Source organism: Haematobia irritans, chromosome 2, assembly GCF_050003625.1.
Source record: "Haematobia irritans isolate KBUSLIRL chromosome 2, ASM5000362v1, whole genome shotgun sequence".
Lineage (NCBI taxonomy): Eukaryota > Metazoa > Arthropoda > Insecta > Diptera > Muscidae > Haematobia > Haematobia irritans.
Window position 1 is genome coordinate 74,185,535 of NC_134398.1, and position 72,089 is coordinate 74,257,623.

Sequence of the window (72,089 nt, forward strand, 5' to 3'; positions counted from 1 at the left end):
GGATTTCAACAAAATCCACTGCACTGTCATGCACAATTGGTGATCACATCAGATGTAAAGTACAATGCCTATGTATCAATTGCATTTTGTTCGTATTTTGCCAAAAATAAAAACTTCATGATGTGATCACCAATTGTGCATGACAGTGCAGTGGATTTTGTTGAAATCCAATTGCAAAACTACTGAAATCCGTAGATATTTCAACTGAAATCCATTGTAAGTAGACATATAATGTGAACATAGTATTAATATGAAAATGCTATTTGCAAATCTCGAAAAAGTAAAATTGCAATGAGGACGTACTACTGTACTATGTTCACACTAGATATGAATGTTTATATAATTTGATATCTCACTTTTGTATTGAAAGGCAAAATTCTCGAAAACGAAAGATTTCAATCACAATGTGAACGTAGAATCATACTACGTTCACATTGTTTATAATTTTTTTATTTGTAAATTTAAGCTGTCTTAAGGCCGGTATGCACCTCTAGCGAAATTTTCGGTAGCAAAAATTTATTTAAGTCTACAACAAAAAAACAGGGCTGTGTACACAAATTTTAATCCAGCTAATCGCTTTTAAAAATTGTTAATATATGTTCCAAATATTTCTCAAATAAATTGTTTATTATTTACAGACCTTTTAAAACTTTTACGCACACAATGATTGTAATAAATTAAATGTTTGCTGCCAAAATATGCTTTTGACAACCCTGTTATTTTCATTAGAGGTGCGTACCAGCTTACGAAATTGAACGCTACCGAAAATTTCGTTAGCATAAATAGCAATGCATTTCTTATGGGAATGAAATTTTTCGCTAGAGGTGCATACCGGCCTTTAGCAAAACAACTTATTTTTAACTTATTTGTAGTGCAAAGAAATTATTTGTTTGTAGTTAAATTTCATTATGTTTTGGAAATTTTAAACAGCCCAATGATTTTTTACTTGTTTTAAGTATGTATCAAACATTTTATGAACCAAACGTGGATATAAAGTTCAATGACCGTACATATAAGTTCAATATGAACTAAAGCAAAAGAATTTTTTAGTACGGTTCCCAAAAGTTGTCAAAAAGAACTACTGTATGGTAAAAATGGTAATGATTTGGCGCTAATAGTTTTTCCTTTACATTTGGTTCAGTTTTTCTTCTATGAGAGAGTACAATTTCTTGAGTTGTAGTTATAAAGTACACCAAGGCAATAAATTTTCCTAGTTTTAACAACGCTTTGTCCAAATCTCAAAATGTGAAGTACAATTTTGTTCAATTTTCGCAGGAAGTATTTTATTCTTCCTATAAATCAATTTATTTATTTTATGTGTGATTAATAATCTACATTTTTAATGAATGTAGTTTATTCTACCCATAAATCGATTTATTATTTTATGTGCAATTAATAATCTACATTTTTAATGAAAACAAAAATATGTGTAATGAGCTCTTTAAGTGCAACTACCTTACACACATATGCCATGGAATCTGTTATACACCAGTCCGCCATTTTGTTATGTGTTATAACACTTTTAGCAGAGTTACCAAAATAACTTACGAAACACGTGCTTTAAATATGCACCCTTTGCACGATCGACATGTCATAACAATAATTATTGAAAAGAAAAAACATGATATTAATTGTAAATATGTAATAAATGATCTTTGTACATATGAAAGAATTTAAGTTATTAAATCCCATTTTACGTTATGTTTTCCTTTTCGTGTTTAATGTTTATTTTTGGCTTCAACGTTTGAAATACTGTCCTGACCACCAGTGCGTCCAACAGTTTCTGGAAAATTTTGTTCTACACTCGGCGTTTCCCAGATACATGTGGTATACCAAATTGTAGGTATTGATGCCCTCTATCAATATCCGTTGTCACTTTTGTATACGAAGTCCATTCCTGGCCTCAGTGCTGGAAATAGTGTCCTGACCACCAGTGCGTCCAACAGTTTCTGGAAAATTTTGTTCTACACTCGGCGTTTCCCAGATACATGTGGTATACCAAATTGTAGGTATTGATGTCCTCTACCAAGTTCCGTTGTCAGTTTTGTGTACGAAGTCCATTCTTGGCCTCAGCGCTGGAAATACTGTCCTGACCACCAGTGCGTCCAACAGTTTCTGGAAATTTTTGTTCTACACTCGGCGTTTCCCAGATACATGTGGTATACCAAATTGTAGGTATTGATGCCCTCTATCAACATCCGTTGTCAGTTTTGTGTACGAAGTTCATTCCTGGCCTCAGCGCTGGAAATACTGTCCTGACCACCAGTGCGTCCAACAGTTTCTGGAAAATTTTGTTCTACACTCGGCGTTTCCCAGATACATGTTGTATACCAAATTGTAGGTATTGATGCCCTCTACCAAGTTCCGTTGTCATTTTTGTGTACGAAGTCAATTCCTGGCCTCAGCGCTGGAAATACTGTCCTGACCACCAGTGCGTCCAACAGTTTCTGGAAATTTTTGTTCTACACTCGGCGTTTCCCAGATACATGTGGTATACCATATTGTAGGTATTGATGCCCTCTATCAATATCCGTTGTCAGTTTTGTGTACGAAGTTCATTCCTGGCCTCAGCGCTGGAAATACTGTCCTGACCACCAGTGCGTCCAACAGTTTCTGGAAAATTTTGTTCTACACTCGGCGTTTCCCAGATACATGTTGTATACCAAATTGTAGGTATTGATGCCCTCTACCAAGTTCCGTTGTCATTTTTGTGTACGAAGTCAATTCCTGGCCTCAGCGCTGGAAATACTGTCCTGACCACCAGTGCGTCCAACAGTTTCTGGAAATTTTTGTTCTACACTCGGCGTTTCCCAGATACATGTGGTATACCAAATTGTAGGTATTGATGTCCTCTACCAAGTTCCGTTGTCAGTTATGTGTACGAAGTCCATTCCTGGCCTCAGCGCTGGAAATACTGTCCTGACCACCAGTGCGTCCAACAGTTTCTGGAAAATTTTATTCTACACTCGGCGTTTCCCAGATACATGTTGTACACCAAATTGTAGGTATTGATGCCCTCTATCAAGTTCCGTTGTCATTTTTGTGTACGAAGTCAATTCCTGGCCTCAGCGCTAGAAATACTGTCCTGACCACCAGTGCGTCCAACAGTTTTTGGAAAATTTTGTTCTACACTCGGCGTTTCCCAGATACACATTGTATACCAAATTGTAGGTATTGATGCCCTCTATCAATATCCGTTGTCACTTTTGTGTACGAAGTTCATTCCTGGCCTCAGCGCTGGAAATACTGTCCTGACCACCAGTGCGTCCAACAGTTTCTGGAAAATTTTGTTCTACACTCGGCGTTTCCCAGATACATGTTGTATACCAAATTGTAGGTATTGATGCCCTCTACCAAGTTCCGTTGTCATTTTTGTGTACGAAGTCAATTCCTGGCCTCAGCGCTGGAAATACTGTCCTGACCACCAGTGCGTCCAACAGTTTCTGGAAAATTTTGTTCTACACTCGGCGTTTCCCAGATACATGTGGTATACCAAATTGTACACACAAAAAATATTTTTTGATTTCAATCACGAAAATCGAGGATTCAATCATTTTTTTAATTGAAATGTCTTCAATCACGAAAATGATAGTATCAATCACCCATTTTGATTGAAAACCAACACGATTTTCAATTAAAAATTTAATTGACTTTTGTCACGGAATCAATTAATTGTGTGATTGAATCAATTAAAAACGTGATTGATTTTTAACATAAAATTCAATCACAGTTTTAATTGAATCAATTAAAATTTTAATTAATTTCGGGACAAAAATCAATCAACTATTTGATTCAACCAATTAAATAATTAATTGAAATTGGCTATAAATTTCGATCAAAAAATTGATATATTGCGACCCCAAAATCGTATTTAGTTTTTTTTTTATTCCTTTGAAATAAAAGAAAATATGTGTTTCTTATAAAACGTATTTAATATTTTATTATTTTTTGAATTATGCAATAGACAAATAAAGTTGGTTCTTGTCATTTGTGTTTTGTTCTAACAGAACTTACAAATACAATTAATATCCACAACAACTATAGGGTGAAAAAAAATAAATTATATAAATCATTATCTTCCTTATAATAATAACCATGTTAGCATGTTCCTTCTAATATGTAGATGCGCCTAGATTTCCAATAAATCAACAGTCTGTAAGCTAAATTAGTTTTTCTGAAAGTAAACAGAATAATTCGAATTTAATTTTGTTCAATTAAAAGTTAATTTTGTTAAACATTACCTGCTTAGAATATCAAGTTCAATTCTTAGTTTCAGGTTGCAGATTTATAATCTTCTTTTGCAGTTGTAGTCTTTTAGCATAAAAAGGTGTATTAAGGAGCTGGGTAATATAATTTTAGTAACAATTCCTTTCCAAAATTTTCACACATTAGAATCGTCTATTAAAATTTGAACCAATCAAAGACAAAAATAATGGGAAAGCAATGTAATATTTGGTATTATATTGATGATACTTTGCAAATTCTGGAAATAGAAAAAAATATAAATGGAAAATACATATTTTTATTATTTTCGGATATTTTTCATATTTTTAAATCCAAAAGAAAGAACTTTTTTACCATTACATAATTCAGCTCATTAGTTTATATATCAGATATACTGCTTTCTATTTGGGTTCAAACTGAAAAAGGAAGGTAAAACAAAAATGCAATTTAATGCCAACGCCACTTCGCAACTTCAAGGTGAATCTTCCAACAAACCCATACCGCTCTTGGTTTTAAGAAAACTAGGAGTGAACTTTTTTACCATTACATAATTCAGCTCATTAGTTTATATATCAGATATACTGCTTTCTATTTGGGTTCAAACTGAAAAAGGAAGGTAAAACAAAAATGCAATTTAATGCCAACGCCACTTCGCAACTTCAAGGTGAATCTTCCAACAAACCCATACCGCTCTTGGTTTTAAGAAAACTAGGAGTGAAAAAAAAATTATAATTTTAAAAGATCAATACGGTACCCACTTTTTATTGCAAACATATTCTTATATATTTGATAAAATGATGGAGTTGATGGGATTGATTGGTCAATTTCACGAAATAAAATTGGTCACTAAAAGAAATGAATAAAAAATATATTATTTTAGTCCATTTAATGTAAACAGGCTTCAATGGAAAACGGTATTCACGTAGATTGTTTTCCATTTTTACAATACCACAAAACACAAACACAGATAATTTCAAATGTGTTCTCTCATATATTTTTTTCAAACCTTTACCACGTGGCCGTTTGTTGTTGCACACTTTATTTATTTCAACCCTTTGCTATGATTTGTTGTTGCGTTCAAAATATTTATGCACACATTTTGAATGCAGCAGACAGAATGTCGCCAATCATGTTTTTCAATTTACGCGAAAAACAAAAACCCAACCGTTCGTTACGAGTTACTTCCACAGACTGATCTCTCCATCATACATTGTTGAATAAATACCCATTCTCTTGTTCTCTTTTCGCTCTTTCCATTGCTCAAAATTATTCAGTTTCAATCTCAAAGGTGATTGGACCAATCACATGTGTAATTGGAAACGGAAAAAATTTCAATCACGTTTGTAATTGAAAATTATTTCCGAATTGATTAACAAATTGATTGAATCAATTAATATTTTAATTGGAAACGTAACAAATATCAATAATTTTTTTAATTGGTTTTTATTCGGATTTGATTAAATAATTAATTGAATCAATTAACATATTAATTGAATCCTTTTCCAAATTCAATTAAGTGTTTAATTGAAAAAATGTTGGTGATAATTTTTTGTGTGTAGGTATTGATGTCCTCTACCAAGTTCCGTTGTCACTTTTGTGTACGAAGTCCATTCCTGGACTCCACATGGGAAATAGTGTCCTGACCACCAGTACCCAGTAATAACCAAGCTAAATAACATTGAACAGGCACATGTGGCACATTAAATTGTAGGTAAAGATGTTCTCTACCATATTCTGTGTAAAAATCGTTGTTTTTAAGCACGGAAATACATACATTTCATTAAATATTCTGTCTGTCCGTCTCATATTAATTCAGTTTTTGTCGTCTCTGTGTCACCCTGTTATTTTTTCGATAACCCTGTTATCGAAAGTTAGCGACGTCGCTATCTTCACGCAGGTTCGCGAATCCACAAAATAACACAGATGGAATATTTAATCAATCATCACAACAAACCGGTGAACGATCAATTCGAAAACTTCACGATTTGCCCGAGTTTTGTGGGCAACCTCAACAATGGCCCATGTTTGCAGTTTCATTTAAGGAAACAACCTGTATTTATAAATATACAAATCTAGAAAATTTAACACGGCTGCAAAGAGCCCTTAAAGGACAAGACAAAGCTAAAGTGGAAGCGTTTTTGATTTACCCAGAGAGTGTTGACCAGGTGATGTCAACATTGGAATTCCATTTCGGTCGTCCACAGATAATGATTCGATCCCAACTATCAAAGGTACGATCATTTCCTATAATTTCTGGTAAGAAGATATCCGAAATAATAGATTATAGTACGATGGTATCGAATCTTACCGGTTTTTGGAAAACGCAGGGGCAATGCCACATTTGTGTAATCCAACATTACTAGAAGAACTAGTGAATAAATTACCCCTTTCCAAACGTGAGGAATGGGCAAAAGTTTCATTAAATAATTTTTGACAATATCCGACAACCCTGCCAACATTTTTTGAATTTGGGAGCGCTTCTGAGAATTCCCACTACGTTGAAAACAACCATATACGACATCAAAAACTCGTCGGAAAAGCGCCGTCACTATTGAGAAGTTGTACCACGCCAAGTTTCTACGAAAAAATTTCTCATCAGAGCAATTATTAGGTGCCTATTTAGATCAATTTCGAAGGACGCCAATAAGAACCCCTGCAAACTATCAGAAAAAGTGCATTTTAAGGTAATTGTAGAAGAATCATTGTGGTCAAGTAAAACACGATTGTGTAGATTTTTATTGATTTGATTAAACATTTATAATTTCTTATAAATATAACATTTTTCGGTTTATCTCATCACATTTAACATAATTTTTTGCATTAATAAAAGAATGATGTTGAGTTTTAAGTAGCAAGTTACATATTGCAGCGTCTATCAGCCAGTTTGTTTATTTTCGATGGAGACAGCGTGCCTGGAAAAATATTTGAAAAACGATCACTTTATTCTATTTGGAAAGTCGAAAATTGTTCACCATATACCTTTCACAATTTTAAGCGTAATATCTATGTTTTCAGAACTTTATTTTCGTTGGTTGCGCTTGGCGTTTCACAAAAAATAAAATGGCTCTTCTAACAGTAGTGATGGCAAAATACTTTCATGTACATTTTGTACTTTTTGATATCCCTGCCAACATTTTTTTAATTTGGGGGCGCTTCTGAGAATCCCCACTACGTCGAAAACAGTCGTATACGATATACAAAACTCCTCGGAAAAGCGCCGTCACTATTGAGAAGTTGTACCACGCCAAGTTACTACACGGATGAAAAAGACTGTTTTTCATATGTTTGGCTATAAACATTATATGTTTGGAACACAAATTTTTAAACACAATATTTTTGAGTGCAAGCATATAATGTTCATAAACTAGCATAACATGTTTGGGACATATATGTTAATATGTTAGAACATATTATGTTTGGGACATAAAATGTTTGTAAATATAATATGCTTGGATGCAAACATATATTAATTTAGAAATAGCCTATAAACATATATGTGTTTAGTAGCTTGGAGCGCTATTTAACAGGGAGCGATATTGAATTAAGTTGGTGGTTGTTGCTTGTTTTTACAAAATTAACATTTTATTTTTCCTTGGGCAATTGATCAGCTACTTCTTTGATCCTTACAAACTGTGTGGTCCGCTGTTCGAATCCCCGTCCGGCAAAAGGTAAAATTAAAATAAAAAAAATATAGAATTGAATAATTTCTTCTACAATGTTTGTATTACAGAAAAAGGTGCTAAGAACTAAAAAATCTCGTGGAAGTGTGAAAGATGTGGGGGAATATACAATTGGGCAGAAACAAAATTTTGAGCATTCAGGGCGAAAACCTATGTTGTTAGCACCTATATTACCTGTTTATTTTCATAATTCATTATGATTGTAAATATATAAATAAATAAATACAATTTTGAGAACAATATTGTATGGGAGATTTTTTTTAAGCATATAATATTTTTGGGTGCAAAATGCTTCCAAACATATTATATGTTCACATAATAACATATTGTTTTTTGGAAGACAACATTATTGAATTTGGATGCAAAAATACAAAATGTTTGGAGCTTAGAATATCCAAACATATATTGTTTAGACCAATATGCTTTCAAACATATTATATATTGGAAGAGATCAAACATATAAATGTTTGGGCAATACCCAAAAATATATATGCTTGAAGCAAAATATGTTTGGGAGTATATGTTACAGAAGCGATTTTTTGTGAGCGTGTACAAAAAAGTATCTTATGAGTGCAATTATTAGGTGCCCTTCTGGATACATTTAGGAGGACGCCAATAAGAGCCCCTTCAAACAATCAGACAAAGTGCATTTTAAGATAGTTGTAAAAGAATCATCCCAATAAACACAAACGTTTGAAAAATGCTAAATTTCAAAAAATTTTCAAACATTTTTTCAAAGGATTAGGGTAATATTCAAGTTGAGAAATTGTTGAGAAAATCGCGTTCTCAACAAAAAACAGACATTACCCTCAACAGTGAAATTCAACACATTAGCAATAATATCTCAAGTGTTATCCTCAAATTGAAATGCATCTCTACTCAATAATTTGTCAAAAAATTTTCGATGCGAGTCAACTTCAAAATTAACATCTTTGCAAATACTTTTCAACCTAAATTTGTATGAATGATATCCCCACATCAAATTGAAAGTCAAAGCCAAAATTCTATGAATTTGGTATAATTTATTCATTTTCATCAAAATAAAATATATAATAATACATTACACTACATAATACACTACAATACCAATTGATAAATAATAATCTTATTAAACATATCAACAAATAAGAAAAAAAAACAACAAAACTTTAAATATCTTAAACATTATTAGTAAACACTTTTGCATTGATAATTCGATTTCCTTCCTTTTGATGTCATAAAACAGCATTAAAATTTATTACTTTATAGTACTGGACCGCGTGTTAGAATTGATTTCCAGCAGAAGGAATTCACAAAATATCCATTTTAAACTGATAATAGCATATGAATTAAACTGACGATGTGATGCACATTTTCATCCAGAAGTTGTTGATTTCAACAATTTGTTGTTTTTAACAATTTTAATTGGTTGCACTTGTAATTTTTCTGGAAACTTTTTCTTGTCGATAAGCCACTCATTTTTCATTGGTCAGCTTCTTAATGTTTGCAAGAATGTAGCATCCAAAGATTTTAGTTTTCTGCAGAGATTTAAATTTAGTGACTTCTCTAAAGTGTTGATTTAATTTTTCATATTGACGTACCAATTATTATAAACTATTTGAAGCAGTTCCAGTTAATTGTCCACCATTTTTTCATCGGTCAGCTTTTTAATTTTTAGTTTTCTGCAAAGAGATATACATTTAGTGACTTCCTTAAAGTTTTATTTCATTTTTTATTTTCACTTACCTATTTTTATAAACTATTTGGTTATTTGTCTAAAATTTTCCATTTCTTTAATTTCTTGCAATTGACCACGAACTTCGTTGCACAAATAAGTATTGAAAACCACATGGGGTTTTCGTTGCATTTTAGGGTAGTGTTTTGTCAAAGTTTTCTCATATTATCTTCAACACCTTTTCAAAGATTTCGTCAACATTTTGGCAAATTGGAAGTAATTCGCAAACAATTTGAAGATGTATTGAAGACGAGCTATTTCAAATCAAGTTGAATTTATGTTGAAAATTATATTTACCCTCAAACTGAAAAGTTGTTGCATTTGAAAAACGCTTATCCTGTGTTTATTGGGATTGTGGTCAAGTAAAACACGATTTTTTAGATGTTTATTAATTTTAGTAAACATTTATAAATTCTCATAAATATAATATTTATACGACTATCACATTTAACATATTTTTGTGCATTAATAAAAGATTGATGTTGAGTTACAAGTTGCAAGTTACATGTTGTAGCGTCTTTCAGCCAGTGCTTTTATTCCCAATGGAGGCAGCGTGCCTGGAAAAATATTTGAAAAACTATCACTTTATTCCATTTGGAAAGTCAAAAATTGTTCACCAATATACCCTTCACAATTTTAAGCGAAATAACTATGTTTTCAGCACTTCATTATCATTTTTATTTAAATAAATTATAAGAAGCTAGTTGTGCTTGGTGTTTCACAAAATATAAAGTGGCTATTGTAACAATAGTGATGGCAAAATACTTTCATGCGAATAGTGATAGCAAAATACTATCACAGTTGGCGATTGTTTCAGTGTCTTGGAACTTTGAAATGCTGTCAGGGATGGGGGAAGCGATGGTTGTGGTGACATTTACGAGTCTGTGGTAGCGATGAGGATGAAATGGAACTTTGAAATGCTGGCAGGGTATACGTCAATTCAGTGCTTGGCTTCAGGACGTCGCCACCTACGTTTCACTAGCCACTGAAACAGATTTTAATAAATCCGATGGTGTGACAAACAAATTCGGGAAGGTAAAGCAGTCTTTTGCCATTACAGCGGATGAGGGTCGAAGGAATGTGTGTGTCATTTGTGGACAAAATCACATAATATATTATTGTAACAAGTTTAAAAGTATGCTTACAGCTGATAGATGGAAGATAATGAAAGAGAAAAGATTATGCTTTCGTTGTTTGAAAGCAGATCACAAAAATGTAGCAACCGCCAACAGTGTACAGCAGCTGATTGTCAAAAATACCACAATCGTTTATTACACGAAGTTGGGAAAAATAGTAATAATATAAATGGTAATCTGAACAACAATCTTCAGAGTAAAGAAATACAAGCTGCAGCTGACGGAATAGAAAATGTCACATCATCGGTAACAACTATATTGGACGATTGTACAAAAAAGAAAACATTATTTAAATATCTGCCAGTACAATTACGGGGTCGTAAAGGCTCTGTAGTTATAATAGCCTTTATTGACGACGGATCGAGAATTTCTTTATTGGAAGACAAGTTGGTTTGAGTGGACCGTGCACTAATTTGTCACTAGGCTGGATTGTTGGCAAGAAATCAAACGAAATGTCAATGAGAATCGATTTAGAAATTGGAAATCGAAATGGGCAATATTTTCAAATGAGAAATGTTCGAACGACTAACAATTCAAAATTGCCATCGCAATCTCTTAATTTTGCAAATTTTAATAATCGTTTCCCTGTTTTAGAAAATACCAAAGTTGATGATTATTTTGACGTCAGTCCTAAGATGTTAATTGGACTACCCCATATTGGATTAGTACGACCACAAAAAGTATTGGACCTTGACGAAAACTTTTCAGTGCATCAAACTCTTCTTGGCAACGTTTTGTTTGGCTCAAATGAGGACTCAGCTGATAATACGGTATGTGTAATTGATGTCAGCGATTACAACGAGCAGCATGTGGCAGAATATTTTTCAATGGAAGGTTTTGACATGAAACCAGTTGTTCCCATTATATCAGAAGATGATAAACGTGCAGAAGAAATTCTTAAAAATACAACAAATAAAATTGGGCAACACTATGAAACAGGACTTTTGTGGCGTAAAGGTGAATATGAATTCAAGGAGGTTTATTCTGTGGCTCTCAATCATCTTCAAGGCATCGAGGCAAAGATGAATAAAGATGAAAAACTTGCGAAATGGTATAATGAAAAAATCGATGAATATATTTCAAAAGGATACGCAAAAAACGAAGTGCCCACGAAGCCTCTGTTGTATGTGATCGCACCTGGTACCTACCACATTTTGTAGTGACGAATTTGAACGAAAATGGCAAATTGAGACTAGTTTTCGACGCTGCGGCAAATATTAATGGAGAGTCTTTCAACTCAAGGCTTATGAAAGGTCCTAGTAAATACCAACCAAAACCGCTGCTTTCTATTTTGTTCAAATTTCCTCAAGGCAAAATTGGTGTATGTGGAGATATACGCGAAATGTTTCACAGGATTAATATTCGACATCCAGACCAAACAGCACAGAGGTTCTTATGGCGACGTGGCGATAATACAAAAGTTCCCGATATATATGCAATGAGTGCAATGATTTTTGGATCTGCCAGTTCACCGTGCAGTGCACAGTATATTAAAAATTTGAATGCGGAGTACTATTGTGATTCATACCCTAAAGCATATAGGGCCATAGTTGACTGTCATTATGTCGATGATTTCGTTGCAAGTTTTGACACAATAGGCGAGGCGTTATCTGTAACAAAAGATGTAATACGAATACATAGAGAGGCAAATTTTGAACTTCGAGGTTTCGTATCAAATTCATTCGAAATTTTGCGATCACTTTTATCTGAAGACGATAATTGTAACACCGAATTTAAAAATTTTTGTGGTACAGAATCTACATGCGAAAAGGTCTTGGGACTATTTTGGTCAACAAAAACTGACTCATTTTATTTCAATTTAAAAATTTCTCGTCTTCCCTTAGCAGTACAAGAAGGTAAAAGAATTCCAACTAAAAGCGAAGTGCTAAGCGTGGCAATGTCGATTTTTGATCCATTTGGTTTCATAGCCAATATTGTGATTCGATCAAAACTCATGATTCAAGAGTTGTGGAAATTTAATATTGATTGGAATGCGCCAATCCCAATTGAAACTTATCGCAAATGGTACGAGTGGTTCACAATGTGTTAGGTTAGGTTAGGTTAAAGTGGCAGCCCGATTAAGATTCAGGCTCACTTAGATTATTCAGTCCATTGTGATACCACATTATCTAAAAGTACCTATTACATATGGGCACTTCTAGTTTTAACCGTTGAACCTTCTCGATTATTTTCTTCTGTTGAACCAACCAGATTGTTCCAAAAACATTAGCAGACTGCTTAAGTTAACGTTTTCCAGGTCCGCTAGTAATCTGAAGCTATATGCCCCTAAAATTTGCTTACGCCTTACACAAAATGCAGGACACTCACACAAGAGGTGTTTTATTGATTCCTTTTCCTCCGCATCATGACAGCTCATACAATAGTCATTTTACTTTGCACCAATAGTTTTTGCAAAATCGCCTATCAGGCAGCGACCCGTTATAGCAGATATCAGGAGTGATATCTGGCGTCTCGAGAACACTAGCATATCTAGTGTGCGGTTTAAGTTTAAATGGGCCCATATTTGCTTGGTGTCGTTACAACCCTTACAATTCTCCCATCGAACATTTGCCATCATGACAGCCTTCTCACGCAGTAAGAGCTTGCAGGTAGCCAGAGGCATACCAACAGATTCTAGTTCCCCGGGAATATGTAAGGTAGTACCTGGCCTTGCTAGCTCATCTGCTTCGCAGTTCCCCGGTATGTTACTGTGGCCAGGCACCCATATTAGGTGAATATTGTGCTGCTCAGCCATCTCATTGAGAGATTTGCGGCAATCGATGGCCGTTTTCGAGTTGAGGAACACAGAGTCCAAGGATTTTATTGCAGGTTGACTGTCTGAGTATATATTAATGCCAATATTGCTTGGAGCATTACTTCTCAGCCAATTCACCACTTCTCTTATTGCTAATATTTCAGCCTGAAAAACACTACAGTGATCAGGTAATCTTTTCGCTATTCGAAGTTCCAGATCTTTAGAATATACTCCGAAACCCACTTGGCCATCCAATTTGGAGCAATCAGTGTAGAAATCTATATATCTTTTATTCCCCGGCAGCTGACTGTTTGGCCAAAATGTCTAAAGGCAATAGATGCAGTATGACATTAAGGGAGTTTGTTCCTGTCTTGCTGAATGCACCTGAGATACACAAGCACGCCATACGCTGAACTTTGTCTAAACTTGTCGGCTGGTGAAGTGCCGGCCACAAGACTACAACACCATATAGCATTATAGGTCTAACCACTGCCGTGTATAGCCAATGTACAATTTTTGGTTTTAGTCCCCACTTTTTCCCTATTGCCTTTTTGCACGAGTATAAAGCTACCGTTGCTTTCATCGCCCTTTCTTCAATATTAAGCTTAAAGTTCAGCTTCCTGTCCAAAATAACGCCAAGGTATTTTGCACACTCCCACATCATCTGCGTATGCCACCACTTGTATCCTTTCTTTTTCTATGGAAACCAGAAGGTCGTTTATAGCAACATTCCAAAGAAGAGGTGATAGAACTCCTCCTTGGGGAGTGCCTCTGTTCACATACCTTTGTATGTTTGCTTGTCCTAGTGTGGCTGAAATGCGTCTCTTCCTTAGAAGTTCGTCTAACAGCCTAAGTGTACCTGGATCAAAATTCAGAGTTGTCAGTCCATTTAATATCGAGCTCGGATGGACGTTATTGAACGCCCCTTCGATGTCTAGAAATGCCACGATTGTGTATTCTTTGACAGATAGTGAGCGTTCAATAAAGCTGACTAGTTCATGTAATGCGGTCTCAGTAGACCTACCTTTCGAGTATGCATGTTGTCGTTTCGAGAGCAAACTTGAATCGACGCTAGTTCTAAGATAAATATCTATCATCCTCTCCAGAGTCTTAAGTAGGAATGATGATAAGCTGATTGGTCGGAAATCCTTCGCATTCGATTGAGAGGCTTTTCCCGCTTTAGGTATGAAAACGACTTTTGATTCTCTCTACTTTCGAGGAATGCATGCTAAGTTGATACATCCTATATATATCGCCGACAACCAGGGGATAATTCTGTCAGCCACCGCTTTTAACTCCGCCGGAGTAATTCCATCAGGTCCGGGGGATTTGAATGATCCAAAGCTATTTAACGCCCATTTTATTCTAGATTCTGATACAATTTCCTCGATAGGAAACGACCGCTGAGCGACTGTGGCACCGCCAGTGCATTTCCGGGAAAATGTGTGTCCAATAGTACCTCCAGCGTCTCCTCACTGGAGGTTGTCCAATTGCCCTCCGATGTTTTAATGAAACCTGGAGCGGAGCTCGTGGATGCTAGCACCTTCCGTAGTCTGGAAGCCTCGGACGTATTCTCAATGCTGCTGCAGTAATCATTCCAAGAGTTATGCTGAGCCTTTCTCAGTTCTCGCTTGTATCCTCTCAGATTCTTCTTGTAAGCGTCCCAATCCACAGGAGCTCTGGTGGACTTTGCTTTGTTAAAGAGCTTCCTGCACGATTTCCTCATATTACCTAACTCCGTAGACCACCATGGTGGTCGATTTTTCCCCCTTGGCTTCCCTTTAGGGCATGCAGCTTTCAGTGAAATGTTGAAGACCTTAGTAATCTTCTCCACTGCGTGTTCGATAACTTGCACAGTGCTCATATTTGTCTCTGGTATTTCCGGTATCATCATATTGAACGATTCCCTATACCTATTCCAGTCAGCTTTCCTAACATTTGGCGGAAATATGGTCTTGGTGGTATGAACATCAAATTTGAAACTGATGTAGCGATGATCTGAGAAGCTGTGTTCACTTAAAACATGCCACTCAGATATCATTTCATTCAGTTCTTGCGAGGCCAAGGTGATGTCCAAAACCTCTTGCCTGTTTTTAGTGACAAAGGTTGGGGCATCTCCCTTGTTGCAAACTACCAGATTAATACGCAAAGTAAACTCTATTAGCGACTCTCCCCTTGCATTAGTATCCCTACTTCCCCATATACTATGATGCGCATTCGCATCGCATCCCATAATGAGTTTCGTCTTTGTTTTCAGTGACTCCTCAACTAAGGTCTTAACGGCACATGGAGGCATCTCCCTGTCATGTCCCATATAGACCGAAGATACCCAATATTTGCATTTGGCTATTTCTAAATTGGCAACGACAGTGTCTGCATTGCACATTGAAGGAAGCAGAAACAAGTTAAGCTCGTTTTTAGCAATTATACAGGCTCGAATTACATCATTACCAGTATACTGCAATAGTTTGAACCCCGGAGTACTTAATTCACATATTTTGTTTCTATAAACATATGGTTCTTGAATAAGAACTATGTCTATGTCCCCTTTCATCAGGAGAACTTTTAAGGCAGCACATGCAGCCTTACAATGATGAAGATTTATCTGGAGGATCCGTAGAACCATCGAGATTTTCAACAACCGTCACATCAGCCACTTCAATCGAGTCATCAAGAATGTCCTCTTCAGAGATATCGGTGACTCTTGCAATAACCATAGGTTCAACTTTGTTGTGCTCTGAGGCAATAGAAGCCTCCTTACGCATACAGTATCTATCCATGTCTTCAACTTTGGTATCTCCCTCGACTACGCAAGAGGATCCGCTTACTTCTGATTCAGACAGAGGCTTGTCCATTTCTGAATCCTTTAGCTGATCGTTTTTATACACCTACCTTTGGATATAATGAAAGCCATAACATACACGGCCCTGCGACTTTGCTAGATGTGGCAAAGACTGAGTGTTCAATATAAACACTGCATGCCGTCTTGGCCCATCCACTTCATCCAAACGGCCAACCTTCCAATCAGCTGTTGGAAGATCTGGATTGCATTGTTTCAGTCTATTTAAAACAGATTCAGGGTCAGGAGGGTTTGCAGGTATCCACGCATGTGCTCTTGGTCTAGCCGGTATGTCTTTCTTCTCGACTAACTCTAGAGCAGCTCCTTCCCAAACTTCACCAATTAGTATCAGAGCAGCTTTAAAACATTCTATAGACCTCTGGTCCTCAAATGCGACAAGCTTAAATCGTCCTTGATACCAACCAGCCTCTTGGTGTCGAGGATCTGGGCCGGGAAACTTTTCCAGCACCTGTGAGTAGACGCCAGACAAAGCATTCTTAATTTCCCCCCATTTTTGCTTTGGAACCATACCGTCCAATGCTCCTTTATTTATGATAGCCATCACAAGGCTGTCTTTAGCAACTGAGGCAAACGATCGTTGATCCCTTTTGGAGGATGGCAGCTCATCCGGTGATCGTTCCCTTTTTCCAGCCTCAAGAATTCCTTGAGCCCATTTTAAGGAATCGCTTTGTTTAGCCGACAACGTGCTAGGGTCGACTGATCCTAATTTCTTTAGGATAAACAAAGCATTTCTGCGTTCCTTGAATCTCTTTCGTGAGGGATTACCTCCTTTTGATGCCGTTACCTTGGAAAAGGTTCGACTTGTCAAATTGTCGCCACCTGTCGACCCGTCTACAGGTCGACTAATTGGGCCTAACTCTTGGTCATTGCCCAAATTTATAACTCCAGTCGATACCCGTCCACTGGGCCCTGAAGTTAGCAACCCAGTGGATGTCTTTGAATTTCTCTGCATGGTGGCCTAATATCCCACCACACTTGAAATTAGTAGTAGGTACTTATTACGATGATTTTATCCGCTATTAAAAAACACGTCCGTTCCGTTCGACGGTTGAATAATCCAATGTGTTACGACGCAAACTTCATGGATCCGGCCACATCTTGTGATCTACATGTATTCGTAGATGCCAGTGAAGTGGCATTTGCCGCCGTTTGCTACTGGCGAATCACATATAGCAGTGAAATAGAAATTCAGTTTGTTTCTGGCAAAGTGAAATGTGCTCCACTTAAGCCTCTGTCTATACCCAGGCTTGAACTCCAATCAGCTGTTTTGGGAGTGCGATTGAAGGAAGCTATAATTTCCAGTCATGACATAAAGCCGAAAAATATCATATTCTGGTCCGATTCCAAAACAGTAATTAGGTGGATTCAATCTGACTTTAGGATTTATAAACAATTTGTCTCCATTCGAATTGCGGAGATATTGCAACATTCAACAGTGGAAGAGTGGAGGTGGATTCCCGGGTCACAAAATCCGGCGGATGATGGAACGGGGCCCCACTCATTTTCCGGAAAGGCATCCCGCTGGCTGAAAGGACCAGATTTTTTGAAAACGAAACCAGAAAATTGGCCGACTCTCCAAGACGACGTAAAGAAGTTTGATAATGATCCAGAGATAAGAACAAAATTTATAATAACTACAACGGTGAGTGATCCTCTTTTTTACTATAGTGAAGATGCAAAATTTTATAAACTTCTGCGTGTAACAGCATGGTTTAACCGAGCAGTTGATATCTTTAAAAGAAAAATGTTTGCGAATTTTAAGGCTACTTTAAGGCCGGTACTCTGTTCATTGGCACGAAAAATGTGTCCGCAAACCATTGTTTCGCGTTGAAAAATTGCCAGTGTGGTTAATACATCTCGATGGAAAAACAGCCATTTTTGCCCCTTTTTGGCGTTTATTTCGAAGAAAAGTACTATTGACAACATCGCTAATTGTCAAAAAAATGTTTACATGTATACACAATATTATTATTATTCTATTTGAAAATATTTGCGAAAGGATTTAAAATGGAGAAAAAAAATCTAGAAAAATTTCATTCCAAGCTGTTGGATTTGGATGGTAATAAAGCAAAAATTATTAACGATGTTGCAGCGTTTGCAATAAAATTATTGAATCTATCGGAAGATATAATAAATATTATAGAGAAATATTTGTCAAGAGTAGCTTCCCAAATTGTTTTGCCAATTTTATATGTTTTGGATTCCATGATAAAAAATGATAAAAGCGGTATATATGCTCAGCAATTAAACGACCGAATAGTTTCTATGTTTGTAGTTGCATTTGCAAAGGTAAGCTTGTACGAAGTATACATTTTATCAAAATTCGAGAACATAGAGTGAATACCATTTGCAGGTGAAAGAGAATACTAGAGAAGCTATGTACCAATTGAGGCATACTTGGAATAGTATATTTACCAAAAATGTATTGTATGAGTTAGACATTGAAATCAATGCTTTGGACCCAAATTGGCCAATAGTGTCTAAGCCTCAATTACAACAAGATGAAACGGTTGTAAGTATATTTCTTTGAACTTACTTTTCAATAAATGTATTTTCAATTGATTTGAAAGACAAACACTGCAATGCGGGAAATGGGAAATTATTTGGACTACGGAAACCAATGTAATGAAATTGATGGGAATATTGATTACGAAGCAATTTCAAGACGTTCTAATCAAAATGCAGAATATGAACATGAAATGTTTGTATGTAATGAAAATATGAATCTTATGACCGCTGTCGCTTTTGGCGTGTACCAAATTTTGAAAAGGAAACGACAAATTGAACGAGTTTCACGAGGTCCAACAAATCTTTATCTGGCTGAAAGAAATCGTAAGGGACGCTTCACTACCAGTGTAAGTAAAAAATTAAAAGAGATTATAAAAGATTGCAAACAAAATATTTCATCAACAGTTCGAAGACCTACTACATTGCGAAAGTAAATTTAAAGAAAACTTTCACGTGGATTCGGAGACTTTCTTTTGCCTGTTGAATCTTGTTGAAGAATACCTTATCCCAAAAAGAAATACGCATCCAAATGATGCAATCAGTCCTACCGAAAAGTTTGCAGTTGTTTTGGAGTAAGACATTTAAACCTAAACCATTTAAAATCGAAATATTTAAATCTGTTACGCAACGTACTAATTTTGCTAATACAGTATAGCGTGTGAACCTACCTATTAGATTAGTTTACGGATACGTTTTAAATTAGTCTGTCGCCTTAGTAATTTAATTGTCCATCTCTGATTTTAACATATGTTAAATTTGGAAAACTATGAAAGTTTATTTTGTGTTTTTGGCTTAGAGGTTGGTGTTGAGTTCTGTTTAACCGCTAAAATGGATTATTTTTCTTTAATAGTCTATTTTCAAGAATGTAAAACTTTGTATCAAGTTGCTTTGGGCTATTGCCCAGAATATAGAAATAAAATTGACAATAAAAAGGTATACTTTTAAACTGTTTCCACTAATTAACTTCTGATTTTAGCGGCTAAACAAGAACTCAATACTCTCCTTTTTAAAAAAATATGTCCGTGGTCAAATTGGTGCATTAATTCCATAAATAGCCCGCAGAGCGCAAGTTGGAAGTGCTGTGTGGATTCGGATCGTCTTAAAGATGTTTTTGGAAATGCCACAAAATGATACTTTCGTTCTCCTCGAGGTGACCGAATTATCAAAAACAACACGATGATATGTGAATAATTACGATTCTTGCAGTTTATGGAAGTAAATCATGGCAAAGATTGATATGATTGAGCAAAAATATCAAAATAAGGCGGTTCGTTCGTCTAAAATGACACTAGAAAACTTGTGATATATTTACGCTAAACATTAATGTTTGTCATGAGCTTATAAAATGCAAGAGTTATCATACAAAAAGTTGTCGAGATATTATTGAGTTGTTAGTGGGAATTCGTTCGTCTGGAGGCGATCGAAAGTTAAACGAACGAGCACTAACACCCTATTTATGGAATTTTTGTTTGCCACCAAACTCCCTCCCTCTCGGTGTTTGTTTTTATACCCTGCGCCACACTGTGGAACAGGGTATTATAAGTTAGTGCATTTGATTGTAACACCCCGAAGGAGAGGAGATAGAGAAATGACATGCCAAAAATGCTCAGGTTGAGCTCCTGAGTCGATATAGCCATAACCATCTGTCCATCCGTCCGTCTGTCTGCGAAAACATTTTTGTTATTAAAGTCTAGGTCGCAATTAAGCCCAATCTACTTAAACTTCGTATGTATGTGCTTTGGGTCAGAATAAAACCGTATTGATTTTGGAAGAAATCGTTTGAGATTTAGATATAGCTCCCAAATATATCTTGTACCCGATATGCACTTATATGGGCTAGAGTTTTACCCTGCTTTCCTTGAAATTTTGCACTAAGAATACAATTAGTAGTGTTATCAAGTGCGCCAAATTAGATTGAAATCGGTTCAGATTTACATATAGCTCCCCCATATAGCTTTCACCCGATTTACAGTCATATGACCACAGAAGCAAAATTTCTTCTCCGATTTAGTTGAAATTTTGCACAGGAAGTACAATTAACTTTGTGACTGCGTACCAAATTTGGTTGAAGTCGGTTCAGATATAGATATGCTCCCATAAATATGTTTTTCTAATTACCAGTTCTTATCTTACTCCCCGAGAAGAAGTCAGAGTTAATAAAATACACCGAAAAAGTCCGTAATTAAACGAATGCTAACTTTAGCTTATTTTTATTGCAAAACAAATTATTCCTAGTTAAACTTTATTATTTGTTTCGACATTTTGCACAGCTCAATGCAATTTTGCTTATCCCAACTATGTTTCAAAAAATTATGAAATAAATTTGGGTATAAAGTTAAATGACCTTACACATAAATTCAGTGTGTACTAAAGCAGAAGAAAATGTTCATACGAAAAAATAGTGACAGTGAACTACTGCATGGTTAATATGGCCATAATCTGATGCCAATTATGTTGTTCTTCCGAAAATGGTGTGCCGAAAATGGTGAGTATCGGTCCATATTTTAGTATAGCCCCCATATAGACCGATTTCCCGATTTTACTTCTTGGGCTTCTAGAATCCGAAGTTTTTATTCTATTTGCCTGAAATTGGAAATCTAGAGGTGTTTTCGGGTCATAAAGTGGTGTGCCGAAAACGGTGAGTATCGGTCCATATTTTAGTATAGCTCCCATAAGAACGATCTCCCGATTTAACACCTTGGATTTCTAGAAACCGTAGTTTTTATCTGATTTGCCTGAAATTGTAAATATTCTGGTATTTTAGGCTCACAAAAACGTGTATCGGATTAAGTTTTTATCGGTCCATATAGACCTACTTCACTTCTTGAGGGTGTAGAAGGCGCATGAAAATTGCTTGAAACTGAAAATTTCCAGATTTTACTTCTACAGATTTAAGATTTCAAATCAAGACGTTATTTTATAATTTTCTTGCACACTTACAAGAGATGTTAATGATTTCTCTAAAACTCAAACAAAAATGGTTCTTATAAATCCAGAATCTGATATAGTCCTCATAGGTGAAATCTTTAAATTTATCTTCGGGAAGTGTCCTCAAGTCCTCAAGCCCTCCTGAAATTTCAAAGGAAACCCTAATATTTGGTTCATGGTGGTGGGTATTTAAGATTCGGCCCGGCCGAACTTACTGCTGTATATACTTGTTATTTATTTCTTTTGTGCGAGGGTGCAATTTCGTAAATTGTAGTACACCAGGTATTATTTTTTCTTGTTTTAACAACGTTTTGTGGAAATCTCAAAAAGTGGAGTACAATTTATTTCTATTTTCACACGAGGTAGTTCAATTATTCCATCAGATAGTTTCCTTTTTTCTTTGTACTGTGTACTATGAATGAATGAAAAATGACAAAACATAATTAAGACTAACTACAGCAGAACAACTTTTTAATTGAAATTCTAAATAAAGTACAATGAAAATGAACGTTCATAATATACAATATTTTACTTGTAGGTATTTTGCTAGTGGGTCTTTGCAACGACATATAGCCTCGATATACCGCATAAGCAAACAACATTTTGGTAAAATTGTGGATGAAGTTTGCACTGCCATTGCTACAGCTCTTAGGGACGAAATTCCTATTATGACTTGTAGCAATATGAAGGAAAATGCAGCTACATTTGCTAAGTGGGACTTTCCAAATTGCGTTGGTGCAATAGATGGGAAGCATGTCTCCATAAAATGTCCGCCGAATTCAGGAAGTCTATTTTATAACTATAAGGTAAGTTACGGAAGAAGACTTAAACTTAATTTGAAATTTATTTATTGATTTTAGTCCCTGCAATATACGACATCAATGATAAATTTGTTTACTTCTCTCCGCAGGGATATTTTAGTATTGTGCTAATGGCAGTTGCAAATGGCGATTACCGATTTACCTATTTTGATGTAGGAGCTTATGGGTCGGAAGGAGATGCAGGCGTTTTCCGTAATTGCAATTTGGGAAAGGCCATAAGACAAGGGGTCCTTCCTTTTCCTAAGTCCGATCATATTTGCCCATATGTGTTCGTAGCCGACGACGCTTTTCCTCTCCATCGGCGTATAATGAAACCATATAAACCAACAAAAAATTCGGGATTGGATGAAGAGAAACAAATATTTAATTATCGTCTTAGCAGAGCTCGCCGATGCGTGGAGAATGCGTTTGGAATAATGTGTTCCAAATATTATTGCCTTTCAAAAACTATGTTTTGCAGCCCAGACAGAGCTAAAAACATCATAAAGGCATGTATATACATGCACAACTTTTTGATGAGGACGAGAAAAAATAAATATTGTCCTCAGAGCTACGTGGCAAGCGGAAGATTTCGAAATGTTTTAAGACCAGATTCGCTTTTTTATTCAGATATGGTTTCCCACTCTGTAGGTAGGCCAGAAGAATCAGCAACTACAATTCGTGGCAATATTAAAGCCTACTTCAATTCCGAAGAAGGATCAATATCTTGGCAAAGGAAATCTGCTTTTTTGGACTGAATTATTATTATTATTAGAAAATTCATTTATTTTGATTTATGTTTACAGTTACACTGTTATTTTTAGGTACATTTAAACTAGAATAAATATAAAAATATTATATTATATTGAACAGAAAAATATAAAAAGTTTAATAATTAAAACATCGCTCATTTCATTCTTCTACGTATTTCGAAGGCAATCTCCAGGACTCTTTCTTGTAATTCGTCTCTTTCGTTATTGTCGAAATCATCCATTATTGAACTGAGGTATCCCAAAAAGCCTGAATGTTTGCTATGACTTTTTGCAGCTACATTGGCCATTTTTGTTACTGATTGTAACAACTCTGCTTCTAAGTCCGATTTTTGTGAACTTACACTATTTGATAATGTTGGAGTCGAGATGTGGGAATTTCTCTACAATATTTTTAAAATGTTGATAACAGTTTACATAAAACTTTACATAGTCATGGGAATGTACTTACAAATGAGTACGATGTTCCAGAACTTGGCGGTCTTTCGAATGCATAATCATTTTCGATGACGTTACTGAAATCCGTGCTAAAATATTAAAAAGTTAAAAGCTAAAATATTAAAAGCAAAACAATCCACACTATTTCTCTTACAATCGCATAGTTTCAACTTCTTCTAAAAATTGGACATCATCCTCAAACTCCCATTGTTCATTCGAACTCTCCAAATATTCAATACTCATATCCAACGGCGGATTACAACCACTTCCGGATTTTAATGATTTTCTCTTTTGATAACGCCGGCTATCTACGATGCTCCTCCAACCATTTCGACATAATTGTTCTAAGGAAAGACGACGCTTAAACAATGTCACAAATTAAGAATTACCTTACCACTAATCCCAACTTCATTGGAAACCTGCTCCCATTCTTTTTTTATCGCATTTCTATTGGAATGACCCTTTTCTTTTTTATTCCAAATAATTGGATGCTTTTCAACAGCTCGACACAATTGTTTCTTAACCTCGGGTGTCAGTTTCACTCTTTTGTTTTCCATCTTTTATAATTAAACTTTAAAATGAGTATCAAAATGAAAATCAAAACAACACCAACTGCTATCCTTTAAACGGTTTTGCACAATTATAATTTAAAGCGATTGCGATGTTGCATTGTTATTGTCATGTATGTATGGGTTTCGGCGTTTATGGTTGTGTTTCATCGCTGCAATTATTGGTGACGCTTTAATGTTTTCAGAAATTTTGTAGGTGGCGATTGGTCGTTAAATGTCAAATTTCGCGTTGAAAAACAAACAAAGTATTGAAAATGAAAAAATATTTCGGTGATTTTTCGCAAATTCAGTTTTGTATGGAGTTTCAACGCGAAAACTGAACAGAGTACCGGCCTTTAGGCTTTATGCCATATTTAACCTCCAAAGAGATAAAAATAGCTGAAACATTTTGGTGCAAGCGTGCACAAGATGAATATTTCCAAAAAGAATATGAAGCGATGGCTGGTGGATTTAACGTTTCAAAGAAGAGTCAGATATATAAATTATCTCCATTTTTGGGCGAGGACAATTTAATAAGAATTTCAGGATGTATTGAAAACGCTACATGTGTTGGACCCTCCACTAAACAGCCAATAACTTTGCCAAAGCACCATTTAATCACTAAATTAATTGTAAAACAGTACCACGAAGATTTTTTGCATCAGAACCAGGAGTCCATCTGTGCAGCCATTAGAACGAATTTTGGATACCTTGCCTGAGACAACTTGTTAGAAGAGCCAAGAAAAATTGTCAAATTTGCAAAAATCGTAACGCCGTTCCAAAGCCTCCTTTAATGGGTCAATTACCGGAAGAGCGTGTCATTCCGTTTGTAAGAGCGTTTTCATATACTGGCGTCGATTTTATTGGCCCATATACAGTTTCGTTGGGAAGACGTAGTGAAAAGAGATGGGTCGCCCTTTTCACTTGTTTAGGTACAAGAGCAATCCACCTCGAACTTGCAAAGGATTTATCAACAGATGCCATCATTCTTTGTATACGAAACTTTATAAATAGACGGGGATTCCCGTGCGTATTAGAAGCGATCGAGGTACCAATTTCATTGGGGCCAGCAAAGAAGATTTCGCGTTTGTAAAGTTTCTGTAAAGTTGGTGACGAGCTTACAAAGCGAGGAATTGAATGAGTTTTTAACAGCCCGACCGACCCCTCAGCTGGTGGAACATGGCAGAGGATGGTGCGAGCTGTCAAAAATGTGTTGTCATTCACGCTGAAAGAGAAATCGCCTCAAGTAGAAACGTTAAATAGTCTACTTATCGAGGCGGAAAATTTAGTAAACTCTCGACATTTAACCCATCTACCTATTGAAACTGAAGACAGCGAACCCCTCACGCCAAACCACTTTTTGCTGGGCTGTCCTAATATTGTCCAAACACCTGCTGTAAATGCAAACGTTTGTTTGAAAAAGCAGTGGCACATATTGCAGCAGATGAAGCAAACATTTTGGAAACGTTGGGTACAGGAGTATCTTCCAGACTTAGTTAGGCGGACAAAATGGTTTCAGCCGGTACCACCAATAAAAATTGGAGATGTTGTTGTTGTTTGTGATGGAAATGTGGCGCGTGGTGAATGGAAACGTGGTGTAGTGGCGGAAGTTTGTACAGCGGCCGATGGTCAAGTTCGTTCGGCAGTGGTAAAAACAAAGATTATCTGAAATAACAAGATGTCTATATGCTTCCTCTTTTTTCCAAAAGGCTCATGAGTTTAGGTCCATACATGTATGAGAGAGTTGGAAAAAAGGTGGGTATGATGTTACGAATCTAAAAAAGAAAAGAAAATGAAGAATTTTCAATTTGGTTAATAGTCCGGTTTCTGCACTCTTTTTCATTCAACATTTATGCCGAAAGAAATTACTTTAAGTAAATTGAGTTTTTTTTCTGTTGTGTCTTTATTGGTACCGTATCTTTACAAATTGCATTGCCATACAAGACATAATGACTAATATGGTTTATTTATAATTATATGATGATAAAAATGGCAATTTTAACGGCTAAACTGGAACTTAATACGCACCTTAAGATGTAAATCATTAAGAGATGTCTACTATGTTCCCTGGTGTTCTTTCTGCGTTAAGTTTTGTACAGTTTTTCTGAGAAAATAGGAATTCTTACTTTACAGTTTTAATTTTGGAAACACGCCCGAAGTAGCGGCCAATTCAAAATGTTTCCCTCTTTTCTTTATTTGTCAATTTTTGTTTTTTTATCCCTTTTTGTTCGTGTTTTCGTTTTCAAGAACAAGAGGCAATTTGGACATCTTGTTATAATTACAAAGTCTTTGCCCCGAACACAGCTATTTAGACACATGATTGCTACGAATACAATTTTAAAGAGGAATTGGAGAAAATGTTGCAAAGAAACCTTCCAACAAGCAAAATAGATAACGAACGTGTGTGAACCTAAAGTCGTGCACTTTTATCTATTCAAGAACAATATAATTACAAAGTCTTTGAAATTGCCTCTTGTTCTTGAATAGATAAAAGTCAAAGATTATCTGAAATAACAAGATGTCTATATGCTTCCTCTTTTTTCCAATAGTCTCATGAGTTTAGGTTCATACATGTATGAGAGAGTTGGAAAAAAATGGGTATGATGTTACGAATCTAAAAAGAAAAGAAAATGAAGAATTTTCAATTTGGTTAATAGGCCTGTTGATTAATATATTTGGGTATTTTCCTTAAGCTGAACTTAGGTTCAAAGGGGGACTTAGGTCCGGTTAGAACTAAGGTTCTATTTGGGGAAAAGGATTGATTGTTGGGATTGCAGAATCCCATAAAACGGCACAAATGAGGCGAAGAGTGGATTTATCAATCACAATTGAACTCAGGTTCCACCGATGCAATTGATGAGAGTTCTACTTACATGTCACTTACGAACAACAACAAAAGCGATTGGGAAATTCAAAAACGGGAGTTTATGGAGAGTAGAGAGATCTTGTTTATTCGATAGTAGAATCCAGAAGAAAAAAGCAAGCCGAAAGTAGCGCGCAGGCTACCTCGGTGGAAAACAACAAATATTATTGGCCGTCGCCATAGTGAAAAGAATACTGGTTTTTTCCTTAATCTATTACTGAGAGAATTACAGTATAATACTTCATTTTTCGCAATATGGTAAACTTTATCCTAATCTAATACAGGGTAACACTTATTCTAATTCAGTTCATTAATTCAAGTTATCATTAATTAGTAATTCATATTAATTTAAAATTGGAATTCAAAACTACATTCACTGCACTCTTTTCATTCAACATTTATGCCAAAAGAAATTACTTCAAGTAAATTGTGTTTATTTTTATTTTGCTGTGTCTTTATTGGTTCCGTATCTTTACAAATTGCATTGCCATACAAGACATAATGACTAATATGGTTTACTTATAATTATATAATGATAAAAATGGCAATTTTAACGGCTAAACTGGAACTTAATAGCCACCTTAAGATGTAAATCATTAAGAGATGTCTATTATGTTCCCTGGTGTTCTTTCTGCGTTAAGTGTCTACAGTTTTTCTGAGAAAATAGGAATTTTTTACTTTACACTTTTAATTTTGGTTTAAACTTTTGAAACACGCACGTAGTAGCGGCCAATTCAAAATTTTTCTCTCTTTTAACTTCTTTATTTGTCAATTGTTGTTTTTTTCTCTTTTTGTTCGTGTTTTTGTCTAAACGAAAAATTTTAGAGTCACAAATTATTATACATTATTGGTCCCCCCGAACACAGCTATTTAGACACATGATTGCTACAAATACAATTTTAAAGATGAATTGGAGAAAATGTTGCAAAGAAACCTTCCAACAAGCAAAATAGATAACGAACGTGTGTGAACCTAAAGTCGTGCACTTTTATCTATTCAAGAACAAGAGGCAATTTGGACATCTTGTTATAATTACAAAGTCTTTGTGCAGGACACTCACACAAAAGGGGTTTTATTGATTCCTTTTCCTCCGCATCATGACAGCTCATACAATAGTCATTATACTTCGCACCAATAGTTTTTACTAAATCGCCTATCAGGCAGCGACCCGTTATAGCAGATATCAGGAGTGATATCTGGCGTCTCGAGAACACTAGCATATCTAGTGTGCGGTTTAAGTTTAAATGAGGCCGGGGATTTGAATGTTTGGTGTCGTTACAACCCTTACAATTCTCCCATCGAACATTTGCCATCATGACAGCCTTCTCACGCAGTAAGAGCTTGCAGGTAGCCAGAGGCATACCAACATATTCTAGTTCCCCTGGAATATGTAAGGTAGTTCCTAGCCTTGCTAGCTCATCTGCTTCGCAGTTCCCCGGTATGTTCCTATGGCCAGGCACCCATATTAGGTGAATATTGTGCTGCTCAGCCATCTCATTGAGAGATTTGCGGCAGTCGATGGCCGTTTTCGAGTTGAGGAACACAGAGTGCAAGGATTTTATTGCAGGTTGGCTGTCTGAGTATATATTAATGCTAACTTTTTTTTGGAACATTACTTCTCAGCCAATTCACCACTTCTCTTATTGCTAATATTTCAGCCTGAAAAATCAGGTAATCTTTTCGCTATTCGAAGTTCCAGATCTTTAGAATATAGTCCGAAACCCACTTGTCCATCCAATCAGTGTAGAAATCTATATATCTTTTATTCCCCGGGGTCCGCGTACACCACGCCTCAAGTGGACTCGCCAAAGTGTAATCCACTACGTTAGGCACATCTGGCATTATTTTGAGGACCGAACTGTGACCGTAACTTTTTTCCGACCACAGCGATAGCTCGCGCAACCGCACAGCCGTTGTTGCAGCTGACTGTTTGGCCAAAAAGGCAATAGATGCAGTATGACATTAAGGGAATTTGTTCCTGTCTTGCTGAATGCACCTGTGATACACAAGCACGCCATACGCTGAACTTTGTCTAAACTTGTCGGCTGGTGAAGTGCCGGCCACCAGACTACAACACCATATAGCATTATAGGTCTAACCACTGCCGTGTATAGCCAATGCACAATTTTTGGTTTTAGTCCCCACTTTTTCCCTATTGCCTTTTTGCACGAGTATAAAGCTACCGTTGCTTTCCTCGCCCTTTCTTCAATATTAAGCTTAAAGTTCAGCTTCCTGTCCAAAATAACGCCGAGGTATTTTGCACACTCCCCAAAGGGAATTTCAATACCCCCTAAGGAAATGGGCCTAACCGTGGGAGTTTTGCGATCTTTGCAGTACATGACTATTTCTGTCTTTGCAGCATTTACCCCAAGACCATTATCTTTCGCCCATTTCTCAGTCATCCGGAGGGCTCTATGTATAATATCTCTAACTGTTGATGGGAATTTTCCCCTGACTGCTAGCGCCACATCATCTGCGTATGCCACCAATTGTATCCTTTCTTTTTCTAGGAAAACCAGAAGGTCGTTTATAGCAACATTCCAAAGAAGAGGTGATAGAACTCCTCCTTGAGGAGTGCCTCTGTTCACATACCTTTGTATGTTTGCTTGTCCTAGTGTGGCTGAAATGCGTCTCTTCCTTAGAAGTTCGTCTAACAGCCTAAGTATACCTGGATCAACATTCAGAGTTGTCAGTCCATTTAATATCGAGCTCGGATGGACGTTATTGAACGCCCCTTCGATGTCTAGAAATGCCACGGTTGTGTATTCTTTGACAGATAGTGAGCTTTCAATAAAGCTGACTAGTTCATGTAATGCGGTCTCAGTAGACCTGCCCTTCGAGTATGCATGTTGTCGTTTCGAGAGCAAACTTGAATCGACGCTAGTTCTAAGATAAATATCTATCATCCTCTCCAGAGTCTTAAGTAGGAATGAGGATAAGCTGGTTGGTCGGAAATCTTTCGCATTCGGGTGAGAGGCTTTTCCCGCTTTAGGTATGAAAACGACTTTTGATTCCCTCCACTTTCGTGGAATATATGCTAAGTTGATACATCCTATATATATCGCCGACAACCAGGGGATAATTCTGTCAGCCACCGCTTGTAACTCCGCCGGAGTAATTCCATCAGGTCCGGGGGATTTGTAAAGGGTGATTCTTTTGAGGTTAGGATTTTCATGCATTAGTATTTGACAGATCACGTGGGATTTCAGACATGGTGTCAAAGAGAAAGATGCTCAGTATGCTTTGACATTTCATCATGAATAGACTTACGATCTGCCACAACGTCGAATTTTCAGTGAATGGGCCCTGGAAAAGTTGGCAGAAAATCCGCTTTTTTATCGACAAATTTTGTTCAGCGATGAGGCTCATTTCTGGTTGAATGGCTACGTAAATAAGCAAAATTGCCGCATTTGGAGTGAAGAGCAACCAGAAGCCGTTCAAGAACTGCCCATGCATCCCGAAAAATGCACTGTTTGGTGTGGTTTGTACGCTGGTGGAATCATTGGACCGTATTTTTTCAAAGATGCTGTTGGACGCAACGTTACGGTGAATGGCGATCGCTATCGTTCGATGCTAACAAACTTTTTGTTGCCAAAAATGGAAGAACTGAACTTGGTTGACATGTGGTTTCAACAAGATGGCGCTACATGCCACACAGCTCGCGATTCTATGGCCATTTTGAGGGAAAACTTCGGAGAACAATTCATCTCAAGAAATGGACCGGTAAGTTGGCCACCAAGATCATGCGATTTGACGCCTTTAGACTATTTTTTGTGGGGCTACGTCAAGTCTAAAGTCTACAGAAATAAGCCAGCAACTATTCCAGCTTTGGAAGACAACATTTCCGAAGAAATTCGGGCTATTCCGGCCGAAATGCTCGAAAAAGTTGCCCAAAATTGGACTTTCCGAATGGACCACCTAAGACGCAGCCGCGGTCAACATTTAAATGAAATTATCTTCAAAAAGTAAATGTCATGGACCAATCTAACGTTTCAAATAAAGAACCGATGAGATTTTGCAAATTTTATGCGTTTTTTTTTTTTAAAAAGTTATCAAGCTCTTAACAAATCACCCTTTATGATCCAAAGCTATGTAACGCTTTGATCAGTGTTACTGCTTTCATCCAATTAATTTTTATCAGTACCCAATAAACACAAACGTTTGAAAACTACTAAAATTCAATTATTTTTCAAACATTTTTTTAAGGATTAGCGTAATATTCAAGTTGAGAAATTGTTGAGAAAATCGCGTTCTCAACAATCACACAGACATCACCCTCAACAGTAAAATTCAACACATCAGCAATAATTTCTCAATTGTAATCCTCAAATTACAATGCATCGCTACTCAATAATTTCTCAAACAGTTTTCAATGTAAGACAAATTAAAAATTAACATTGTTGCGAATTTTCTAACCAAAATTTGTATAAAATTCAATCCCTGTTCCAACTGAAAGTCAACGCTAAATTTCTAGGGATTTTGTATAATTTATTAGTTTTTTTCGGTAAAAAATATAATAATATTAAAAATAACATTAATAATATATAAAAATAATATAATACCACTCAAAACATAATTATATTATTAAACGTATTAATAAATAAAACTATCAATGCAACTTTAAGTGACAATTTCTCAATGTCTTGTTATTATTTATCGTGTCGATAAAACAGCTGATCCCATACAAAAATTTTACTAACCGGAGTTCTATCCGCCAGTTAAAATTAATCGGAGGATGAGAAACTGGCCATAAATATCTTAAACATTTTTACATGTGTAATTCGATTTCCTCCATAATGTTGGTGTCACATAACTATTAATTATTTAATTCTTAATTAATATGCTGGCAATTTGAAATAATTACTATCGAGGAACTTGCTGGCCTGCGTGTTAGAATAGATTCCATCAAGAGGAATTCACAAAATATCAATCGGATGACGGAATGTAAATTGATGTAATGCACATTTTCATCCCGAAATTCTTGATATAGGAATTATTGCACTTTTTTTAATTGGTTGCACTTTGCAAGTTTTCTGGAATCTTTTCCTTGTTGTTTCCTTCATCATTTTTTCACCGGTCAACATCTTCCAAGAATATAACATCAAATGATTTTAGTTTTCTGCAAAACAATCGAGTTTTGTGATGTCCATTACGTTTTCATTTCACTTTTTATTTTGACTTACAAATTATAGTTAGCGTTTTGGATTAATTTCAGTCTTATGTCAAAAATATTTCAATTTTTTGTATTTCTTCTTCGTGGCACAAAATGTATTGAAAACCACAAAATTCGATTTCCTCAAGAACGTTGGTGTCAAAAAATTTTTGTAAAACTCATTAAAATTCGGGCAAATTTATTCTAACTCTCTGATGACCAGTATCCCTACACCCTCAAAAAAAATGCCTCTCTAACATATGTTCCAAACATATTTTGCAGGAAGCACATATATTATTGAATACTGCCGAAACATTAATATGTTTGTTTTATGTGAACATATAATATGTTTGAAAGCATTTTGAGCCCAAAAATATTATATGCTTGGAAGAATTTTCCCCAAAGAAGATTGTGCTCATTCCCTAACATAATTTTCACTTCCACGAAATTTTGTAGTTCTTGACACCTTTTTCTGTAATACAAATAATGTTGAAGAAATTATTCAATTTTTTTAAATTTTACCTTTCGCCTGGACGGAGAATCGAATCGAGGACCATACAGTTTGTAAGCCAACACACTACCACTGAGCTACGTAGCTGTTATAGTCACCAGTAGACAATTATCGTTATAAGTTACATTTATATAGCATAGTTTGCAGCGCCCACGAGCCCATGCAAACATAACATTATTTAACAGAAACATACATGTGTTGGCAACGTGGAGCAGTGGTTAGCTCCGACCACACACAATTTTTTTTTTAATTTACACATTTATATTTATACTATATTAAATGTGGGTTATTAAAGATTTACAGTCAGAAACAGTGCTTGATATAAACGAAATGGACTGAGCTTTTGGCTAAGATATTATTTTTTATTGCAAAAATACAATTTTGTAATAAAAAACTGGTTTTGGTATAAAAGTTTGAAATTTTGGAAGGAATTCAAAAACTCTAACAAAGGAAGAACGTGGGGTCGAGTATAAACATACATAAATAATTTTATACACAAATTAAATAATAATTAGGCTTAAATTAAATAATATTTAGACTTAAGCATATACAATTTTTGGCCTTATCATAAAGCAGTTTCCGAAACAACATATAAGCGGTTTCACAGAAATTGCTCTCTTTTGATTCTCTCGCTGTGTTAATTTGATATCTTTCGTCGACCCTCCCGGTTTTTATCTCTATTTCTTTCTCTATACTCTCTCTCTCTCTCTCTCTGTCGCTCTCTGAATAAAATATCACAACATATATATGTTTACTCGAAATTTGTAAATGTATATATGTTTACATTCACACATATAATTTTTATGAAACATGCATGCCCCAAACATAATATATTCTAACATATTAACATATGTGTTCCAAACATTTAGTGTTAGTTTGAGAACATTACATGTTTGCACTTAAATATATGGTGTTTAAAAATTGTGCCCGAAACACATTTTATTTATATCGAAACATATGAAAAACATATTTTTCTAACAGTGTATAAAAAGTATCCCTATAAAAATAGACAAACATTGTTTCATTTCATTTATTTATTTGATTTGGATTTTCAGTACAACAAGATACAAATCTTATAAATTTAGTACTAAATATGCATTGTTATAAATAATAAAGTAAGGATAAATCATTCAACTATTATTATCAATATTTAAGTTTGAATAGGTAATGAAATTAAAAATAAAAAACTAAAAATTTTAAAGAATAAAAAAAAAACAAATATATGTATGTATAAATTATTTAAATAAGTTTTTATATGTATTCCCTGAGAAAAAGAGAACTCTGTTAGTAGATAGAATCAGGATTCGCTATAGAATTTAATGACATTTGTCTTGAATCTATGATTGTTTCTTATGATTTGTATGTGATTTGGGAGTTGGTTCCAGAGACGGATAGTTCGTATCAGGAAATGTTTTTCAGATAAACTACGACGATGGCTTAGTTGTATAATAGTTCTACCCCGAGAAGATCTGGCAAAATTCAGTTTATTGTATAAATATGTTGGCTTGCATGTGCTTATTATTTTATGTAAAAACATCAGCGACTTATACATTAGATATTTTTCAAGAGGCAAATTCAGGACATTCGGCGAAAGATGGGAGACTCTGTCAAATTTTCTCAAAGCATACACATATCGTATAGCATTGTTAAATGTTGTTTGCAGTTTTCTGTTGTCCGAAGCATTACAGCCCGCAAAAATCTCAGCGGCATAAAACAATGTAGGAAGAATATAGCTTTTAACAAGAAGTAGCCTAATATTCAGAGGTGTATACTGTTGGGTTGTCCTCAAATTACGAATCACAGAGTATAATTTTCCACAAGTAGCAGTTATATGATCAGAACAGTTAAGATGTTTGTTGAAAATAACTCCAAGGTTCTTTGCTTTGTCAACAACTTCTAGGAGTGACGTTCCCAATAATAGATTTATTACGGATAATATTTATTACGGATAATTATTGCTTTTGATTTGCTTGGATTAAGCAGTAAACCGTTATTTGAAGCCCAATACTGAATTCTAGAAAGATCTTGATTGATATTAGACACACAGATTTCTATAGAATTCAGGTGGCATGATGAATATAATTGTACGTCATCAGCATACATTTGAATATTAGAAAATTTCACTTGATCAGGCAAATCATTGGAATAAATGGAGTATAGAAGAGGGCCAAGAATTGATCCTTGAGGAACCCCTCTATTAAGTGGCAGTAAGGAGGAGTTGTATATTCCGTTGGTTGTAAACTGTGATCGCATTGTGAGGTATGATGATATTGGGCGCACAGCGGTCGAATCAAAGTTATATATCAGTTTATTACATAGTATTGGATGCAGGACACTGTCAAAGGCTTTTGAGTGATCAAGGAGTATGAGAAAAGCTATATCACCATTGCCAAGAGCAGACCGTAATGTTTCCACGACATCAGTAAGAGCAGTGAGACAGCTGTGACCAGGCCTAAATCCAGACTGTCGTGTGGTTAGAAGGTTTTTCTCATTCAGGTAGTTTTGGATTTGAATATGAAGAATTTTCTATAGTACTTTGGATAGATATGGTAGTATCGCAATTGGACGAAATTCGCCATTACCTTTTGGTATAGGTATATTTCATCCCTTTGTAAATTGATCTCACATATAGATCAAAAGCCTTTGATGGTACACCCTCAAATAAATCGCTTCTGTGACATATACTCCCAAACACATTTTGCTTGAAGCATATACATTTTTTGGGTATTGCCAAACATTTATATATTTGATTTCTTCCAATATATAAATTGTTTGAAATCATATTGGTCTAAACAATATAATATGTTTGGGTGGTCTAAGTTCCAAACGTTATGTATTTTTCCATCCAAATTCAATAATGTTGTCTTCCAAAAAACTATATGTTATTATGTGAACATATAATATGTTTGGAAACATTTTGAACCCAAAAATATTATATGCTTAGAAGAATTTTCTCCCAAAGAAGATTGTGCTCAAATTTTTTTTTCTGCCTAATTGTATATTTCCTCACATTTTTGTCACTTCCATGAGTTTTTTTAGTTCCTAGCACCTTTTTCTGTAATACAAACATTGTAGAAGAAATTATTACATTTTATAATTGTTTTTTTTTTTTTAATTTTACCTTTTGCCGGACGGGGATTCGAACAGCGGACCACACAGTTTGTAAGCCAGCACACTAACCACTGGGCTACGTAGCTGTTATGGTCATCAAGAGATAATTATCGTTATAAGTCATATTTATATAGCATAGCTTGCGGCGCCCACGAGCCGATGCAAACATAACATTGTTTAACAACAAAACATTGTTAAACATACATTTTTTGGCGACGTGGAGCTGTAGTTGGTACGTCCGCCTTGCATGCCAAGGATCCTGGGTTCGATCCCTGCTTCGACCGACACCATTTTTTTATTTTTTTTTACATATATTTTTTTACGTATATTCCAAATAAGTTCGAAATATCCCGAAAAGGTGTTCAACATTACATACTACTATATTAACTTTTTACTGCGAAACTGTAAAGTGTGTCTTATAAAAGACTTAAATTCAGAAAAGAACAGTGCTTGATATAAACGAAATGGACTGATTTCAAATCATATATTATTTTTTATTGCAAAAATAAAAAATTGTAACAAAAAAGGGTTTTGTACACAAGTTTGAAATTTTCGAAGAAATTCAAAAAACTCTTACAAAGGAAGAATGTGAAGTCGAGTACTATATAAATATTTTTCCATCGAATCCTAAAGTTAACGATAACCATTGAAAAGCACATTATATTTAAATTCGAAACAATAATTTTACAACCAACACATAAATTTATTTAGGTGTGAACAATTGTTTGCTTTCTTTAATAATTTATTCTAAAGAAAATAAACTTATTCAATTGTTGCATAAAAATGTTATAATGTTATTCTGGTTTTACCGATGCGAGTTTTGACGTTAAAATGAGAAATGATTTTAGTGGCAAAACTCAAACTCAATGTCCGCTTTTATTTTCGAAAGTATCCGTCAACTCCTCTTGGACTACTTATTAATAAAGAGGGACTAAACTTTGTTTTTATAGATCTTACTGTTTAATTTTTCACTGTTTCCCAATGTTTTCATTTTACTGTAACAACTCTAAAAAGAGTACACTGAAAAAAATATTGTCGTGTGGCCAAAGATTTCATGTCCTTAAAATAAGAATACAAATTTTGCTTAGCTTAGACGACGCATTTCTCTAATATAAAATTTTTTCAATGTTCAAAAGTCGATAAACTTTTCAATGAAGTCGTGTTGTCTTATAATTAAGTGATTTGACTTGAAAATCGGTATCATAACATGAAAGAAAAAATTTTGAACTAAGGTCAACTTGACTTTAATAATTCAGAAAAAATCTTTAAAACTAATGAAATTGTCTTTAAATTTGGTGCATTTTTCATCTTGACTACAAAGCAAAAATCGTTAGAAAATAGGACATGTTTTTCAACACTTTATTTTAAAGACGTTTTTACTTGAAACATAGCACAATTTCTACTGTCTTGTTTTTAACGGACTTTTTATAGCATATGAAAAAAGCTGAAAAAGCGAAAAAATGAAATTTGCTTCATAGAGTCAAATACACAAAACCCACATTTAAAAGAGAATTGTGCCTTAAAAGTATCCTTACTTGAGTTCTCGGCTTCATTGGCTCGGAATCAATACCAAAATTTTTTAAAATAGAGACACAATCTTTGGAACCGGGCATGCTATTTTTCAGTGTATTGTGCCCTTTCGTTAGTTTTTATGAAAATCCCTTTAATTACCTTTGTTTGAATATTTTGACTTACTCGTCCTACACTCAAAAAAAGTGAACTCTCTATTTCACTAAAGCCAATTTAACTTTATTTTAGTTCATAGAAATATTATGTTTGGAGAAAGTTTTCTTTACTCTAATACTTTTTTGTATACGTTAGTTAAATTATCTAAAACCGAGGAAAAAAATATACTCAAATGAAGCATAAAGATTTACTAAATTCGTGTCTTCCACAAAATAGTTCAGAATTTCTTTAAATTTGTAAATTTTACCAAAAATGCGTCCATCGTGAATTTCGTATGCCACTAAAGACATTCTTGCAATTTTGAACTCCAAATTTTTTCTTCAAACTATAAAATTTTCTTTAACAAGTGAAAAAACTTAGTTATGTCTAATAATTTTTTTTGTATTTGTCGAAAAATATTTACTTATTTTTATGACATCGGCGTGATGTCAACGTTTGTACTACTGTTTAAAATTTTCTACAAATATTCAAAATTTTTTAAAATTAACCGAAAGTTTTCTTCATGGTGGGTTCACTGCTTTTTCAGTGTACGTTCCGATTTGTTTTGACGAAACAAAAAAAGTGCCCGTAATACGAAAATGATAAACAAAACTCATGCTTTTTTTAAATGTCTTTTCTCTTGGTTCCGAATGAATTTTCTCTGCGAATGCTCATTTTAATCTTTTTACTTAAGCATATACAATTTTTGGCGGTCTTATATCACAACATATATATGTTTACTCCAAATTTGTAAATTTATACTTGTTTATATTCACACATAGTATTTTTCCAATCTTTAATGGAATTTTCTTTGTGTACACCAAGAGAAGGAATATGATCACCTCAAACATGTTTTAAGAGCAAAATGTTATTTTTGGGTGGTGACCATGTAACATGGTTTTCACAACCATGTTATTTTCTCGGAAATCATGTATCTTATTTCGGCAAGCAGGTTATATTTGACGATAAAATAACATTTTAGTGACAAACATGTTACATGGTCACCCTACAAAAATAATATTTTGCTCTTGAAACATGTTTGAGGTGATCATATTCCTTCTCTGTGTGTATATAAATTTTTAAGGCGCCAATTGGTTACTTTCATTATTTTACTTCCAGCATACACTTTATGCCTCTCTTTCTAAACATATATATGTTTATAGTCTATTTCTAAATTAATATATGTTTGCATCCAAGCATATTATATTTATTATATTTACAAACATATTATGCTACTTTATGAACATTATACGCTTGCACTTAAAAATATTGTGTTTAAAAATTTGAGTTCCAAACATATAATTGTTACACCCAAACATATGAAAAACAGTCTTTTTCGTCCGTGTAGCACCTTTTGTATTTATTTTCATCGCTACATCAGTTTCAAATTTGATGTTCGTGCAACCAAGACCATATTTCTTCCAAATGTTAGCAAAGCTGATTGGAATAAGTATAGGGAGTCGTTCAATATGATGATACCGGAAATTTCAGACACAAATATGAGCATTGGAACACTGGTAGAAAAAAAGCGGTACGTGGTCATTACAGTTTGGTATTAATAGATTGGTTTATGTTATCTGTTAATTTTGATACCACTTTATATCTAAGATTATCTAAAATAACAAGATGCCTATATGCTTCCTCTTTCCAATAGGCTTATGAGTTTAGGTCCATACATGTATGAGAGAGCTTCTGTTGCAAAGTCTTGTAGAGTCTCATTTAATTTCTGAACTCTTTCTCTTAATTCCATTCTGAAGATGTCTTGCTTATGTTCTCCACCGTACTTGCGTTGTAGTGCAGCTATTACTTCGTTATAGTTATTTCTGGAAGAAGTTGGGATACTTTGTATTACATCGGTAGCATTACCCTTCAATGCCAACAGAAGTTCAATTGCTGTCGTTGTCATTCCACATGTTTCTGGGTGCCACCATCTCAAATTGGAATTTGAAAACATCAAATGAAGATGAGTCATCAAAAACAGGAGTTTTGATTTTTGGGCCAGCGATTACGCGCACGGGACCACCTTTTATTTCCAGGTCAGCCATTTTTTTCTCCAGGTGTAGAAGTTTCTTATCGTGAACTACAATTTTCTCATCCTCGGATACATCTTTCTTATCCAATTCTATAATTTGACCTTCTATATGGTACACACGTTTCTCCATGCTTTCAGAAATTTCTTGAAGTTTTTCATTGATCATCTTTTTTGAATTTTCGTCGAATTTTTTTTCCAATTTTCTAAAATTCGCTTCTATTTTTAAAGCATTTTCTTCCATTATTTTTCTAGAATTCGCTTCCATTTGTAGAGAATTTTCTTCCAGCATTTTTCTAGAATTCGCTTCCATTTTTAGAGCACTTTCTTCCAATTTTCTAGAATTCTCTTCCATCATTTTTAGAGAATTTTCTTCTAGTTTTCTAGAATTCTCTTCCATGATTTTGCTTAAAACATTGAGCATTGATGTGTAATCCACAACACTCGAAGTCACAGATGGAGTTTCTACATTGCTGGTATTGATTCATCAATGTCTTCCTTATAATCAAACTCATCCGTCTCGATATCCATTTTGCGCCGTACGAACTCTTCCAGTAGACGGTTTTGCAATTGAGCCTTGTTTCCTTTGTCGGCTGCTCCAGTTTGCTCAATTCCTTCTTCAAGTTTTCTACTCGAAGCTCATTAAACTTCATTATAGATTTTTTTTCGTTATTTCACTTCCGACACCAATTGTTACGTTTTTATATTGAGGCGTGTTTAATAACCCGATAATTAAAACACAGTTCTTTTCAAATAACGATAATCTACAATTTATTTGCTTAACTGATAGCTTTCACTTATTAGCTCTACGTTGTGCACTGTTTGCCTTTTAGTTTACGACTGACTTCACAGCTCCCTCTGTCAGCTCTGTTATAGTACTGTATAACGATATCGAAAATTCTCGATAGTCTGGCCTACAACATTCTAGACTATTCTACTACTATCTGGTAGATGTCGCAAGGGCGATATCGCACATATTTATTGGCTTATGCTCATTGTCTTGGCTACAATCATCTAGAACATTCTACTATCTGGCAGATGTCGCACAGGCATAAATGATTATTAGGGCTGTTTTCTTTTAGCACTGGATGCAACTTTTGTATGAGCTATCCAGAACATTGTTGCACTGGTGTTCTATCCAGAACATCTCATCAGTGCAAGTCGCGCCGATGTTGCCAGATATATTTGGATAAAGTGATGCTTCTTCGATTCACAATAGCAATTTATTGTGACTATTTTATCGAAAAACATGAAATTCAAAGTAATACAGTGTCATAAATAATCGCAGCAGTAAATATTTATTAGTAATTGGAGCACTTCGTACATTAAAAATGCAAGATTTCATTTCTTTTCTGTGATTGTTTTTAAACAGCTGATGACAGTGTTGCATATTTTTGGAGATGTCCTGGATAAACGAGTACTCTGTTTTCTTTTAGTCCTGAACGGCTTAGCATATCCAGTGCCAAAAGAAAACAGCCCTATTGTCATATTACTACAACTACAACTTTAACAATAAGCAATGAAGATAACAAAACAAAATATGTGTAGGAAAGTACTAGAAAATAAAGAAATGATTTTGGCAAGTGATGGCGTAATTTGACCGTTACAATTTGAAATTTTAAATTAACGGAAACTAATTTGAATAAACTTAAATCTAGAAATATCGAATTCGTAACATTACCATAAAGCTGAGTACTATGTTCAGGTTTCAAGCTGAAAACCAGCTTGTTTTCCGGTTACTTTTTTTAATTAATTAATTTAGAAATATAAAATTATTTGCAATCAATTTCATGGATCTTTTCCATCCACTATTTGGCAAGACTTGATTTAGTGTTTTGGTGAAAACCCCGAACATAGTACTCACCTTAAGATGGTACGACTATTTGATGACAAAATTTGTTAACAAAATTTGTTAATTTTCCTGCAACAAACTAATTTGTACTTTTAATAACCATTATTACATTATTGTTTGCATTCGTTACCATCAGAAGGCAACAAATAATTTGTGTTCTCAATAACATAATTTATAAGTAATTTGTTGAGCATCCAACAGTACAAAATATTTGTTGTTGGACGTTACGTTTAATCCTCAAGAAATATTTTTGAATTTGAACGAAAAAATTTGTATGTGGTTTGTTCAATGACCTGTAACATTTATTGGTGTATTGACAAAAAATTAAATTGAAATTAAAATTGACAGAATTATGCTATGAATTGCACAAAAATTGCAAAATTACCGGAACAATTTTGGAGATATTTTGTTAAGTACATACAGAGAAGGAATATGACCAAAATGTTATTTTTGGACTGGGAACATATAACATTTTTGGGTCGAAAATCCTATACTCAGTTTTGTAAATGAATGACGATTTAAAATTTGAGTAGTCCAGGGTCTAGCAAGCATTTTGACAACTTTTTGCTCAGTGTTATATATTCTAGTTAATTATTATATACACACACACACACACATATATATATATATATATATATATATATATATATATATATATATATATATATATATATATATATATATATATATATATATATATATATATATATATATATATATATATATATATATATATATATATATATATATATATATATATATATCGGTTTATTAACTATGAAAATGAGAGGAAAGATGTTGCACGAACGGTGATCTGGTAGGAAAAAAAAGATCGAAAGGTACATCTTTCTTCGCTAAGTCACCTCGGCTCAAAAAGGAATTGTAAATTTACGTTGCCAACTAAAGGTGAGTACTATGTTCGGGTTTTTCACCAAAACACTAAACTAAAAGTACAAAAATATATATGAAGACGATTATATTTTTATCAAGTCTTACCAAATAATGGAAGATCCAAGGAGTTGATTGCAAATAATTTTATATTTCTATATTAATTAATTAAAAAAAGTAACCGTGAAAACAAGCTGGTTTTCAGCTTGAAAACTGAACATAGTACTCAGCTTAAAGGTGGGTATTATGTTCGAGTTTTTTCACTAAAGTGAAAACTAAATCAGTAAAAAAAGGGATAAAATTATACATATTTGTGGCAGATTTTATTATAACTTGATGGGGAATAGCTCAAAGCAAGTTTTCACAAAGTTTGTATTCCTTAAAAAGTATTATTAAAGAAAAGTAATCGTGAAAAAATGGCGATTTTAGCGGCTAAACTTGAACTTAATACTCACCTTAAAGTGTGAAATAGTGGTTTCTAGATCTAATTTCATTTTACAATTTATAGTTGTATTCTTTACAATAGGTTATTTCATAATTCAATTCATGGAAATTCGGGAAAAACTGTATTGAAATGTGTAACTCCAATCAACATCCTCCGGGCCTTGGCCTGAAAGGGCCGTTGCAATGCTTCCATTGCTGTTCGAAGCATTTGACGGCTTAAAGATAACCTCAGTGCTCGGCTTTTGTCCTTTCTCTCGCGGACAAGTCGGTTGTGCTGTCTATCAATGGAGATTCTTTTCATCTTCTCCGTATTCAGCCGGTTTCTTCTCCTCCTGATATCCTCCTTCTCCCTAAACAGTTGAGCACGACGACGATTAATCAGGTCCCTAATGTCGGATGAAACGCGTCCTTTCTCAATTTCTTCCAGTGTGACTCGGGGCAAAGGTGCAATATGCAGCATCGTATGATGTTCCGCTCCACATTTTCTACATGCTGTTTCGTATGTCTATTCATAAGTCCGATGGCAGCGGGCAAGACAGTTGAGGCAATAACCTAACCTTTCCACCTCTCGTCGACGTTCAAAAATTTCCGGCAGACTCGAAGTGAATGAAAACCTTCACATACAAGACATTGGTGGACGCTACTGGGAGCCCTGTGAGAACAAAAAAAAAAAAAGAAAAATGTTTAAAAAAAACGGTCGGCCTTTCTGTGGGGAGTAGTTTTCTCGACTTGAGGGATGTGTATTCTGAAATGAGAATTTTAGAGAGAAGTTTTTTTGTATTTTCAGGGTATTTTGGTGTTCTTAGTTTTTAATTTCGAGTTGAGTATCGGAGGGAAGGGGACATAATTTTGTAATATCCCTGGTTACGATGCCCTTTTCAGTTCTAACATCTGCTATTCGCACTAGCTTGTCCGGGCTCTTGTGTGTTCTTGTTTTTATTCCGAGTCTCCATTCACAAGGTAAAAGCTGATCGTCTTTAACAACAACTAGTTGTCACCCTTTTACATTTTCCTTTTTTGTCTGCCATTTATACCTTTTTTGAAGTTCCTTTAAATATTCGTCTTTCCAACTTCTGGCGAACTGATGTTGCTGAATTTTCAAACGTTCCCAACGATCTGAGAAAGTTAAATTGTCTGGAGCTACTTCAGGAACCGATACGAGAGGTGCACCTCTTAAAAAATGTCCTGGTGTTAGGGCTAATAACTCACATGAATTCTCGGTAATCGGAGATAGGGGACGAGAATTTAATACTGCTTCGATTCGAGTAAGCAGTGTGGTAAATTCTTCAAATGTATATTTGTGGTTTTGGGTAACCTTTTTAAAATGCATCTTGAAAGATTTTACTGCAGCCTCCCACAAACCTCCCATGTGAGGAGCATTTGGAGGAAGAAAAGACCACTGAAGACCTTGGGGGGTATATTTCGCACGAACATTATTTGAGGTATTCTTAATAAATTGAGAAATCTCATAACGGAGTGATCTTTCGGTCCCAACAAAATTGGTACCATTGTCGGACATAATTTTCATTGGGAGTCCTCTACGTCCTACAAATCTGGCAAAAGCGGCTAAAAATGACGCGGATGATAGACTGGAGCATAATTCCAAATGTACAGCTTTCGTGCTAAAGCAAACGAATATGCAAACGTAACCCTTTTGATACGGTGCCTGGCGTGTAGAAGCTGTTTTAATTGAGAATGGTCCAGCAAAATCTATACCAGTATAAGAGAAGGGAAGAGAAAATGAACTACGTTCAGTGGGAAGGGCAGCCATAATTTGATTTTGAACTTTGTGTTTGTATATGGTACATGTTTTACAGCCATAGATGCATCGTTTAATAGCTGCCCGAAGTCTAGATATATAATATTCCTCACGTATGGTTCGTAACATAAGATTGTTTTCCGCATGAAGTAGTAGTTCGTGAACAAAAGTAAGAAATAGCTTGCAATAATGGGAGGCGACGTAGGTTAGAATATATAATTCTTCCATTGGTACGAAGAATGCCATTATTATTTAGAAAAGGATTCAGTGGGTATAAGGTGCTTCTTTTGTGGACTGGGCGAGATTGTTCTAGCCAATGAATTTCTTTGGAGTAATACTTCCTTTGTGTCAACCGAATTAACAAATTCTTGACTTCCAAGAATTCTGCTTTCGATATGTATAAATCCGCTGGACCATCATATTTCTTTAATCCTTTATAGAATCGCATTATATAAGCAATAACTCTAACTGCTTTATCCCATCGAGAAAATCTTGCTAGAATCTCTTCCTCTTCGGAAATTGTATGAAAGGATTCGATTTTCCGGTAGATGCTCGTCTGATCCGGTAGATGCTCGTCTGATACTAGTGACTTTGGCCAGTTTTCAGGGGAGTCCCGCAACCAATCAGGTCCATACCACCATAGAGTGTTGTTTACCAAATCTTCTGGATAACAACCTCGTGAACCGATATCAGCTGGGTTATCGTGAGACCGAACGTGTCGCCAAGAGCAGTTTCCAATGTTCCTTATAATTTTCGACACCCGATTTGCGACATATGTTTTCCAAGTATATGGAGGTTTCGCTAACCACCCCAGTGTAATGGAAGAATCGCCCCAGAGATAGAGTTCAGAATTTTGGAGGGCTAGTTGAGATAAAACGTGCTTAGCTAACTGAGATAATAATACAGCGCCACAAAGCTCTAAGCGTGGAAGGCTGATGGGATTAATAGGAGCAACTTTCGTTTTTGAAACCAGTAGGTGTGAATGAATAGAATCGCCTTTATCAATTCTGATATAAATAACTGCACAATACGCCTTTTCAGACGCATCACAAAATCCGTGAATTTGTGCATTAAAAAGTGGAGTAAATGTCACCCATCGTGGAATGGAGATGTTAGAAATTACATTAAGTTTTTGAACGAACAAATTCCATTTGGTTAATACGTCAGGTCGAACAGTTTCGTCCCATTTCGAACCTTCAAGCCACAGTTGTTGTAACATAATTTTTGCTGTAATGATAATGGGAGAAATCCACCCGGCAGGGTCAAAAAGTTTAGAGACATTAGAAAGAATTTGACGCTTGGTAATGGAGGTCGTAATTTCGGGTGGCTTCAATCGGTAAGAAACTTTGTCCTCCAACGCATTCCATTGAATTCCTAAGGTGTCGTTTCATGAAGTTGAAGTAACTTTGAATCTAATTTATTTTCCGCTGTGACTGAATCTAGAATGGTGGTAGCATTTACGGTTACCTTTTTAAATGGAAAACCTGCGGATTTCAGCATAGCATTGAGCTGAGCTAGAGTTTGAATAGCGGATTCGATATCATGGGCGCCAGATAAGACATCGTCAACATCGGTTTCGTCGTTAATAATTATAGAAGCTTGGGAAAATTTAAGGGCCGATTCGTGTGCCAACTGTTGCAAAGTCCTAATGGCCAAATAAGGGGCACAATTTATTCCAAAAGTAACCGTTTTCAGGGCATAATCAGAGATGGGTCAATCGGGGTGCAAACGGAATAGTATGCTTTGAAAGTCGATATCATCGGGGTGAACTAAAATCTGGCGATACATCTTTTCGATGTCGCCAGTAAAGAGGCGCCAACGTAAAATTAATGTTATCAAGTCCGACTGAAGTGTAGGACCTACGTGCAAAACATCATAAAGAGAATTCCCTGAACTAGTTTTTCTGGATGCGTTAAAGACAACCCGTACCTTTGTGCTGCGTCGCTCAGGTTTCACGACTGCGTGATGGGGAAGATAAAACGATTGGAATGAGCCTCCGTCTTGGGATTCCTGTGACGAGGTAATTTGCATATGATCCAAATCTAGATATTCCTGTAAGACGTTATGATATACTTCTCCCAATTGAGACTTCCTGGATAACGAATTCTCCATTCTAACATATTGTATAAGGGCTTGAGATCTCGAGTGACCCAAAGGACACTGACATTGATAGCCCTCCTTAAAGGGAAGGCGTACTACATAACCCCCATCTGAATTTCTAATAGTTGTTTTCGTGAATAGTGACTAGCAATACTGATCTGCCACCGACATTGATCTCTTTTCTGGGATTTCTTCCTGTTCCCAAAACATTTTGAGTTGCTGACTAATCGGGTCACCAGACAGTTCAGTGGTCAAAATAGAAAATGAAGATACTGAATGACCCTCCACTGGTCCACTGATAACCCAACCAAATATAGTCGCTAGTGCAATTAAAGATTTACACACGTTTTTAACACCGTTCAGTAATATTGTGGGCATGACATCACTGCCAAGCAGAACATCAATTGATCCAGGAGTATGAAAATCGGGGTCGGCCAAGTCTAAATTGATTAAATCTACTGAGCAGATGTCGGTGCGGGGAACGACAAAATTGGGTAAGAGACGTGTTATCTTCGGTACAATGGCGTCGACACTTATCGTGCGTCCGTGGGCCGCAGAGAAAAGTGACAATGTACATAGATAATTTGAGTTAGCAACGACGTTGCCCCCAATACCATGAATTTGAAAAGGTTTTGGTTTAGTCGGTAATAGAAGCTTCTGAACCTTCTTGAACCCGAACCTTGATCTAAAAACGCCCTTGCCTTAAAGGTATCACCCTTATGGGTTACCGTAACGATTGCCGTTGGCAAAATGGTATTTCTGTCAGTGGAGCTTGAGCTGTAAGAAGAAAAATGAGCAGATGCATGTGTAACCACAGTCGAATCGAGAGAATGGGATGTAGTTGGGGATTCATTTGAAACGTTGTGATCGTTTATTTCCGCAATAGTTGTGTTGCAAGACCGTGTGGAAGAAGTAGGGGTTGAACCTTTAGAGCTGGGTTTCGTATTTGGGAAATGTAACATAGTGTGATGATTTCTCTTGCACTCCATATAGCAAAATTTACTTTTACAATATTTTCTCGGGTGTCGATACGAGAGAAAATTCAAGCACATCTGATTCTGGGAAACAAATTTATTGCGAGAGTTAGGGCTGAGATCGTGGAATTGTGTACAATTTTTAAGAGAATGTGCCTCCTGAAGGCAAAGTTTACAAACAACGTCTGACTTAGTTCCCGTGGGGAAAGAATGAACATCAGACCTTCTTCCCTGGTTCCTGGAACCATGCATACCATCTAATCTCTCCACAACCTTATATCGATCACACAAAAACTTATCCATATCCGACCAAGTCGGAAGATCTTTATTAAAATTTTGGGGACTGCCCCACAAGGAAAATGTTTCGTGGGGCAGTTTACTTGAGCATAAGTACACTAAAATCGGGTCCCAGTCCTTAGTGCTAATATTGTGAGTTTTAAGCGCAGCCAGACAATCATTAATAGTCATCTGGATCTTCTGAAGTGCTTCACTACTTTCTGCCACCACGGTCTTGACACCCAACAGGATCTTCAATTGGTTGTCCACTAGTATTCTTTTGTTCACGTACCTGGACCTAAGAGCTTCCCACGCCAAATCAAAATTGTCCCCACACAACTGATATTTCCTGACGATTCCTGCCGCTTGCTCCTTAACATTAAGACGGAGGTGATAGAGTTTCTGAACGGGTGATTAATATATATGGCGGTAAACATATTCCGAAATGAAGGCCATTCTTCGTATCCTCCTTGGAAATTCTCGGTATCGCGACAGAGCTTGAAGAAGACTCTGAGTTTCCCAAAGGCACCGACGGACGTGAAGTATTAGGAGGAGGGACAAACATCCTCTGCAAATCGATCATTCTTGCCTTACAAGCGTGAAAGCTTGCTGTACATGTGCTATATTTCTCTCGAGCAGATTCAGAAAATTGCTCCGTAAGACTTTCACTTTTTGTAGTGAACATTCTTCTATAAGAAGTCTGAACATTTGCCCATCGTTCATTGATATCCTGCAACGCTACTACTAGAGTGGAATCAGTATGTTCGTCCCCTGACCTGTTCTCGAACTGAGCACAGAACATAATCAGGTCATCCGAATCAAAAATAAATTCTGCTTGCAAATTATCCATAGCAAAAAAAAATAAATAAATAAATAACAATGATCCTGGAGATGAGTTGAGATATTTCAGATTTTAAATAGATTCACAGACAGTGTCGAAAAAATGAATTGAGAAAAGAAGAAAAAATTCAGTATCCTCATGAATAAAGAGCGTAAATGTGTTCCCAAGCGGAGAGAAAATATTTATCTCATTTCCCAGCAATTCCCGTAAAGAAAAACAATCAAAAATTCATATATGGGGAAAATGTGAGTTCAAATACAATTAAAACAATTTCAGGCCACAGTTGGAAAAGATCTCATTCCAAATACAGCTCGTCCCAAATACAGCTCAAAAATTGCAAAACTTCCTTATGAAAGTATTACCAGATCGAATTGAAAAAAAAAACTCAGAAACTCATATTAGCGAAATTAATTCCAATACGCTTTTGCAAAATGAGATGTACACCCCATGTCGCAAATAAAGTTGGATGTGTATGTGTCTACTCCTTCATTGAGCACAGCGAGTTGCAAGGCACTGAGACTGTCCTATGGGACCATTTATACTGACGAAGCGAATTGCAGTACGCGGTTATAAAATGAGATGTGTACAGCCTGATATATACACACAATAGAATATACAACCAAATCTCGCTAAAAGAAAGGGGAGAATGTGTATCTGTCGTAACTCGAGTATTTCTCCATAATCATAAATCCTCGTGTAAAGCAAATCCACAGAAGCCTTTTGCGACAATTGGGAATAGCACGTGACCAACAAATATCGCTTCTTCTCATACGCACCAAACGATTATATCAACAGAGACCTCCAAAGTGTGGCTACGAGCAAATCATGACTAAATTCTGTCCCTTTAGGACAATCCCTTATCCAGCCGTCCCCAAACTGTATACACCTTCCCAGTCAAAAGATACAGCCTATGCATATATATGTATGTCCAACATAAAGTGATTTATTGAAAATAGATCATAAGGATTGCTCAACAATTCAAATTAAAGTAATAATAAAAAATGTTCCAATGTATAAAGATTTGTAATATAAAATTTGAGTAAATACTGTATTTATCATATGGAATCTGAGAAAATTTAAAAAACGATCATATGTGAGTTCGTTAGTACAGATTAATCTTTAACCACATAATTGACACCTTTTTCTCTATATATGTTTCAAAGCAACCCTCCAGTGGACATCGTGTGTACTTCGTGATATCAATAACAAATATACTGTTTGTTCCCCAATGAAAACAGTTTTTTTTTTTTGGTTAACTTCGATTCACTCCCAAGATTGGAAATTCTCTTAAACGGCCAACAGTAGCTAGCTCCCGATAAATTTCCATAAAATCGTACAAAAACCAAAATTGAAATCATCTGTATCAAGTTGGCAGTTATGCACTAAGAAGGCCTCAAAACCATTTTCTTGTGTACAAATATCAAAAATGAAGCTCAAATATTCATAGAGACAGCTGTCTTTTCTGTGAGTCGAAACGATCATTCATATTTGTAGCCTCACATTCAAAGTTATGGGCCCTAATCAATGTTAGGTATGAAAAAAATTTTAAAATCACTTAAAAAAGTTAAAGGTAAACTTTGTACACCTGTGTTACAATTTCCGTCGTAGAAATTAGTTTTTCCTTACCATATGTTCGTACATATGAATTTCGGCTTGTGTAATTATAAAAAATTTAAGACTTTCTGTACGAATATTAATTTTACAATGTCTTCCCTTTGCTTTACAGCTTTCCTCCCATTGTTGCTCTTCGGCTGTCAAAATAATTTCGGTGTTGCCAGTTAGTTAAATTTAACTTTTATTTTCGTGTCACAGTGTTTAACAACTCTGAACGAGGGGACACCAAGGTCAATGGAATTGAAGATCACTTTAATGGTGTGTGTGTGTGTTTTTTTATTTATTGGAATTTCTTTAGAAAATAAATCTTAATGTATTCGATTAATTGTTGAATATCGCAATCTTTTAACGTATTTTTTTACCAGTGGTTGTAATCAATTTATAGGGCTAGTTAATGTTTTTTCGAAGGACCATGAACAAATATCTGACACTTTAATAGATCAAATATTGTAGATAAAGAGCGATAATACATTTATCGATAATCTCTATACGAACTTAGGTTCAACGGCATAGAAAGTGTAAGAGGAACTTAGGCTCCAATAGCTCGTATCACATAGTCATATGGTAACTCCCACCATCTTTTGAGTGAAAAGAAAGGAACAACAGGATTTTCAAGTTGACTTACATCGGTTTATTAACTATGAAAATGAGAGGAGAGATGTTGCACGAACGGTGATCTGGTAGGAAAAAAGATCGAAAGGTACATCTTTCTTCGCTAAGTCACCTCGGCTCAAAAAGGAATTGTAAATTTACGTTGCCAACTAAAGTGTGAAATAGTGGTTTCTAGATCTAATTTCATTTTACAATTCATAGTTGTATTCTTTACAATAGGTTATTTCATAATTCAATTCATGGAAATTCAGGAAAACTGTATTAAAATGTGTAACTCCAATCAACAAACCCTAACCCCGATATTAATATGGTTTTTATTAATTATTTCATACAACAAACACATTTAAGAAACTACCAAATTGAAAAATATAAATTTTTCACAGACATTTATAAATGCTTTTCAGTATTCTCTGATGAGTGAGCTCTTTGCTTGCTATCATACACGTGCATGTGCTCATCCTCGTTTTGTTCTAACGGTGTTCTTCGCATACTTCTTTTAGCATTCGTACATATTCTCAGCGATGTGCGCGTAATCAGTCTTGTATTTTTGTTCTTGTTTTCATATCGATAGCAGTCAACTAATTTCGCAACAAAACAATTTGTTGAAAATTCAGAATATTTCTATTATTTCCTCTGTCAAGCATTTGTTGAGCATCAGCAGATTTTACATACACATAACGTTGTTAATATTTATTTGCAGTTATTTTTTTGTGTGTAGGAGATATGCGTTTTTTATTTTATCTTTACGACCTACACTGAAAACCCACCATGAAAGATAACTTTCGATTAATTTTAGAAAATTTGGAACTTTTTTAGAAAATTTTAACTAAACGGTATTACATGCGCTGGCATCACTCCGATATGGCAAAAATAAGTAAATATTTTTCGACAAATTCAAGAAAATTTATTAGACATAACTAAATTTTTTCAGTAGTTAAAGAAAATTTTGTAGTTTTAAGAGAAATCTTGGAGTTCAAAATTGCAAGAATGTCTTTAGTGACATACGAAGTTCATGATGGACACATTTTTGGTAAAATTTACAAATTTAAAGAAATAATGAACTATTTTGTAAGAAATACGAAATTAGGAAATCTTTATGCTTTATTTGTGTATAACTTTTTCCCGTTTTTTAGTTCATTTAACTAACATACGCAAAAAATTATTTGACTAAAATAAACTTTTTCCAAACATAATGATTCTATGAACTAATATATAGTTAATATGGCTTTAGTGAAATAGAGAGTTCACTTTTTTTTGAGTGTAGTTTTGAATCGCTTTTGTGCTCTGTATACGAGCATACTGCAAATATAGAAACGCCTAAATAGTATAACGGCGGGATATTTGTAATATGATTCCTGTTTCGGACGGGGTTGCAGGTGATATTGCATTTTTCGCACGGAATATTAGACATGCACATTATTTCACATGGAGAATTAATCATTTCCGGACTTTAAGTCTTTCCTAAGTACGACATATTCTTATGTGTTTTTACTCTTCAATTCCTTAGCTGTGCGCACGAAATTTTTACATTTTTACGGGATACTGGCCAAATGGTAAATGTTAAATACCATGACACATACCTAATGTCGTTTTTTTTTTTTTTTTTTTTTTTTTTTTTTATTATTTTCATCTATGGATTAAACCCTTACAGACTAATTTAATATATTACATTATATACATATTGTTTGTTAATATATCAAGTATTTAATAATAATGTTATCTTTTTCTTTACATTGTATTTCTCTTCTGACAAATCAAGATAATAATAAAATTTATTGAATTCTTTACAAAGACGGCGAAGTGGATCGTTGTTTTCAAAGTTCGTTCGAAAGTATTCAATGTGGAGCAGTTCAAAGTTGCGGGTAGGTCTAAAGGGAACATTGAATGATATGCTGTTAATAAGGAACTCAGATTTAAATCTTCCGTTAATTAAATCAACCATAAAACAGATATTCAGCATGGTACGTCTACTTTTCAGTGTAGGTAATTTGATGAGCGATAGTCTTTCTTTGTAAGACGGCAAGGTTTCAGGTGTCCAGTTATTCCGACGTAAACAAAACAGTAAAAATTGTTTCTGAACAGATTCAATACGATTGCAATGAATTTGGTACTGTGGGTCCCAAATTACAGATCCATATTCCAGGATAGGACGCACAAGTGAAGTATATAAATTTCTTGTAACAAATGGGTCAGAAAATTCCTTACTCCAGCGCTTGACAAATCCAAATGATCCATAGGCCTTATTTACAGTCATAGAAATGTGAGATCTAAAATTTAGCATGCGATCCAAAAGTATTCCAAGATCTTTAAAGGATTCAACAGTTTCAAGCGTTGTGCCATTCAAGTTATAATTCGTGTCGATATAATTTAATCTATAAAAAGAGATATGCTTGCATTTCCTTATGTTCAGTTCCATCATATTTGATGAGCACCATCTGTACATGCTATTCAGATCAGATTGGAGTAAGGATTGGTCATCACTATTCCGAATAACCTTTATAATTTTAACATCGTCAGCATACATGAGAGTGTAACCATATTTAATGGCTGATGGAAGGTCATTTATAAATAAGCAGAACAATAGAGGGCCAAGATGACTGCCTTGTGGAACACCCGAAGGCACATGTATTGATTTTGAAATAATGTTATCAAATACTACAAATTGTGTACGATTCTTTAGATAACTTTCAAACCAGGATACCATTAATTCACTGAAGCCCATGCGATGCAGTTTGTACAGTAAAAGTGAATGGTTTACTTTGTCAAACGCCTTACTAAAATCAGTATAAATGACATCAGTCTGTAAACGATCTCTAAAGCCTTCATTAACCATTGTAGTCAATTCCAAGATATTTGTTATGGTCGAACAAGATTTACGGAATCCGTGTTGTTTAGGCGATAGAAGAGAGGAGACTTGATGATTCAAACTATCAGAAATAATTTTCTCCAACAGTTTTGGAATAGCACTTAATTTAGCAATGCCTCTATAATTCGTAATATCTGACTTGCTTCCATTTTTAAATAGCGGAATGATAAATGAATTCTTCCACAATGTAGGGAAGTGACCTGTGCGCAAAGATTCATTAAACAGAAATGAAAGAGCAGTCGAAAGAGAATGAGCACAATATTTGAGGATGTTACTGGGAATCCCATCAGGGCCCGGGCGATATGAACATTTTATCTTTTCCATATAACTCATCACAATATCAGGAGAAATAAATGGAGTAGTGAATGTCGAATATTCCTGTATCTTATATGGGTACGCATCAGATTGCTTGAAATCCTTATGGCAGTAAGTTGTTGCAAAGAACTTTGAAAACAAATTACATATAGATTCATTATCATCCCCTTCAACAGCACCATAGTGAAGGGTTCTTGGATACACATTTGATTGACGTTTAGAATTAACAAATCTGTAAAATGACTTTGGATTAAGCTTCAGTTCATTTTTAATTTTCGATAAATAATTGTTATAGGATTGTTTATTCCACAGGTTGTATTCTGAACGAGCAATTGAGTAGTTTGCATAGTCAGTCACAGATCCAGATTTTTTATACTTTTTATAAAGTTTATTCTTTCTATTCTTCAAGTTACGTAATTTACTGTCATTCCAAGGTGGACCAGTGTGAGAAGTTATTCGAATTAATGGAACAGATTGGGCTATGAATAAATTCAAAGTTTCATAAAATGTATTTATTGATTCATCAAGATTTCTCGCTGGTAAGATTTTATTCCAATCCACATTTAATAGTAATGAGTTCAGTTTTTCATAATCAGTTCTATTAAAAGAGAATATTTTATCAGTTTTCAATACGAGTTTATTTCGCATAGATCTCGAAAAAGACATATTTATATCCATACAGACAGTGGGATGATGAACATCTTCAGGATTTACAACGGCATTGACGCGTGATAAAAACACATCTTTTAGTTCATTTGTAAAAAATAAATCAAGTAATTTATTATTCGAATTTTGTATGTTGCTAATTTGAAAAAGACCATCTTTTAACAAGTTTTCAACAAATTCAGATTGATATCCATTTCTTAGCATTGGTACGGAGTAATTCATTTCCTCACAATATTTCCATGTAATAGATGGAATGTTAAAATCACCAGACAAAACAATCAAATCAGAGGATCTCGCAGTAGATAGGACCGATTGGATAGCAGTCAAATGAGCATTATAAACATCATTACAAGAACCAGGAGGAATATAGGAGCAAGTCACAAACAATGAATTATGGCCGCACCTTATTTTCACTCCTATATATTCAATTTGAAGTTCATTTGGAATATCAATTTTTGATGAAGCAAATTTCGAAGAAACAGCAATTAGGACGCCGCCACCAGATTTCTTCAAACCAGTTGTGCGGTCACATCTATAAATTTGGTACTTGTCGCATAAGATTTCAGTATTTAAGATATTACTTTGAAGCCAGGTTTCAGTAAATATAATCAAATCATAATCAAAGCCAAAGCTATCCGTATATAGGTTGCATAATTTTGTGTTAAGTCCCCTAACATTCTGATAAACTAAAGTAAAATTCATATCAGACAGGGTTTTATTCAGTTTTTTGATAGCTCAACGGGACGTGCAGGTAAACGGGCAACTCTATCTCTAAAAACAAATTCATGCACCACAGCTCTGTAAGGCCAAAATTCCGGATTGACCACTGTGTCAAAAATGTCCTCAGGTACGAAAATTTTGAATGATGACTTGTTCCTCCTCTCTACAAATTGCAGTTTAGATACCTTAATGTCTACATTTGCATTCAGTTTTGATTTTATGTAGTAATGAATATCATCCTCAGTTGTTTCTGGAGCAAAACGGGCAGCAAAAATGGTTTTCATTGGGGGTAAGACCCTTAAAGGTTTTGGAGCTGAACCAGCAGGCGATTGATTTGTAGGTGTATTAAAAGGAGAAAAGAATGCATTAGTATCAGTTAACACAGTAGCTGGTGCCACTACTGTTCCAGTGTTCAGTGAATTCGAATGCGACGGGGTAATAATAATAGGTGGAATAGGTAAAGGTGCAGTTTCAGCGTTGTTAGTAGGAATGACAACAGTCTCTGAATCCTGAATATTATTATTGGTGTTAACTAGTGTCGGAGAAATTGTTTCAATCTCATTGTTAGATGAATTCTTGTTAGATTTAGATTTCTTCCTTTTTCTGGAATTTTCAGTTGGTGATTGTAACACTATGTCCAAGTTTGAAGAATTATCAAGAATATTCTTATATTTTTTAAAGCGATCTGAGATCAAATCAAAATCCCTCGAAATATCATCGAGTCTGGCTCTACAGTTTTTAAAAAAGGTAAAAAACTCGCCGTCAATATGTTTGCACTTTTCACAGCACCACCGCAGACCCTTATCTTCACGTAAGTTGTCAATTGTGCGTGCTGCTAATTGCGCACATTTTGAATGGTAACTTGTTGAACAAATCCAGCACGAAATCATTTGTTCATCCAATTTAGTGATACGACACGATGGTATAGGGCAAGCCATTTTTTTCAATTTTTCTTAATAAGTCAAAGACAAGAATGTGGATACAAATATATTTCCAACAATTTCGCAATGAATATATATATGATTCAGACTTGAAATCAAATGTGAAATTTAATACGTAAAATCCAAAGTATACTTCTAGGCATATACAAAATCAGAGTTGAGTTTAGGTTAGCAAATTCAGTACTTAGCTATTTCAACAACCAGTGATTAGTACTTAGCCTGATCAACAACCACAGAAAAACTTTTGAATTGAGCTTTTATCAATCAAAACAGAAGGAGAACAGTGGAATGACGTTTCGCTGGCCAACACTATTGAGTGAGGAGTAAGCTGACGTTTCTAATTTGTGTACTCACAGGTCAAAGCGCCTTTTCTCTTTGTTTACAGAAACCACGAAACAACAACAAAAACTGAAATATTTGTATTGCTTTCGATGGTTTGCAGTTTTATAAAACTTTATAAAAACACAGCTTTCAACACAAAACAGCTCAAACGAAATATGTCGAACAGAATGCAAAAGCTTTAGATCACGTTAAGCACCGGTTTTAGCACAAGTTAAGCGAGATATTCACAATGAAATTTTAATTTTAATTGGAGCAACTTGAAAACACGTCCAACAATGTAACAATGTTGACAATAATCTGAAGCCCCATGGAGTCAGTAATTCTGGAAGGAATGCTTATAGAGTCGAAGTTTCTGACCTTTCAAAGTCACCTTGTGGGGAATGACTTTACATCGGGATAAGAGGGCATAAAAGGGGGTTCTTTGAAGGGAAAAAGGCATTTTAAGTCATACCACGAGTTAACAAGTGTCTGCGCCAGCAGAATATATAGTGATTCTATTTTGTACGAAAAGATCAAAGTGCTATTTCAACGGTAATTTCTTCCTGATTAGTGAATAATCAAGTGTGGTTGAGTGACCGATATCTCTTTTCTACAGAGTTTTGCAAGATAACCATTAGGAAATGCTCAGGAAACTGATTTGACTTTATGATCAGAAATCAGGGATTTTTGCCTCGGGTAAGATGAATAATTTGTTTGGCAGTCTGAGAAGGTTGTGAGTATATGGAACAATTCTATATCATTTAGGGTATTTCGGTATTGCGAAAGGGTCAGAATACAGGACCATCGAACCAGTTGGGATTAACACTATCGATATCACCACCATCTATCGGATATCCCGATGAGTCCCTTTTGCTTGATTGGTAAATCACACGCTATTCAGTGAGTACACAAACATTTTCTCGTAAATCGTTTATAGCAAGATAAGCATAAGGAATCACAGTTTGCCAAGTTGTACCCAGCAAATTAAATAGGTACACCAGACGACATTTTCCAAACGGAAATCGGCAGAGGCAACAAAATTCAAAAATAGAATATAGTTCGAGAGCTAAATTAATTTCAGTTACCATACGAGTATGAATTAAATCTTAATTTTTTCGTGAGCGTGATTTTGCAGAAATTTTATTGACACACATTCAAGAACCGATTTTATTTCTCTCGTACGCTCACGCACGACATATTTATTTTAGTCCCATTCACGCACATTCACGAGAGTTGCTTTGGATTTTGTTCACGACTCACGTGAGTCACGCGTCACGAGAATTTCTTGTCATGCGCACACCTCTAATCCCTTTGAATTGAAAACAAAGTATAAAATCAGATATTCACAAGAACAAGAAATAGTTTGTTTATTGAGGCGTCTTTAATAACCCGATAACAGTTCGTGATTTTGCAGAAATTTTATTCACCCACATTTACGAACCGATTTTATTTCTCTCGCACGCTCACGCACGACATATTTATTTTAGTCCCATTCACGCACATTCACGAGAGTTGCTTTGGATTTTGTTCACGACTCACGTGAGTCACGCGAATTTCGTGTCACGCGCTCACCTCTAAGCCCATTGATTTGAAAGCAAAGTATAAATTCAGTTATTCACAAGAACTAGTTTTTGTATTGATATAAAAACAATCTACAATTTGTTTGCTTAACTGAGAGGTTTCACTTATTTGCTCAACGATGTGTACTGTTTGAATTTTAGCTTACAACTGACTTGACAGCTCCATCCGCCAGGGGTTTATATACCGAGATATAACGATTTAGAAAGTTCTGGTTAGTCTTGCCTACAACCATCTAGAATATTCTACAAGTAGCCGGCAGATGTCGCACATCAGATTATGTTCATAGTCTTGCCTACAACTATCTAGAACAATCACTTGGTCGCTTGTGTAGCTAATATACAGACAGGCGACGGGCTATAGAGAAGATGCTGAATTTGAATTTCGAGCTATCGATGAGGTTGATGTGTGGGATAGTTTGAACAGATTTAGATCTAAGACAATAGGAGCTGATGGCATATCCATTAGATTCTTGAAATTAATATTTCCTTTAATTTCCCGACATCTGGTATTCTTTTATAATACTATATTGATGACTTCCAACTACCCGGATGCGTGGAAAATTGCAAGGGTTGTACCATTGGCGAAGAAGAGTAGGCCGTCTGGTTATTGTGATTTTAGCCCAATTAGCATATTACCAAGAAATTGTAAATCCTACTTATATGCCGAGGATTTACACTTTCTTGCTTCTTCGGATAGGAATAATGTGGATAGTTTGGCATCAAGGGTTCAGAACAATCTCCGTAGCATTGAGGATTGGTGTAGGGAAAATTGTATTCTTGTCAACGCTACTAAGTCCAAAGCTATGGCGTTTAATGCTGTCGGAGTTGCTATACCTAATTTGTTAATTGGTCATCAATATTTGGAATATGTGTCAAGTATGACCACCTTGGTATTTCATATAAACAACAAATTGAGCTTCGATGGACATATCAACAAGGCGATTTCCCAATTGACATTTGGACTTCGAAGGCTTTATAGTATTAATTGCACTGTTCCGTTGAAGCTACGCAAGATGTTGGCCCATAGCTTTTTAATGCCTAAAATTTTGTACGGGTTAGAGGTGTATACAGGAACCAGTACGACGAACAGAATGAGGTTAGAGAGGTATTTCAATAGGGTAATAAGGTACGTTTATGGACTGCGTACACATGATCATGTATCGGCATATGTTAGGGACTTCTTGGGTTGTACTTTTGATAATTTTATAAAGATTAGGCTGATGACACTATTTTATAATGTATACAACGCCAGAAGTCCACAATATTTATAATCTCATTTTCGGTTTGGGTCATCTATCAGATCTCATTCCCTGATATGTCCCCGCTTTAGTACCCTGATAATGCGGAACTCATTTGAGGTAAGGGTATGTCGTATCTGGAATTTATATATTCCATATGACGATAGACATTTTGACCATTCAGTTCAAGAGTTTGCCAACAAGATGGTATAAAATTTGTAGACCCTGCATATCGGATAAAGTGTTGATAGTGGGTAAACTTTTTTTGTTTTGTGGGGAAATGTTTCATATCCATGAACATTCTATTTTTTTTATTTTTTTTTATTGCATTAAGAAATTAGTATTAAGATTTTTTTACCTTATGTTAAATATAAATGAATCTTAGTGCCATAATACATTACTCTGTAATCAATTTAGCCCTTTTACGGCTTATAGAAGATTAATAAAATATTGAATTGAATTGGATATTACTACAACAATAACAATAGTCAACAAAACAAAAGGGGTTACTACAATGATTGTGAAACTAAGAATACAAAGATGTTTAGGAAAGTACACGCAAAAAAATAATTCTTTCCTCCCAAACGAAATTTTAGACAAACAAAGTTCGTTTCTCATTTGCTTTTCGCTGTAAGGAGGTGTATTTGGAAGAAAAGTATATACTTTTTGTGATAAACGTTTATTCTTTTCCAGGATGTAAAAACAATTTCACAAAGACTAACTCAAAAAAAAATTTTTTTCTGGCTAATTGCATTTTCCCTCACATCTTTCTCACTTCCTCGAAGATTTTTAGTTCTTAGCACCTTTTTCTGTAATACAAACAATGTAGAAGAAATTATACGATTTTATAAATTTTTAAAATTTTTTTACCTTTTCGCCTGGACGGAGAATCGAACCGCGGACCATGCACTTTGTAAGCCATCACACTAACCACTGAGCTATGTACCTGTTATGGTCATCAAGAGATAAATATCCATATAAGTTATATTTATATAGCATAGCTTGCGGCGCCCACGAACCGAATAAACAAAGTTTATTTAACAGAAACAAACATTTAGTTTGGCACCGTGGAGCAGTGGTTGCTACGTCTGACTCTCATGCCAAGGGTCGTGGGTTCGATCCCTGCTTCGACCAAAGTTTTTTTTTTGTTTTTTTTTTACATACATTCTACATATGTTCGGAAGATTCCGAAAAAATGTTCAACATTACATTGTACTATATTAAATTTTGAACTGTAAAATGTGTTTTATGAAAGACCAAAAGTCAGAAAAGAAGAGTGTTTGATATAAACGAAATGGACTCTGTTGTTGTTTCAAAAATAACTTTTTTTATTGAAAAAATAAAAACTTTGTAACAAACGAATTTTTTTGGTGATAAAAGTTTAAAATTTTCGAAGCAATTCAAAAAACTCTAACAAAAGAGAAACGTTTTCGGTACACGTTTTCCAAACGTTTTTTTTCTTTGCGTGTAGTAACCGTTATAATTTGAAATTAACGGAAACTAATTTGAATAAACTTAAATCTAAAAATATCAAATTCGTAACAATATATTATGTTGTGAGAGTCTGTCTAAATTGAACAGTCTTTATTGGCAAAAAAGATATATTAAACTTACAATTTGGAAACACTCGGTTTCCTTGCATATTACAAAAGCAAAGAGGAAAATTTAAACTAAATGAATGAATGAAATAAATAAAAAAATCACCAGAATTAAAAAAAGGAAAAGGGAACTTATTATAAATATTGTCTTAAAAAGAAAGAAAACAAAACAGAAGAGTCGTTTGAAGCCAAACTACAATCACCATTGTAATTACATAAAAAACAAAAAAAAAATAATATATCAAGAAAATCTAAAACTTTTAAGAATAAGGATCAAGTAAAGATACAAGTAAAAGTTTGAATTAAAATTTAATTTTATATTTTTTATGTGATTGGTTCTACTTATTCCCTTCATGTATTTATCACCATTTGAGTAAATAGGTGAGTGATAAGGAGAAATGTGTCGGTTTTTGGGAGATGCTTAACATACATTAAGGGCTAAAGGCTATCTCATCAGGCTGACTACTTCCTGCTCATATTGTGAGTGGGAGTCCAAGAAATCACCCTGTTGTGTCCAAATCTGGGAAATATTGCTTAATGGAGTTTATTGTCTATAGAATGTCCATCTGTTTTATAGATATTTCAAAACTTGCTAAATGTGAATGTCAAACATTAAATGACGAAGTGATGTTAGAGCGGACCCGAATCCACATCCAGCGAGTTGAAGTCGCAGCAAGAGAACTGAAATTAATAAGAAGATTTGCATATAAAATTGGACATATATCACAATTCTCCTTTGAAACACACCCACAAAACACTCAACTGTATGAATATATACATTTTCAGCACATTAACAAAGCAATTTATTTTTGAAATATGCAAGGTTGTTGATAAACTAAACCAAAATTATCAAAAAAAAGAACCCCTTTTAATGCCAAAAAGAAAGAACGAACTTATGGCGTTTTCTTTTCTTGTAAAAAATGCGCACTTTTTTGTATTTTGCACGGAAAATGTATTTTTTAGGTTCTTTTCTAAAAAAAAAAAAACAGGCAAAAGTGCGAAAAGGCTTAGAATTCTGTTGTGAAAATAGCGTCACGCATATAGGCAAATTACGGGCATTTTCAGCAGTGCCAACAAACGGGAGTGCTGCGATTGCCCTGTTTCCTTCTTTGAATCCTTTTCTGCCCGCTGAAATGATAGCATTTTTTAGGTTGCTGGTAACATTCTGTACAGACAAAATGAAGGCAAAGCACTTTTTTCAGAAAAGAAAACACCATTAAATTGTATATCGCGAAAATAGTTTCGGTTTCCTCAGCATTTCGTCAAAGTATACAAATATTTATTTACTTTGCATGAAGTAAATATGCGTTCAAAGAAAACCTGTTTCTGATGCAGTAATCGTAAAAGCTCTAACCGTTTAATCTTGCCTCAAGTTTCTTGTGATATAAGCATGAAATTTTAGAAGAAAAATATAAAAATGATTTCCCGTAAAATTTAAATGGTATATATTTTTATGCACATCTGAGTTTAGATAGAGGTATTCTTATTCACCATTTAAGAGCTAAACTGCACAACTTTTGATAGAAATATATCAAGGAAAGTAACGTTTATGTTTTTAAGTTCTTTGGGACTTGACTGTTCGGATCCAAGATCTTTCATATGGCATTAGATTGGCAGAAGAATAATATATGGATATTGTGATGGTACATGGAATCGTGCTGGGATAGAATAGTACTAATTTTGTATAAATTTCTTGTTGGGAGCTGCTGTTGGCGAGTATAACAATACTTATTTTTTACATGGTATTATGAGACTCCGGTCGGGATTGTCCACGATCACTACGACAACAACTACAAGTGTCACCACGCTAACAACCACCACGTCAACTACGGTCCCTGCTAGTGATATGGTTAATGTGAATATGGATCAAACCACATCAAATCCACCTGTGGCAAACGATACGTCTAATATTACATTGGGACCACATACTACTTCGACTCCTAGCGATAGTACTATTCCATCACCGGATTACAGCAGTATCACGGCAATAGGCATTAGGAATGAGTATATTGCTCAAACGAATAGCCAGAACGTAAATTCAGTTAGCAACAATGGTACGGCTGGAAATGGGGGTGGCTTGTCATTACAGGATTATGTTACTGCCTCCGTTGGGGCAGCGCAAACTAGGGCTATGCGGGAGATCACCAAAAATTTGCAAAGAGTGATTCCAGGGATAGTTCGGGATACTAATAGATCTGAAAGGCCGTTGTCTGGAGATGCACCAAATAATGCGAGTTTCCGACAGAGATCGAATCATTCACAGGTGGCCGACTTGAAATTGCCACCGCCCCAGATACGAGGACAGGACACAGGGAGTTTGTTGAGGGAGAATCGACCCATGGGAAATCTTGGTATCATGGCCAAAATAATTCCCCCCATAGTATTTCCCAGCCTTGGGATCGAAACTTTAGTAGTTGGTCCCAGTACAGCCAACCATTACCCCCAAGGGATATACCTGCGATTCACCAGGGGAATGCTGTACCACCTTTTCGACCGAATTATCCTCCACCTCATCAACCGTAAAACTTTGCTTCGGCCACTGCCACGAACTATGGAACATTGGAACCTTGAGAAATGGGGTATCCAGTTCAAAGGACAGTCTAAGCCTGTCAGTGTGGAAGACTTTATATTTAGAGTGGAGACCATCCGGGAGGACGTGAGCTGTCATTGGCCCACTTTGATGAAATGATATCATCACCTTTTCGCAGGTCAGGAATATGAATGGTTCATGACATTCAGAAGACAGAACCCTGTTTGCGAATGGGAGTATCTGAAATATAATTTGAAAACAAAGTTTCAACGCTTTGAGAGCGATTTTGAGATACAGCGTCGTATCATGGAGAGAAGACAGACTTATAACCAATGTGCTGATTCGTATCTCCAGGAAAACTTAACTCTCAATAACCAGATGAGGTCAGCCATACCGGAATATGAGTGGTCCGTATTGTCAAAGATAATTTGAAGGATGGATTGGCCCAACTCATATTTCCGATACGTATATGTAATTTGGATCAATTGTTGGAAGAGTGTAGGTGAGCTGAGGGAAATCTCGCGAAACGCAATTCATACAGACAATCCCGGCAACCACGTAGGGTGAATGAATTGGAACATTCAGATTGGGTGTTTGGCTCGCAATCTCCAGTAGTTACACCTGAATACCACTTGGAAGCGCTCAGACTGAATGCGAATACGAGTAAGCAATTGGTATGCTTGAACTGTAAGGCGCCTGGGCACACATTTATACAGTGCGAGTCTGACCAAAGAGCGATTTTCTGTTACAAATGTAGGTTCGTTGATGTGATCACAACCAAATGCCCAAAATGTAAGGGAAACGCTTTGAAGAACATGACGTTAATGGGGATCTCATGTTCCGAGATCAACCATGTTACAAAATTAGGAATTGAAATTTATAATTTTATATCGGTCATAAATATAGTAGAAGGAAGTGGACTGGATATAGTGGGTAAAATTAGGAATTTTGTAAGTTGTAACGATAGATCAGAGCTCATGACTTTGTATGTGGTACCCTCATTGTCACAGGAGCTAATCCTAGGAATGGACTTTTGGAGTATATTTGGAATAACCATCACTTGGTGGAGGAACCATTAGTGAACTGGCTATTCCAGAGAATCAATGTTCTCAGATGCATGACCTTGACAGAGAACAATGCATACGTATTGAGAGCGCGAAGCTAGAGTGTCGGTGCTTCAGTAAGATCGGTGCATTGTCGAATGGTAGCGTTACGGTTTTGCCCAAAACGGATTAGATTCAACTTATAAACCAAAGGATATCTCGAAACCTACATGAAGCATATGAAAGAAATGTAAGAAGTTATAATAGACGGGTAACGAGCGCGCAATTCAAGGCAGGACAAGAGGTATATCGGAAGAATTTCGTTCAGAGAGCTTTAAGAAGGATATGAATGCAAAACTTTGTAAACCTTGCCTGAAATGCAGGGTAAGGAAAACACTAGGCAAGAATATATATGAGATAGAGGATCTGAAGTGCCATTATATAGGCAATATACATGGACAGCATCTAAGATATTGAGTGATGATTTGAGTTTGTTTACCCTGATATGTATAAATTAATTACCTATGTTACGGTTGACAGAATTTCAGATTATAACTTGTACCTCCTTTTTAGTTCCTCTCTAGGCATATAGAAGCAGTCCTGTTTTTATTGAGGACCACAATTGTTTCATATAACATGCCCAAAACAGAAAGATATCGCCCAAAATTTTCCAATTAAAAATTGTAATTGGAAAAAGGAAAGATATATTAAACTTACAATTTGGAAAGACTCGTTTTCCTTGCATATTACATAAGCAAAGAGGAAAATTTTAAATAAATGAATGAATGAATTACATTAAAAAAATCAGCAGAATTAAAAAAAGGAAATTTTATAATTAAATAATGGGGAATTTATTACAAATATTGTCTTAAAAAGAAAGAAAACAAGACAAAAGAGTCATTTGAAGCCAAACTACAATCACCATTGTTAAAGATCGTAGCAATAAAAAAAAAACTAATATATCAAGAAAATCTAAAACTTATAACAATAAGGATCAAGACAAGTAAAAGTTTGAATTAAAATTGAATTCTATATCATATTGTGGGTTGGAGTCCAAGAAATCACCAATACCTGATTCCCTGTTGTGTCAAAATCTGGGAAATATTGCTTAATGGAATTTATTGTCTGTAGAATATCCATCTGTTTTATAGATATTTCAAAACCTGCTAAATGTGAATGTCGAACATTAAATGTAAGATGACATGATCTTAAAACTTTCAACATCTTATTGTATAAAGGATTAGAGCGGATCAAGGCGAAAAACAGATCATTTACAAAATCTCGAATACGGTTGGTATATAATAACTCGATAAAAATGTGTTATATTTACTGGAAAATATGTGTGCGATAAGGTTATCTATAAAGCTTATCAAACGTTTTATAAAGCTTATCAAACGTTTTGTGTCTCTTTTAAGAAACTAAGTTGTTGTTTTTCATTTTCATGGACACATGAGCTTCTTCAGGCCTGCCAAAAGCCTATAAGTGTTTTCTTTCCCCTGCTCTAGAATGTCGATTCCCCGATAGTATAATCTGAAATGTATATGTTCGAATTATTTGCTATAGGATAAACAAAAATCATATTTATATGGACTATTCAAATATCTCACTATGGCGTCCTCTATGTAATCATAAGTATTACGGCTTGCTGTACTCAACATCGAAGCAGACAAAACATCCATTTCTAAAGCATCAGTTTGAGAAAAAAAAATATTGTTTCTACTTATATTACAATATTTGCTTTGTATAACACAATAGTGATCTACTTACACTATTCTTGTTGAAAACCACTGCATAGTCCTGGAAAAAATGTTTTAGATCCATTGCATTTAGATATCAAAATAACCTACCTATGTAGACCCAAAAAAAATTGTATTTTTTTTTGGGTATTGCCCAATCATTTATATATTTGATTTCTTCTAACAATAATATGTTTGAAATCTTATTGATAACGTTGAGAGATTGAGAAGATTGTGCTCAATTTTGTTTTCTGATTAATTGTATATTCCCTCACATCTTTCTCACTTCCACGAGGTTTTTAAATTCTTATCACCTTTTTTTGTTATACAAACATTGTAAAAGAAATTATTAAATTTTATACATTTTTTAAATTTAACATTTTGCAGGACGCAGACTCGAACCGCGGACTACACAGTTAGTAAGTGAAAACACTATTCACTGGGCTACACAGGTGTTATTGTAATCAATAGATAATTATCGTTATAAGTTATATTTATATAGCATAGTTTGCGGCGCCCACGAGCCGATGCAAACATAACATTGTTTAACAGAAACATACATTTGTTGGCCACGTGGAGCAATGGTTAGCATGTCCGCCTTGCATGCAGAGGGTCGTGGGTTCAATCCCTGCTCCGACGGAACACCAAAATTTTTTTTACTTATATTTTTAAATATATACCAAAAATTCCGAAAAGATGTTCGACATTACATTTTTAGAAGGAAACTTCGAAATGTGGGTTATTAAAGATTTACAGTCAGAAAAGAAAAGTGCTTGATATAATCGAAATGGACTGAGGGAAAAATGAAAATTTTGTGACAAAAAAACGTTTTTGGTATAAAAGTTTGAAATACAAATAATATGAATTGGTATTAACGAATAATTTTGAACTTGATTTTATTTTTACCTTTAAGGTCGGTTGGCGTTATTGCGCTAAAATTGCGATGTTTTCACGGTTACTTTTCTTTAATAATTTATTTTAAAGAAAATAAACTTATTCAATTGTTGCTTTGGATCATTCCGCTATTTTTGCCGCTAAAATTGTTGTTTATTTTAGCGGAAAAACTCGAACTTAATGCCCGCTTTTATTTTTGAAAGTATACGTCAACTCCCCTTGGACTACTTATTAATAAAGAGGAACTAAACTTTGTTTTTATAGATCTTACATTTTAATTTTTCACTGTTTCACCCTTTTTATTTTACTGGCCCAACTCTAAAAAGAGTATAGTGCCCTTTCGTTATTTTTTATGAAGGTTAAATGGGGCCATATTTACTTGGTGTCGTTACAGCCCTTGCAATTCTCCCATCGAACATTTGTCATCATAACAGCCTTCTCACGCAGCATGAGCTTGCAGGTAGCCAGGGGCATACCAACAGATTCTAGTTCCCCTGGAATATGTAAGGTAGTCCCTAGCCCTTGCCAACTCATCCGCTTCGCAGTTACCCGGTATGTTCCTATGGCCAGACACCCATATTAGGTGAATATTGTACTGCTCAGCCATCTCATTGAGAGATTTGCGGCAGTCGATGGTCGTTTTCGAGTTGAGGAACACAGAGTCCAAGAATTTTATTGCAGGTTGATTGTCTGAGTATATATTAATGCCAATATTGCTTGGAGCATTACTTCTCAGCCAATTCACCACTTCTCTTATTGCTAATATTTCAGCCTGAAAAACACTACAGTGACTAGGTAATCTTTTCGCTATTCGAAGTTCCAGATCTTTAGAATATACTCCGAAACCCACTTTTCCATCCAATTTGGAGCCATCAGTATAGAAATCTATATATCTTTTATTCCCCGGGGTCCGTGTACACCACGCCTCACTGTTGGGAATTAGAGTCTCAAACTTTTTGTCAAAAAGTGGTCTCGCCAAAGTGTAATCCACCACGTTAGGTACATCTGTCATTATTTTGAGGACCGAACTGTGACCTAACTTTTTTCCGACCACAACGATAGCTCGCGCAACCGCACAGTCTAAAGGCAATATATGCAGTATGACATTAAGGGGATTTGTTCCTATCTTGCTGAATGCACCTGAGATACACAAGCACGCCATACGCTGGACTTTGTTTAAACTTGTCGGCTTGTGAAGTCCTGGCCACCAGCCTACAACACCATATATCATTATAGGTCTAACCACTGCCGTGTATAGCCAATGCACAATTTTTGGTTTTAGTCCCCACTTTTTCCCTATTGCCTTTTTGCACGAGTATAAAGCTACCATTGCTTTCCTCACCCTTTCTTCAATATTAAACTTAAAGTTCAGCTTCCTCTCCAAAATAACGCCGAGGTATTTTGCACACTCACCAAAGGGAATTTCAATACCCCCTACTTCTTTGTAACTTCTTTCCTATACATTCTAATGATATCGTCATGAGGAATCCATTCCTCAAGTTCTTTGTCAACTAAATTTAGGGCTGACAGCATGGAATTACAAGTTTCTACTTTCAGTCTATTTGTTAGTTTGTTGTTCATCAATGTAAGTTTTGAAAAAATGCGTTCAGCGCAGGCGCTGCTGTGAGGTAAAGTTAAAATATATTTTGCGAATTCATATAAGTTAGAAAACAAATGCTCATTAAAATTATTTTTTATATTTCCTGCTTTGAACCAAAAATCTTCCACCAAATAATTGTCTATATCTGGGATCTTCAGATTTAGATTCTAATACTTTAAGCTCATTTATAATTATTTGGATGGAACATCCAAATAATTGTCTATATCTGGGATCTTCAGATTTAGACTCTAATAATTTAAGCCCATTTAAAAAATCATAAGGTCTTTTAATTATATCTTTAAATTCATTTACGATATCAATATAATGTAGATCATCATTCGTTTTTAAGTAATGTGGATCTAAGAATCTTATAGTATTAAATTTTTTGTCATTTATGTCAATTCTTGATAAAATTTGATTACAAATTGTTTGGTAAAATTTTAAAATATTAATTTTAACTACAAAAGTATCAAGTTCAGGAATATTTTCTGAAACAATTTGTGATTCGGTTTCATGGCCTATGTATATATGTTTAATTACTTTAATATACAAAGAATTTTTGTAGTCGATTTCGCTTAAATCATTAGTTGCAATATAACTCTTTTTTTTAATTGTCTGAATATTTGTAAAAGAATATTTTTTGTTAAATATATTAAAAAAACAATTTGGGAAGTTTCGCTTTGGAATGTTTTGTTCAAGGTATTCATACTTTCGAGAATATAAACTAAAAATTTAAGATATATCTCGTTGATATTTGACAGTCCATTTTGTATTCTTTCTATTTTTTCTAATTTCTTAGGACATTTTTCTTCAACCTTTTCTCTAATGAAGTAATGCTTCAATACTGTCCACTGTTCCAGCATTCTGTTGGAAACTGATTCAAAAGATAGCCATCTCGTATCGCTAAGTCTTAAATTTTAATGCTCTGCTACGTCAAAAATATTTTGATAATCTCTATAGTCGGTCTGTCGTTTTGAACTTTTAAAATAGTTGTAAATATCTCTTAGCAATTGTTATACATCATTGGGAATGAATCTTAGGGATGCACTATTAACTAAGTTTATGGAGTGGCAAACACATCCGATGTGAAAAATATGAGGAATTTTTTGTTTCAATAATGTTGCGACACCACTTTTTTTCCAACCATTGTAGAGGCATTATAAGAGGAAAAGCCAATAAAATTAGCAAGTGGGATTTCATTTTGAGCCATTGTAGTAAGCACTGCAGAGCAAATTCCTTCTCCAGACGCATTTGTTGGCTGCATTAAGTTGAAAAATGAATCTTTTGTCACTCCTTCAACCTCATCAAATTGTCTTACTACAATTACCAAGCATTTTTCTGTGGAAATATCTGTGGTTTCATCAATAATAAGGCTAAAATGTACTCGCTTCATTTTATTCACCATTAAGAGAAACCCTTGTTTTCCAAGAAACTGTGCTACTTCTTTTGATTTTGTTCGACCACATGTAACCTAAAAATATATTTGAAAATTAAAAATTTGTTTCATTTTGATAGAAGAGTTTACTTACAGATTTAGCTATAGCCGAGTCCAGATAAATCGAACAATGGAATTTTGAAAGCTTGTCCATGGAATTGAATGACTGATTCTTCATTATCATACGAATTACTAGCTTAATCTCTGCGGTGGCAACATTTCTTTCAAATGCATGACAAGGCTGAGGCAAGAAATTGACAATTTGCATTTTTTCCGTCTGTGACAATTTCTATACATTCTCAAGATGATTTTTTCTAGTTGCATGCCGAACTAAGTGCGTCTTTTGATGTATTAAAAGTTGTTTACATGCGACACAAATAGGTCTTTTCGTTTCCTGGTCTTGTTTATCCCATTTGTAACGCACTTCCCTTTCTTTACTGTAATGTCTAGAACATTTTCTACGTTTGGAAGCTCGCTTTGATGTGCTGGTTATATTTTATTCAGTTTCAGAAATATAATCTGAAGAACTGGAATTATCATCTGTCTCCAAGAGTGATTGCAAACTTTTTTCCACTGATCTCTCGTGGGATCCATCATCAATTATTTTTTGCGTTCGCACTACAAACCTTAAAAAATGTTATAATTATCATAATTATTATAGAAAAGATAATTAACAGCGCTTTACTTACTTATCCATTTGGGAAATTACATGTGATTTCCTTTTGCAATTCGGTGGTTCCAATGAAATATAGTTTCAACACAACACACACTTACACACAAGTAAGAAGGGTTTTAGACGATGCAATAATTGCATGCAATAATTGCACGCAATTCTTGTTTGTAGGCAAACGGGGTAGAGAAGCAAAGGGGGTAGAAAAAATTTCATGTTTTCCGTTCCTCTTGCAATTTTTTGACATTTCTGAAACTTGAAATTTCAAGCGATTGCATGAAAAATTTCAACGTATAAATGCTGAAGTTTTTAAGAAGCAACTTTAAAAGAGAATACAAAAAATTGCACGCAACCAATTGCATCGTCTAAAACCCCTCTAACTGAAATAATCTTCAAATCGCCACAATAAAATTGACATATACAGATTATGCTTTACCAACCTAAATTGAATCATATCCGTTCACGTATAATAAGAATTATTGGACGATAGATATATATCGATGGTGCACAATATTCGGTTTTCTCAATAATACAACTTTTATTGGTGTTAACATCCCATAAAAATTAAACTTTTGGAAAAGTGGCACACATTAGAGGAAAAGTGGCGCAAAATGGTGAAAAGTATCACATTTAGTGACACAAAAGTGTCACAGGCCAAAAAAAGTGGCATATTCGCCACTAAAGTGGCACAACGGTAACGCTGCTCCTCATTAGCAGTTCGTCTAGCAGCCTAAGTATACCTGGATCAACATTCAGAGTTGTCAGTCCATTTAATATCGAGCTCGGATGGACGTTATTGAACGCCCCTTCGATGTGTATTCTTTGACAGATAGTGAGCTTTCAATAAAGCTGACTAGTTCATGTAATGCGGTCTCAGTAGACCT

General features: G+C 35.1%; 8 protein-coding genes across 8 annotated transcripts; 1 reads left to right on the forward strand and 7 right to left on the reverse strand.

Moving 5' to 3' along the window:
• Positions 1-23,393: 23,393 nt before the first annotated feature.
• LOC142225520 (uncharacterized) lies at positions 23,394-24,433 on the reverse strand. Its single transcript, XM_075295308.1, has 4 exons — positions 24,208-24,433; positions 23,968-24,157; positions 23,827-23,902; positions 23,394-23,758 (listed from the first exon to the last, which is right to left on the reverse strand). Exons 1-4 carry the CDS (start codon positions 24,368-24,370, stop codon positions 23,513-23,515), a joined length of 675 nt encoding a protein of 224 aa, XP_075151423.1. The 5' UTR covers positions 24,371-24,433; the 3' UTR covers positions 23,394-23,512.
• A 1,117-nt stretch (positions 24,434-25,550) lies between these two features.
• LOC142224654 (uncharacterized) lies at positions 25,551-26,030 on the forward strand. Its single transcript, XM_075294434.1, has one exon. The coding sequence runs from the start codon at positions 25,551-25,553 to the stop codon at positions 26,028-26,030; it is 480 nt and encodes a 159-aa protein (XP_075150549.1).
• A 16,890-nt stretch (positions 26,031-42,920) lies between these two features.
• Positions 42,921-58,596, reverse strand: LOC142225521 (uncharacterized). Its single transcript, XM_075295309.1, has 2 exons — positions 58,454-58,596; positions 42,921-43,528 (listed from the first exon to the last, which is right to left on the reverse strand). Exon 2 carries the CDS (start codon positions 43,334-43,336, stop codon positions 42,977-42,979), a length of 360 nt encoding a protein of 119 aa, XP_075151424.1. The 5' UTR covers positions 43,337-43,528; positions 58,454-58,596; the 3' UTR covers positions 42,921-42,976.
• LOC142224655 (uncharacterized) lies at positions 43,429-44,647 on the reverse strand. The gene is made up of 2 exons (XM_075294436.1): positions 43,911-44,647; positions 43,429-43,528 (listed from the first exon to the last, which is right to left on the reverse strand). Exons 1-2 carry the CDS (start codon positions 44,645-44,647, stop codon positions 43,429-43,431), a joined length of 837 nt encoding a protein of 278 aa, XP_075150551.1.
• Positions 44,745-45,854, reverse strand: LOC142224656 (uncharacterized). Its single transcript, XM_075294437.1, has one exon. The coding sequence runs from the start codon at positions 45,852-45,854 to the stop codon at positions 44,745-44,747; it is 1,110 nt and encodes a 369-aa protein (XP_075150552.1).
• On the reverse strand, positions 46,010-48,177 carry LOC142224657 (uncharacterized). The gene is made up of 4 exons (XM_075294438.1): positions 47,464-48,177; positions 46,905-47,398; positions 46,422-46,853; positions 46,010-46,280 (listed from the first exon to the last, which is right to left on the reverse strand). The coding sequence occupies exons 1-4, from the start codon at positions 48,175-48,177 to the stop codon at positions 46,010-46,012; spliced, it is 1,911 nt and encodes a 636-aa protein (XP_075150553.1).
• LOC142224658 (uncharacterized) lies at positions 55,619-56,557 on the reverse strand. The gene has a single exon (XM_075294439.1). It carries the CDS (start codon positions 56,555-56,557, stop codon positions 55,619-55,621), a length of 939 nt encoding a protein of 312 aa, XP_075150554.1.
• Positions 58,597-69,365: 10,769 nt separating the features above from the next.
• Positions 69,366-71,589, reverse strand: LOC142225522 (uncharacterized). Its single transcript, XM_075295310.1, has 3 exons — positions 71,225-71,589; positions 70,630-71,161; positions 69,366-70,571 (listed from the first exon to the last, which is right to left on the reverse strand). Exons 2-3 carry the CDS (start codon positions 70,801-70,803, stop codon positions 70,212-70,214), a joined length of 534 nt encoding a protein of 177 aa, XP_075151425.1. The 5' UTR covers positions 70,804-71,161; positions 71,225-71,589; the 3' UTR covers positions 69,366-70,211.
• Positions 71,590-72,089: the final 500 nt, after the last annotated feature.

Excerpts from the sequence above, each read along its gene's own strand:
- LOC142225521 (XM_075295309.1), bottom strand. The coding sequence starts at position 43,336 with ATGCTGCATATTGCACCTTTGCCCCGAGTCACACTGGAAGAAATTGAG.
- LOC142224657 (XM_075294438.1), bottom strand. The coding sequence starts at position 48,177 with ATGACTATTAATGATTGTCTGGCTGCGCTTAAAACTCACAATATTAGC. Across the intron at positions 47,399-47,463 it reads TGCCAACGGCAATCGTTACG|GTTCAGAAGCTTCTATTACC; the intron begins GTAACCCATAAG and ends GGGTTCAAGAAG. Across the intron at positions 46,281-46,421 it reads ACTGGCGACATCGAAAAGAT|GACTTTGCAACAGTTGGCAC; the intron begins GTATCGCCAGAT and ends TTTGGCCATTAG.
- LOC142224654 (XM_075294434.1), top strand. The coding sequence starts at position 25,551 with ATGGTGCGAGCTGTCAAAAATGTGTTGTCATTCACGCTGAAAGAGAAA.
- LOC142225522 (XM_075295310.1), bottom strand. The coding sequence starts at position 70,803 with ATGCAAATTGTCAATTTCTTGCCTCAGCCTTGTCATGCATTTGAAAGA. Across the intron at positions 70,572-70,629 it reads ACTCGGCTATAGCTAAATCT|GTTACATGTGGTCGAACAAA; the intron begins GTAAGTAAACTC and ends ATATATTTTTAG.
- LOC142224655 (XM_075294436.1), bottom strand. The coding sequence starts at position 44,647 with ATGGCTGCCCTTCCCACTGAACGTAGTTCATTTTCTCTTCCCTTCTCT. Across the intron at positions 43,529-43,910 it reads TTAAAGGAACTTCAAAAAAG|GGCTCCCAGTAGCGTCCACC; the intron begins GTATAAATGGCA and ends TTGTTCTCACAG.
- LOC142224658 (XM_075294439.1), bottom strand. The coding sequence starts at position 56,557 with ATGGCTTGCCCTATACCATCGTGTCGTATCACTAAATTGGATGAACAA.
- LOC142225520 (XM_075295308.1), bottom strand. The coding sequence starts at position 24,370 with ATGGAAAACAAAAGAGTGAAACTGACACCCGAGGTTAAGAAACAATTG. Across the intron at positions 23,903-23,967 it reads GAAGTTGAAACTATGCGATT|CACGGATTTCAGTAACGTCA; the intron begins GTAAGAGAAATA and ends TTAATATTTTAG. Across the intron at positions 23,759-23,826 it reads CTGGAACATCGTACTCATTT|AGAAATTCCCACATCTCGAC; the intron begins GTAAGTACATTC and ends AAAATATTGTAG.
- LOC142224656 (XM_075294437.1), bottom strand. The coding sequence starts at position 45,854 with ATGTTACAACAACTGTGGCTTGAAGGTTCGAAATGGGACGAAACTGTT.